Source organism: Ylistrum balloti, unplaced genomic scaffold, assembly GCF_031769215.1.
Source record: "Ylistrum balloti isolate Yb309-2 unplaced genomic scaffold, AGI_CSIRO_Ybal_v1 Utg371000, whole genome shotgun sequence".
Classification (NCBI taxonomy): domain Eukaryota; kingdom Metazoa; phylum Mollusca; class Bivalvia; order Pectinida; family Pectinidae; genus Ylistrum; species Ylistrum balloti.
In genome coordinates, this window is record NW_026782558.1 from 856,321 (window position 1) to 928,409 (window position 72,089).

At 36.6% G+C, this 72,089-nt stretch overlaps 4 protein-coding genes across 4 annotated transcripts; 2 read left to right on the top strand and 2 right to left on the bottom strand.

Annotated features, from left to right (window-relative positions):
- Positions 1-203: 203 nt before the first annotated feature.
- On the bottom strand, positions 204-1,612 carry LOC132559963 (protein BTG1-like). Its single transcript, XM_060224603.1, has one exon. The coding sequence runs from the start codon at positions 1,401-1,403 to the stop codon at positions 873-875; it is 531 nt and encodes a 176-aa protein (XP_060080586.1). The 5' UTR covers positions 1,404-1,612; the 3' UTR covers positions 204-872.
- Positions 1,613-17,798: 16,186 nt separating this feature from the next.
- LOC132559938 (solute carrier family 23 member 1-like) lies at positions 17,799-28,616 on the top strand. The gene is made up of 11 exons (XM_060224574.1): positions 17,799-18,107; positions 18,983-19,140; positions 19,922-20,022; positions 21,905-22,044; positions 22,252-22,484; positions 24,420-24,540; positions 26,288-26,444; positions 26,815-27,068; positions 27,469-27,742; positions 28,058-28,153; positions 28,393-28,616. Exons 1-11 carry the CDS (start codon positions 17,799-17,801, stop codon positions 28,614-28,616), a joined length of 2,067 nt encoding a protein of 688 aa, XP_060080557.1.
- A 6,794-nt stretch (positions 28,617-35,410) lies between these two features.
- LOC132559991 (protein DD3-3-like) lies at positions 35,411-49,731 on the top strand. The gene is made up of 14 exons (XM_060224640.1): positions 35,411-35,487; positions 40,316-40,369; positions 42,439-42,525; positions 42,875-42,970; positions 43,399-43,543; positions 43,833-43,958; positions 44,440-44,595; positions 44,749-44,954; positions 45,865-46,083; positions 46,589-46,759; positions 47,698-47,933; positions 48,245-48,461; positions 48,839-48,956; positions 49,339-49,731. Exons 1-14 carry the CDS (start codon positions 35,411-35,413, stop codon positions 49,729-49,731), a joined length of 2,301 nt encoding a protein of 766 aa, XP_060080623.1.
- Positions 49,732-55,395: 5,664 nt separating this feature from the next.
- Positions 55,396-58,909, bottom strand: LOC132559939 (uncharacterized). Its single transcript, XM_060224575.1, has 4 exons — positions 58,900-58,909; positions 56,630-57,853; positions 55,736-56,566; positions 55,396-55,523 (listed from the first exon to the last, which is right to left on the bottom strand). Exons 1-4 carry the CDS (start codon positions 58,907-58,909, stop codon positions 55,396-55,398), a joined length of 2,193 nt encoding a protein of 730 aa, XP_060080558.1.
- Between the last annotated feature and the right edge of the window lie 13,180 nt (positions 58,910-72,089).

Consider the following 72,089-nt stretch of genomic DNA (forward strand, 5'->3'; position numbering starts at 1 on the left):
TATCAAGACCATTGAAACATTTTATGATTTAGTTTAACTGCTCCAGGTAAGGAATCCACAATTTTTTCGAAGGATCATTGAAATTTACATGCATGTCTTCAAGCATCAGTATTCAGCTTCCAATGAATAAATGATCGATTCTCTTTGTCTTCTTCACTCAATCAATAATCCATCTTCGTAAAATTAATAACTATAAATCAGCATTTAAACATTTAAAATTGGAATTTTTTATTCTGGCTTTTAATTTTTCTTAGAAATTATGCACCTATAAAGAGGCAAAAATATCAAAAACATTTGTAAATGCCCCTTTGGTCATAACTGTACATTGCAAATTATACATACACGAATATTCTACATACAACAATATTAAAACATGGAGATCATTATGGGACGCGAGATGAGTGAAAGACATACCCTGAATCTACAGGGGCGCACTTAGAACCGTTCACATAAATATAACCCCTGTCTTCCATCTTATGGTTGCAGGATTTGAATTCAAACATGCATCTCACAATTATACTTGAAATAAAGGACAATATTTCATTCAAATTTTTGCCTTAATTTCCTACCATTCACATAAAATAATATAACCGCTCCTTGGTACTCCTGACACTTCCTCCTAACTTCTTTTTTTCATCACAATAACATTAAAATCACAAGTATCAACTAGCACTACAATATTCTACAACCACATTTTCTCCATAGAAATTTAATACTGGAATAATTTCTTTTAAAAATAAAATATTGTTCCCAAATATCGCAGTCCGTGATCAAATGAGGTCATGGCCGTTGAAATGTTACAGATGAGGCGACGGAGGATGATCTGAAATGACCAAGAAAGACATCGGCTTCTCAACTGTAACATAAAGACTCTAACTGTACACAAAGGCTGCCAGTTGTTTGAGCTGGTTGATGTTGTTTTCTTTGGACACACTCATCAGCTGCTCCTTGCACGATTGAAAGTTTTTGTTGATAGAATCGATTTCACTTTGTTGTTGATGAGTGGACTGGCTAGATTCTTGAGTTTGCTGCTGGAGTTCATTATCACTTTCTGCGTCATATAAAATCCCAATGCTGCCATTTTCACCAATTCTGTAAGACACGTCCTTAGGATCAACCCACATTGTGAGTTCCTTTGGCAGTGTAGAACACATTTGTATTTCGTTCAAGCCACTAAATACACCCGCTTGCAAGATCAGAGGGTCCATATTGTGGTTTATTCTGATACATCTGAATCCACTGCCTTTACATGGTTTTTCTGGGAACCAATGGCTTTCAAACTTATTGGTGAGTAACATCTGAAGGGTACTGTTAAACGAGGCAATTTGTTGGTCACTTACCAAGTTTGCCGATTTCAGAATATTAGACAAAAAGTCTACAGCACTTTTTACTTCACGTTTCATTGTTTCTTTGCATAGGCCGAGTAAATTTGGAGTCCAAAAATGTTCTCAACTGCGATGAGTATTAGCCTTCACTCGCCCAAATTCCAAATACTAGTTTCAATAAATGTGAAAGAAACTAAATGTTCTTGTTTACTCACAATTAGACTTCGTTTTCGACTATCTTCCAGAAAAAATTCTCAGCCTTCTTTGTTCGCTTTCCCTCCGATGTTATGGCGTCCGCCTTCAGTGTTTATCGAGTTCTAGCTTGCTGACGTCAACAATCGTGACATCACTTGTCAGCGTTCAGCCAATCAGCGCCAAGTTCTCAAGCAATAATTAACCATATATGGCCGATCTAAATATAGAAGTAATACGTAAACATTGTAAATGTGTCATACAAGCTGATAGTCCAAACAAATAGGCCATCCAGACCCTTTACGCTCGAGTAATTAAATTTGAGGAAATATTCTACACCTATCCGACACGATGGTTATTACACTACAACGAAACGTAGGATGAGTAGAAATCTTATGAAATCACGCGAAATATTAACAAAGTGGAGTGTTGTTTTTTAGGTAGCACCCGTAACAGGCCTACTTGGGAATTTCACAATATCATTACTCATAACTTACCTGCTAGCGAGAAATACTCAAATCTGTTTATTTTGACATCATGTAAGTGAAATTAATTATGAAATGTATACTTTATTCTTAAGTCCATGTAATGTATTCATAGTCTTTGGTTTAAACAATATTTATTCATATATATATATTTACCACTACATACAACACACGTTTTTATCAATTCTTGATTATAAGCTTAAAATCATAATAAAAGCTGACGGTCATTATAATTTGTAATACGCCATACTGAATAGGGTAACTATAACGCTTATGTATAAATTAAGTGGGATGTTGACAAATTAAGTCGGCACAGATACTAAAATATAAAGAGAATTGTAGTACATATGTACTTTATTTGTGTAATATAAAAAACAACAAAGAAAATACCAACATGTAAACAAAACTCAAATTGAACAAATACAAAGACAAAATATAAACAAACAAAAAATTATACGAAGACTACTGTAAATGTGGAATAAGACCAGTTGTTCCGGCAGAGTAAGCGTCTTAAGTTTATAAAAACGGAACTAATAGGAGAGTTAACGAGCATCAAACACATCCAGCTTCATATTGCAGATAGAAATGGAATGTTTTCACTGGGATCACTGAAACCCGTCACAAATTCTTATGCCAACCAACCAACCAACCCCCCCCCCCCCCCCCCTTTTTTTTTTTATCTCTTGGGTTTCATCACCAACCAGTAAATATCACAATAAGTAAGAATATATTTAAACATATGTGTGGGTGTGTAACTTTTCGATCACTACATTGTCAACATTTCACAAAGATTTATATTCTGAAGGAATTGATTCGTCTTTGGCCAGTTTGAGAACAGGCTTAAATGCAATTTGTCCGAGACAGGTAAAATATTTTGTATTTTGATTATTTGTTTCTGAACACACGGATATTTAAGGAAATATGTTAAGGGGTCCATTTTTTAGTACTTGTTACTAACGACACTAACGATACTAAGAAATCTTATGCTTAGCCGCATAATACTGACACATTATATGATACATGTCTCTGCTTTATAATAAGCATTGCCGTTCCACTTGCATATCGATTTGGTGACTTTTTTTTACGTGGTGTTTGATAAAACCCCTAAAACGCCCGAATACATACGTTGATCGGTTCTCGAGTTCATGTGTGATAATACCGTATGAGCTATGCTTATCTAAACAAAACTCCGGATACTTTACTTATCTGTATCAGAACATCAAAGGACACACGGGAAAACACACACAGTCCCGGAGACGTATATATGGTTTAACACTTCTTTAATTGTCCGAATCATTCTCTAGCTTCGGAAATTTTCAAAAGAGTGTAACTGGGATTATAGGAAAGCATCATGAGCCTTTGGCGGGATTTGTCACCTAGCTTAGTCGTCTAAACATCGGCCATCTGTCCGTCATAGTATTCCGCGATAAGATAGCGGCCATTTACCGCTTTATCTAAGTACCGCTCTTTGTACCTGAGGTTGGAACACATCAAAAGGCCCGGCCCCTAATTTACAAAAGCCTTAGGGTAACTGTATTGTTGGGTTGAAAACATCTCTACATCCTGAATTTGGAATTGATAACATCTTCACAATAGGAAACAGCTGATGGCTACAATGGCATGAAATCATCACATGCGTAACTTTAATGACTTAAACACTTTTATGCATTGGTTAAAGTGCAGCCCATTAAACAGAACACAATAGACGTTAAAGATACTTTGTTCCACCTCAGGTAAACACCGACATTGGTGAAAAACGTTTTTTATATTTTCTCTTTACAAATAACAATTATCCTGCCTAGCAAACAAAGAGCCGACAAAGCTGACACGACGCATTCAATTATTTATGAAATTCTAGAGTATGGCACGCGCCGTGGGAATCTTCACGCAATTGGCTATAATTTTGGCGCGTGTGCCACAACAGGGAGAGTCTGATTGTGTACGGCGGTCAGAGTTATCCCCCTTCTTGAGGAAAAATTAAATAAAATCTCTCACTTCAGATCTTGACATTTCTTTCGATCACTTTGAGATTTCCATCCTGCAGTTTTAAAATTCAGACCCTTAGCATCGCTGACGAGTCCTAGAACTACGAACCAGCTGTATGATGCAGTTTAATTCATTGTTTGGCTCTGTTGTATTTTATTTATAAAAAAAAAAATGTTTTGAGCGGTCCTATTCTCTTGTGTGTCTTTTGTACAATCACTGAAAGGAAAATAAAAAAAGGAGGAGAAAGAAAGAAACGAGAATAACTTTAAATACATTAGTTAAAGACAACATCAGAAATGTTGAATCAACATGTTTAACGATGAAAACTAAATAGATTAAAGCTTTCAATATCGATAATGGTTCTGCGTGGAATTATACCACACATCGAGATAATACCAGTATCATAGAAGTTACTTCAAATCCAACTAGGCAAAAGGCTCCGTGAAAACAAGGGTGTAATTTCCACATGTCAGGAACATACGGATTCGGATTTCTAATTTCTTCCAAGAATATTGAGCTGTCGGTGAAATTTCTCAATATTTTGAACGTAAGGATTCCTCGTCTCATTTAATAATGCTGCTTGGTGTTAGAACAAAGAGATTGAACTTAATTTGTTCAACGTTCTGTTCTTCTCTAAAGCGACGTTCAGTAAAACATCGGAAAAAAATCAAGGATTCGTTCACCCAACGCCTTATCCTCCCCATAATCCTTTAAAAATGTAGGCGAATGAAACCGTTTTATATTTAGAAAGCAATAAATATACTCGCTTTCTCTATATATAAATCACACCAGACGTGTTTTAATTCTATATGAAAGAAAATTATCAGATGTTATTATCCTATGTATAATATAATTTGAATTTACGTCCTCGATTTCATGGGTAATTAAAATAGGACATTGACACGTGAGAAATAGAGCTGGAGGAACGTCTGTTATATATTTCCTAATTAAAGTGTCACATCGGTAGAATGATGGACGCTTTAAGGAAGTACTATTACACGCATGCGCTCGTTGTTTTTAAGCGATTATGGCATCAATGACAATTAAGATCAAAACTATACTATGTTGTATAACAACCATTTTCTCAGTGCCCGACTGTAAATTAAAGAGTTAAGCGTAAACATTTGTGTTTGTAGTTTGTTTCTATAAGATAATACATATCACAGACAGTATGTTTATTAAATGGTATACTGTATGCACAAAAATAAAAAACAAAAAAATTAAAAAAAAAAAAAAAAAAAAACAACAAACAAACAAACTGAAACAACTTTTTGAAACAAACAAAACAAAAAAAACAATAAACAAAAAACAAACAAAAACGAAAAAACAACAATACAATATTCCAAAGGATTAAATGTAAAATTCAATCATTCAATCTGACAGACTTTTGTTAGAATTCAGACAAAATAAAAAAAACTTCCAATTTTTTTTACAAATATGATAGTTTATGCCACATTTTATTTTCGTACGAGATGGAATTACTTTCAGCAGGATATGGAAATTAACACATGTTAGTTGTCAGATTCGGCATTATCACCATCAAAACGTAAAAAAAAAAAAAAAAAACATGAAACATCTACAAATCTATGCGCAAGACCTGATTGATATTTCAAATTTGTGATTTGATTTAATATGCATAGTTTTTTTTATACACGTACTTTCCATTTGCGAAAAAGGACAGAAAAAAACCTCTTTATGAGTTTGCTTGTTCGATCTGATGTGATAATCATAATAAATTAAGGATGGATCAAAGATGGGTTTTTACTGTGTTGTAGTTTGAGCTGACTTGGTACTGAGTCAAATTAAATCTACATATTAACTGACGGAGTTCTGTCTGCTAGTTATTGTTCTAAACCATTCTTTGATGTTTTAGGGAAATACAATTTGTCTCCAAATTTCAATTTGAACTTGCTTACAAGAGTTGGTTTCACAACACTTCCGTTGGGCAATTTAATATTAAATCGTTTAATTTGAACCAACCAAACCCTGTTTTGTGTATCACCAGATAGACATATCTCGTTACAGTATTGTATTTCTTGTCTGGTTTTTGATCAATGATTATAGTTAATTATTTAAGACATACTAATGAAATCGCAGACCATCTGCGTCACTGAGTACGGAAGGGTCAAATTTCTCGATCGTCCAGCTGACCAATTACATAATACTTATATTGAATTCTATCAACATCCGTCGGCAACAGTTGTCATACCACTTCTCCATTCACCAGAACACGTCACTGAATATTGACAAGAACATGATGGACCGAACGGAAACCTGACAGTCACACACCACTGAAAACAACATCATATCAGACCTGTTTTAATTCTATATGAAAGAAAATTATCAGATATTATTATCTTATATCTAACACGTAGTTCATTAAGGATGTGTAATAGAATTTGAATTTACGTCCTCGATTTCATGGGTAATTAAAATAGGACATTGACACGTGAGAAATAGAGCTGGAGGACCGTCTGTTACATATTTCCTACTTAAAATGTCACATCGGTAGAATGATGGACGCTTTAAGGAAGTACCATTACACGCACGCGCGTGGAGAGCACGACACTCAAGTGTACTAAACACAACCGTACAAAATACGACGCGCACGTGTATCACACACTATCTGACAGTACATAACATGACACCCACATTCACACAGGGGCACCACATTCTACTGTACAGAACACGACACTCACGTGCATAACACGTTACCATTACACACTCTACCATGCAAACCACGACTCTCACACGCACCCAACACTGCCATACAGAACAAGGCATTAACGTGCATAACACGTTACCGTTACACACCCTACCACGCAAACCACGACTCTCACACGCACCCAACACTGCCATACAGAACACGGCATTCACGTGAATAACACATTACCATACACACTCTACCATGCAAACCACGACTCTCACACGCACCCAACACTACCATACAGAACACAGCATTCACGTGCATAAAACGTTACCGTTACAAACTCTACCATACAGAACACGGCTCTTACACTTACTAAACACTACCATGCAGAACACGACACTCACGTGCATAACACGTTACCGTTACAAACTCTACCATACAGAACACGGCTCTCACACTTACTAAACACTACCATACAGAACACGACACTCACGTGCATAACACGTTACCGTTACAAACTCCACCATACAGAACACGACTCTCACACTTACTAAATACTACCATACAGAACACGGCATTCACGTGCATAACACGTTACTGTTACACACTCTACCATACAAACACGACTCTTGCACTTACCAAACACTACCATACAGAACACGGCATTCATATAAAACACTCTACCGCACAGATCACAAATCTCACACAAGTTACCAGCACTACCATACAGAACACGACATTCACATAACACACTCTACCGCGCAGAGGACGACACTCGCCAGCACCACGCACTACCGTACAGAACACGCACGACATTCACGTAACACACTCTACTGCACAGATTACGAATCTCACAAAAGTTACCACGCACTACCGTACAGAACACGACATTCACGTAACACACTCTACCGCACAGAGGACGAAACTCGCCAGCACCACGCACTAGAGTGCAGAACACGAGGACAAGACAATTACAGAATCCCTACAATGAATTAAAATGACTTATTAGCGAGTGTTTTGATCTAAACTGATGTGAAGGAGGTTAAGAAGGTTACTTCGTGTGTTCTCATATCCCTTAAGGAAATGTCATAGGGTCAATTTTACTTGTGAATTCCTAATTATGCCGCCATCACAATGCAATCATGGAACTATGATATCAGAAAATTAATCCGATCACTATACTATTCCTGATATCAATTTGCGTCACTGTTTCCATGGAAACCTATGTAATTGACCACTGGTCATTGGATATAGGACATGGTCTGAGATCGATAAATCATGTAAACGTCCACCAGCAGCTTCTGTAATAAACGGTGGATGAAACTGCACAAGGACGTCACCATACCAGGGACGTTTAATCTATACGTGGAATAGATGGAGTGACTGTACTTTCCTACGAACCCAATGGTTATGCTCCAAATTACAGTTATTTCCTCGTCAATGACCAGATATTGTACGCGATGACAATAGTTACCAGAACTGAAATTTTACCGTAATAGGCTAAAGATAAGAATTACAGATATTTTTTTTCATGATTCTGAAGTTGATAAACATCATTGAAAATAAACAATTAAAGTGAAATCTATCCCCGTACATCGCTGACTAATGGTACGTGAAAAAAAATGTAAACGGTTCCTGTCATTTTTTATGAAACACGGAACAGATAAAAACAACAACAAACCAGTGTGCTAGGAGTTATCGAGATTTTTAAGCTGTCCTTTCCAGAAAACCGTCAATCTGGGTCGACTGACACGCATGACAGCTGAATACACAATGCCATTCGTAGCCACGAGGGAAGTGTATAGACAAGATAATGACATCACATCCCTGTGTGAGGTGAATTTATATGAATTTCCGGCTACTTCAAGATAATCAGATTTTATGTATCTTCACAGACTTAAACCATAGGTTTAACAAATATTTCTTGTTTAGTCTCTAATATCTTTCAAACGTCTTCTATTTTGGAGTGCGTTTTTTGTCTGTTATGTCCCAAAATTACACTTGAACTAGTTTCCAGAAATTAATCTTACGTAACAAAAGAAAAAAAAACAGATCCTTGTCTATAATTCATCTCACATGGATAAACACGGAAATACTTATGTTACAGGATGTTGTATAATCGAAGAGATGCTTAAATTAATACACACTGACAGTATAACTAAACATTATTGTATTGAACCGACAAGATCGCTTGACACGACTGATTTTTTTTCACTGTCACGTTTATTCTAATCAATGTAAGATACTGTCTCAATGTTAAGTCTATACCATGAAACCACTGATTTCCTGTCCGTATTGTAACAAAGGCTCATTATATTGTTACAGCACGAACTGTGGTTAGACCTACATTGTTACTAGGACAAGTATAATAGTGTCTGTCTCCTAGAAACGTACTACATGGTAGTAAATACGCACTGATATATGTTAAATATCTTTCCCAGTCAACTAAACATCATTTTTCTTATTTCCTCATTAAAATAAGTTGATATGAGAACTAGACTCCTCCCCTCCCCATAACATTCCCCGTCACCTACCCCTCCCCTCTACCCAAATACAAGCCCCGCCACCCGCATCCCCTCTCCCCCAATACAAGCCCCGCCCCCGCCTCCTTCCCCTTCCTCTGATACAAGCCCTGCCACCGCCCCTCCTCCAATACAAGCCCGTTGATAGATGAAAACGGAACAAGGAAATAAATAGAAACAAAATAAATAAATAAATAAATAAATAAATAAATAAATATTCTTTATTTCTACCTGTACACACCGCTAGCAACGTCACGTTGTATACACGTATGCCTCGTAAAAACAATACCATTATTTCCCACCTAAACAACACACGTATGACAGATACGAACCATAATTACCTCGACAGGTAGATATTACTTATAAATTATCCTACCTTTGTCTTAGACCCAGGTAAATGCGGTCGTATCATACCACAGGAAATGTGACCTTGCCGTGGTCCTCTGATATGGGGTCTCTGAGTTAATAGCCGTTATATAAGTCATGTTTGGTGTGTCAGCGAGTTTGATTGATATGTCTGTAGCAGTCTAGAGTATTCCTTTACCTGGAGTAATATACCTTTATGGTTGTATATTATATTTACCTGTCCCTGGTCAGACAGTTTGGAGCCTGTTACTGAAAAAACACCAGTTAACTCATTACCGTTAGCGTGGCCTTATGTTGTTCATAGCAAATCATGATTGAATAATCTCCCTTATAATTACACCACATAACGGATTCATCACCTTGTGGACATCTAAATTCATGCACCTGTATATACTTATCGATGTACATCACAAGAGGTGTTATTTTCTAATGTAGACCCTCTGTACCTGTCTTGATGAAACTATCTGAAGCATTTGACGTTTTAAATTTTAGAACTTCAAAACAAAGATTTATTTTTGATTCTCTAACAGTTACTTTCTTCACGCCACCAAACTGCGAACTTCATGCTGGCGATAAAACCATAGGACACTCATCTACAAACATAGAAAAAGTGACATCTCCGTTAAATAAAATATTAAACATCTCACATACTAGTTTAATAGGATTAAAATGACTCACATATTGGTCCTCACGAATTTCAAGATGTAATCGTTGACGAAAAGACCTGAAACATATCGATAATAAGATCTCACTCGATGGTCTAAAACTTCAAAACTAACCACGGACTGTGACAATACACAATCAGAAAATATTCTGACAGATTCAACGAAGTCACAATTTTTCACACGTTCACACTTCCAATCTATATCGTTTATCTACTCTTCTGCTCTGAAACTTGTATTTAAAAGATAGCGCATAAACGACGACCTCATGACCCGTGCACACATATCTACCCCGCAAATAAAAAAAAGGAGAGACACATGTTTTTAGAAACTGGCATGCATTCGCAACATTGCACGTAGGTACACACTGCCGCTCTCGATTTAACTTTATAATTTTGTATCTGTTTTATGTTCTATGTATGTGATGTAATTTGTGTAATATTTGTGTCTTGATAAAGGAACAGATTGCCTCGAAAATTTGACAATTCACATGTCCGTACTGTTTTTATTACTTCATTGATCATATATCTATTCCAGTAATACGCATCCAACACCATACCATCGATACTACTAGCTAGGTTTTCTCTGTCTTCCCCCTCACCCCCTCCCCCCACCCCCCTCTCTCTCTCTCTCTCTCTCTCTCTCTCTCTCTCTCTCTCTCTCTCTCTCTCTCTCTCTCTCTCTCTCTCTCTCTTCCCCCCTCTTTTTATATAGATATATATATATTATATTTACACACATAGCCTGTGGGTTGGGAGGTCCCAGTGATCTGAACCTCAATATGTCAACTACACATTCTAAACACGAACATTTTGGACATTTTAAATATCTGATATCCTAGAATGGATCTGAATGCAGCTTATAAATCTCCCGGCAGTGAAAACACGAATCCATTTACTGATAACATCTACCTCCTGAATACTGATACACGTATATACTTTTGAGCTTAATTTGATAATTTTTTATCAAACAAAACAGATGATATGTACTACTGAAGAAATATTTCACAACATTCGTTATACTATGTAAATTGTCACTTCCGAGGTATACAAAGTATACAAACGTAAATACAAGTTACTTTCTCTGTTGGTAAAAATATCATGTGTTATAAATTAGTAAAATTAAAATTGCTGATAGGTCTGAAGTCATTCCTTGGCGAACTAGTATATTTCATATATATCTGAACATTTTCTCCAGGTTTCAATTTAAATAGATTTTCATATAACACAACCAGTAGCGTGACGTTTCGATGACTAAAAAGTCACCTTCTTCAGACAAACGTGCTAGCACTGGAATCGACCGACTTTTGTTTTACATGTTATCAAATATCAGTAAAAACGGCATGCCCAACATCACTTGGAGAACTTGCATGTGACGAACTTTCTTGGTGTCGACATTAAACCTTAATATCCGGACAAAAATAAGCGATCCAAGGGAAATTACTCTAAAACAAAAATTGATAGGCGTGACAGATTTACCTCCCATTATACGACCAACGATTACAGTTTTTTTTGTAAAGTTTAGTTTTAAAATTTTAATGGTAGACAAACGACTTGTTCGAATTATACGAAATAATTGAATAAATAGACAGATAAGGATAAAATTGACACGTGATAGTAAATTTGGTTATCTACCACACAAACATTCACCAAGTTGCTGTATTTTATACATTTCCGGTACGTGATGCCTTTACGATCATCTTGTCTTTTCTATATACCGTAATGCCTTTGAGCAATATCGGAATGCTAAGAAATTCGAGTTATTTCAAGGAATAAACCAGCTGTAGTTTAAACAGCATGTTGTTCCCAACATTTGCCCATTACAAGTGTAAGTACAAAACGAGGATCGGAAAACAATAAAAAAGTAGAAATGTGTCAAATATAAAGAAAATAAGTTACAAAGGGAAACAGGGGCACAAATAACAAGATAATGTTAACACAGTGGTATTAAGATATATTGATTCCAGTCTTTTGTTGTCTAAAATTAAAGTATCAGTACACAAAAGAACATCAAGGTTAGTTGATAAATCTTATTTCATGGTTATATTTGAAATGTACCGATATATGTTTTGAGCATTCCGTGTTTTTCTGAGATTTGATGAAAGTACACTGATACCAATAACAAAGTATATCGGCCCGCCGAAACGACTTAATTTCGGAAAACATGTGAGTGTCACTAAAAAGTTTCAGATATATCGCCGGAAGTTGTCTGAATTGACAGATAAATAATCCTTCAATGTGGCAGACGGTTCATTACATACAATGTCATCAAACTGTCGCCAGACTTCATCAAACATCGTTAAATTGTCAGATTTCATCTAGTCTGACACGGGGGGAAACAAGGGAGCTTTCGTTTTAATTTCAGCTATTTTTTTCAAATATCGCCAGATATCGAAAAAACGCCTATATGGGTCTTGTTAGTGTTCCCCTCCGACATAGACGGCACATTTCAAAACGGACAACCACACCAAACATTCATTCGTTGCAAAAATTCATCTCATCCAATGCCATAGGTAGCTTGCTTCAAGTTCAATCCATTCCTTCTAAATATATCTGAATTTTCTGCATGGGAAAGGACCTGAAAACTGAAAAAGGGGGAAATGAGAATCAACTAAATTTACCCGATGTTTCAAAGAAATCCTGTGCAGCTTTGGAAATTTTCATATTGTCATTGCACGAAATATTTGCATTACTTTTATTAAAACATCAACATTAATATCTCCTTCGTACCATATTTCTGTGTGAAGAGTTGCTTATAAACACATTTATATGTCCGCGATATACAGTGATAATAGTGGTTCTTTATTGTCTTATTTGTTGTTTATTCTTGTTTTCTACGTTATCCTGTCAAACATCACAGCTCCGATTAAAAACTCCCGGTGTACAATCTTAATAAAGCCGACATTCTGGCTCATGAAAACAGAAATGACCTGTAATCTTGTGTAAGCGCGGTGTTGATTTTTCCATTTTTTTTAAAACTCTACGTTGATTGCCTACTGAAATTTAGGTCACCAATCTGCATTTTTTTCAAGCCAATAGGGCGGCCTTCACGAGACAGTGTACCGGGAGCTGTGATGCTTGACAGGATTTGAATAAAATATGTATAGAGTCTTGGGGCGAAGCTCCGGTAGGATTAGGAGTGGGGGATAAAAAAAATCAGGATGGTGTTGCAAATAATTTATTTTATGAAAAGGCCCGTCGTCCGCATATGATACCCTTAGTAATCTCATATTGTTACATCTTGCAAATAGCTCCAGAAAGCAGTCTCTTCATATATAGATTTTTCTCTGTCCGTAGCTGTGCAAGTTCAATCTTAGGACTGCGATATCTAAAAGATGAAATTATCTTCTTGGTATTTGACTGAAAAAAAGTCTTTTTGTCGCTTTTTCTTGAAAGAAATGAAAGAACCCTTTCCGGAAATTTCATACGTGTATGTGTCGATTTTTCACGGTGCTTGGTGTGCAGTTTTGCTTGCTTACCATCAATGATAGGTCTACAAAAGAACACACGTATATGGGATTTCGACACATCATCTTACCAAATTTCCTATCTAGGTTTTCGCTGATACTTTCTCATCCATGTTTAGTTTTGAGACTGGTTTGAAAGGTGACTTGGGGTCGCTATTTCAAATAGTAATTAAAAAAAAAAAAAAAAGAACCGTGCTGTATATGAATTATACGAACCCTCCCTTCAGGTCTGTTCTTACTTGAACGAATGAAAACTAATGGTGATATTTCAGTTGACTTTTCTCGCAAAAAATTGTCACATGGTCAATTTTAGTATGGGTAGAGGCACTCGGAACTCCTCGAATGTAACTAACGCCCGAGGAGTTCCGAGTGTGGGTAGAGACGGGAGCCGGTCGCGCCCACGTCTGACCGCTCCCCCCACCCTGGATTATACGAAATTGGAAAATCAAACACAATTTTAGATAGAAACAAAAATTTCCAGCCATTCACAACGGAGGAGAAACTGAGGTCTATGATACGTGTATTTAACGTCCTTACAACAGTCAGGTCACTTGAGGACAGATATCACTAGGGATACCTAAAGTAGAAAATAAAGTACAGGAAGAAAAAGGGCTCCCAAAAATTACATTGGGGCAACAGCTCTATTTTGATCTCTTTAATGTATCTTTACTTGAAGACACTGACGAATATAACTAATTCTGTAGGGGCCCCACCTTTAGTCACATACTAAGATCATGCACTGAGATATAACACACCCATATTACTAGGCTCTCCAGTGTCCACTAGACAGAAGACATTGAAGACATTACCTCAATCTAGAGATATATTTTACGAATTAATTTTCTGTTTTTTTCCCTTGCTTCCTATTCCCTGAAAATCAATGGAAATCTAGTTTCTCTGGAAAATTAAGTAATACATAGGTAGTGGTTCCCGTGTTATCAAGCAAACCAAGGATTTTTTTATAAACAGAAAGTATAATAATGTCTGCAGACAATGTACTCGACTCCTGATCCGCAGGCACGATATCATACCTGTCATGTAAATCTTAAAGTGTAAATTTAACATCAGGGTCGAGCAAATCTGATTTCAAGCTGCTAATTCTTTTAAAAATGATGGTCCGAAGAGATTTAACCCTCTCTTAAAGCGAAAAAGGACACAGAATTTTCTCGTTTCATCCATTCTCTGGCACAGTTTTCAACGCAATCCATAAGTGTTTCGAAATTCATATTCCATTTACCTGGCAAGGTTTCGCGATATTTAGGACCCTTCATGAAAAGCTCTCGTAACTTATCACTTTGAATAATGCTTAAATCCCGTTGGACCATAGTAACAAGTAGAAGTAGAACAAGAACAAGCTGACGGAGGACTTGTTCCAAGGTCATATACATTCATCTGTTGCATCGTTTGTTTATAATTAAAATGTTTGGATGGAATGGGCTCGGAGTAACTGTAGGAAATTATAGAGGTATTTCTGCTTTGAAAGTACGGTGGAAAGTTAGTTTGAAAAGACATCTGGTGTAAAATATTGCTTATGTTTAGAGTATCCACTCCCTTATTTACAAATTCAACTTTCTTAAATTGGAGGATAGCATCTCTCTCAGTACGGACAAGTTTAAAAAGCCTGATTTGCCCCACATCATCAATAGCGAATGTAAGGTATTTCGATCATGAAGGACACCTGGTGGTTCTTATGTAAACTTTCCATCAGATTTTCAAACGTGACAGTACATCCGCTAGATTGATTGTAATGCGTCTTTCCAGGGCTACGATTACGACTAGTCTGAAGAGTGAATTAAGATTCAAGAGTAGTGTTACTGCATCCAGAACTGGACAAATTTTCTCCAGAATACCGACACTCGTCAACATTATAGAACGACCAGGGAGGTTAAAATGTTGAACATTGATTTACTGGTTGATTTTCTGCTGAATGATGACCTTTGATATGTTGTCTTATCTGTCCGTTTGGTTGTAATCAAACCAAAAGGCAAGCTCCTCCAATGAAAGTATAAACATGTCTGCAAGATACATCTATTCTTTTCAATAAGATAAGAATATTTACAAATATATATACATATATCAGAGCTGTACGCTAGATCAACTGATGTTGGAACAATGTCATTTCATGTCACAGAGACGCTGTCGTTTGTCGGTGAGAAAACTCCTAGCGATTGGAAGAGTCTCGGAACGGAAAACTTGTAACCAAGCAACCAGCAAATCAGAGGAAAAATGTTAACAGTTTACCGACCTTAATGATTCAATTTGCAAGAGACAAGATGCCTTCATCTATAAACTTTCCACAAGACATTCGTACTTTCGAATTCCGTGAAACGGTTCTTTTTTGGGTAACCATTGAGCCCCTAGCCGAGTGACATACCAAGTTATAAAAACCGTGCTTTTGGCGCTCAGCAGCAGTAACCGTTTTTTCGTCCCCGTCGACTGTCAAGCTTACCGCTATATCATCTGGAGGAATCAAATGAACCAGAATGCAATGGTGGCCATTTAAGTTTGAATCCATGTGTATTCAGGATGAATGCATGTGATACGTGCGCGTGCCTTCGGGAAGCTGCGATATGTTCGCGTTGGCCTCCTCATGATGGCGCAGAACACTGAAGTATACTGTGGAAGGCTTCCCCACCACCAGTATGTAAAATATCACATAGCTGAGGGGGAGAGAAGGAGGTAGAAACTGCGATATTTACTTGTCCATGGGAAACGTAGTATAGTAATCTAAATATGTGAACATTGTACCTACTAATGGAATTCATGGGGATGCAATATGATCTATGCATAGATCTAGATATCATAACCCATGGAAATCCGAGTATGCAGTCATTGTCACGCTTCAGTGATTTTGTTGTGCATTTAGAAGATTGTGCGAAAGACACACAAACGAATAACACTCAAAACAAGTCCAGATACAGATGTTTAATTATTCAAACACTCGTCAGTGCTTCTGAAAGCCTAATTTTGAAATCTTGGAGGCACTCTAATAAATGGCGAAGTGAGCAAGCCCTATCATTCATTCGATTTCGTACATGTGTATAAATCAGAATGTGGTATTTATGTCTACCACCTGCAACCTAGAAGCTTGTATAAAAATACATAAAGCAAACAACATCCGTATACATAAATTGAAACGATTTTTTAAGCAGTTGGTCAGAAAGTTCAGGCACAGTTTTGCTGTCTCTACGTAAGATTGATGGTTGGAAAAAGTTGGCATAGTGCACAATTGTTGATTCTCGAACTTAATGTATTCTTTCCCGACCGACCTGTTATATCGGACATTTACAGTGAAAATATTTCGATGGATTTTATCATGTTAGCACTTTTGTTTAGACACTGTTTACAATCTAATTTTACTTTAAATCTTTAAGTTGTTTGTTATCGAGGTTCTATTCCAATGTTGTCACTTTTATGATACCTTGTTGATTACCGTATTAAATTGCTCTATTGATATGTCTTACAATAAAGGCATTGTCGCCACGTGACGTCATACATCTACTTCGGTTATATTAACAATGGTCTATCGCCTACTTCGATATTTCAGATGTTAATGCTCACGCTAAGAAATTATCATTTTTGTAATGAGCTTCTTTGTAGTAAATCACACTTGTAACGGCTTGGTTCACCGCCACGGCGAGTCAAAATATCTCGAGTATCCTTATCTTTAACTGATATTCCATTACATGAAAAAGTTTTTCAGGCGTTCGTTGTAATCAAAATAGCTCGGATGACTCGGATGAAAAGAAGATATGTGATAAGTTTAAATTGCAAAGGTAGACTGTCATAGCTTTCAAGTCTATTCTTAATCTAACAAGTAAGCGACCTTGGTAGTTAAGATATATATTTGTTAGAAAACTCCTTCATTTCCTACTATAATCGAGAGGAAATGGCGTCCGCACCAGCATTATGTTACGTCAGTATTCGTATAAAATAAATACGCATGAATAATCCGCCGGTAAACGAACCAGCCAGCTCTGACTATAAAACTGCTCACTGTTACCCCAAACACCCTTGCTGAGACGTGCCTTCGGGTAGTTAACAATTTGGTGGATTACATTTCCACAAAATTTTGAACAATAATAACAAACGTGTTGAAGACATCTGTTTACAAAAACAGTAATTCAAATTCCTACCTGCGAATATGGACAAAAGTGGCGAAGCATTTGACAGAAACCAACTCGGTGATGACACAGATATTATGGAGCGCTATCCTCCAACGATGAAGGATACCCAGGTCAGCCCGACACTTTCACACACCGACGTGGTGCAATGTGGGAATCTTCATCCTGATAAGAATAGTCTATCGGTATTGGAAGCGTGTCTGCCTACCGATGAGGATACCAGCTTGACGAATCATAGTAGTGTCTCACTAGTGAAGACAGCTGCACCTCTTGTCTACAAGATCAGCGACAACCCCCCAATTCATCTTACAATCGTCTTCGCATTCCAGGTTAGTAATAGTATTTCTGATTGAATTGATAATATTTAATTTATTGTAATTACGAAACCGATGTTATTTGACTTATCAAAGCATTAACAGTTGTCTTTGGAAAATCTAGTCTTTACCAAGAAATCCGACAATCCAATGTAACTCTCGTACCGGTTTTCATCTTCAAGTGATAACATAAACCCCGGCGGTATTGGCGAAAGGCGAGAACGCTATTTTTTTCGCCTCTCGTTCACTCTTTTTCAGTCTCATTAAGAAAATCTTTCTCCTTGTGACAAAACCATAAATAAAATTCTTCAACTGTATCGCCGTCTTAATCATGAAGGTTAGAGCAGTTATTTGGATTTTGGTGTGTTGCTGTTTCAAAGGAGTTACTAGGACTTTGAACCAATATCGTAACTACTTATGAAAATAAACGCGTCATTGTAATAGTGTATTGACACGAACAATGCAAGTTCACACCAGTTTCTCCCAACATAATCATAAAGGTCCGCGCAGCGTTTCTTACCTCAAGTCGTTGTATGAAAACAGTTGTTGACACAATACACATTTCCTTCCATGTAAAGGACTTGGGGTCGAGGCCTCAAAAGGATAGGTGGATAATACCTTGATTCAAAACACTACTCTTCCTTAATGCTTGAATGGATTTCATCCCCTCCCTTGTCTGTAACATAAGTAGTTTGGCATAAATTGAGAAATATGATTCGACCATAAAGGGCCATGTCTATATATACACATGCAAAATTTGGGTACATTTACGACAGGTATTTTATACACGCGTCAAGATAACGTGTTTTAAAAGTTTCATTTAGTAGTGTATTTGACACGAAAATGTTAATTCCCTGCATGCTTACTGTACAATAAATTGTTATTTCCAGCAAGCACTCTTGGCGTTCGCCACACAGCTGATGATATCCCTACTCGTGGCCCAGGCTGTTCATGGCGAGCATGATCCTGTTCTCCGAAGCAACCTGCTTGGATCAACGATGTTCATGTGCGGTTTCACAACAGTCATTATGTCCATATTTGGTCCCAGGTAAGTCATGAGTGAATTATTTTGAATAATGTAGTGGATATGTTCTATTGCGATTTAAATTAAGAAACGGTCTTCAATTTGGGCACTGGAATAATCAAAATAAAAGAACAAGAAAACCATTATTTACATTATTTACAGACGTCGCTTTTTCCGCATCAAGATTCGAACAAGTCCCAAATTTTTCTGTCAATACTTAATGATTAAAAATGTGTATCGGGTTTTAAGAAGGTAAAGGAGAAAATATAAACTCACTGAAGACCAAAGAATGACTCGAAATTGCACCAACATTTAAAATATTTTTTGATATGCCATCAATGTTTTCTATCAGATAAAATGATCTAAACATGTGTATGAATGTCATACACCAGCCTTGCATTGCTTGCTAGTATTCAAACACGTGTTATGGTTGGCAAAGTGATACATATCTATTATCAAACATATCGTTGTGAATGCCAGCGAAATGGGACTATTGCCCACGGTTCAACGATCTGAACAGTGTTAGGTACTGATAAATAGATTGAATACTAAGTTTGTTAACTAACTTACAGATGATTTATTAGGGATGGATATTTTCTGACAACTTCTCAGTCGAATAATGTTCTAATACCAATACTATCGTATCATGATAAAGAAATGTATCTTACATCAATTTCTTTGGCTTGAGAAGTTGATTCTGACGGATATCAAACCAATAGTATTATTCTAAGTAGTATACATATACATTAAAACAAAAGCAATGCTTAAAGGTTTGACATGTTTTTAACTGATTTGTCGTTCGTAGATTGCCGATATTTCAAGGTGGAACTACAGAATACATCATACCACTGCTGGTATTACAGGACGCAGGACCAGACAGATGTGACATCACTGCTACTACAACTGGTGTGTAGAGACATTATCTGACGAAACGGAAAGGGTCGGGTGGACGTTCAGGGTCGTCATATTGAAACTGTAGATGACCAATTGAGATTTGTCGGTTGGACGTTCAAGGTTGATAGTGTAGATGGCCAGTTGAGATATGTCGGGTGGACGGCCAAGGTTGATAGTGTAGATAGCCAGTTGAGATATGTCGGGTGGACTGTCAAGGTTGACAATGTAGATGGCCAGTTGAGATATGTCGGGTGGACGGTCAATGTTGATAGTGTAGATAGCCAGTTGAGATATGTCGGGTGGACTGTCAAGGTTGACAATGTAGATGGCCAGTTGAGATATGTCGGGTGGACGGTCAAGGTTGATAGTGTAGATGACCAGTTGAGATATGTCGGGTGGACGGTCATTGTTGATAGTGTAAATGGCCAGTTGAGATCTGTCGGGTGGACGGTCAAGGTTGATAGTGTAGATGGCCAGTTGAGATATGTCGGGTGGACGGTCAAGGTTGATAGTGTAGATGGCCAGTTGAGATATGTCGGGTGGACGGTCAAGGTTGATGGTGTAGATGGCCAGTTGAGATATGTCGGGTGGACGGCCATGGTTGATGGTGTAGATGGCCAGTTGAGATATGTCGGGTGGACGGTCATGGTTGATAGTGTAGATGGCCAGTTGAGATTTGTCGGGTGGACGGTCGAGATGTTAGCTTGATTTTTGAGTCTGTTTTATGGACTGTTTAGAAAATCAGACTTGAAATAAATTATGTTCGATAATGCAGTAACTTTGTTAAGTTCGCTGTTATATACTTAATCCTCAGATGAGAACTTAGCATTGCTTACTCAGTTGACATAGATTCCCGTATGTTGGCGATGAGGAAGAGGACACTTACTCGTCCGGAATACACGGTTTACATACTCCTTGCCCTTTTTCAACTGCGTGTAAATCTTTCTTTTGTTAAAGTTCTCCTATCGTATCTGACAAGCGTGGCAATGAGTTAGCAAACCAGGAAGTTACAACTAAAATTATCGCATTGACAGTTTGGCTGATTCTAGCAGTTTTTGATGCGGACAATATTAAGTTGGCCTGTCAGAGGAGTTGGCGACGCTAATTGCTTCTCTGTATTACTTTATGGCATAGAGTGAATACTTGTTTGATAAATACAAGATAAATGTATACATGTTCTGCATTACACACTTTATTTAGTAGCAAAGTTTTAGAGAATCGTCTTGCATGAAGGACGAAGAAATGAGTCCTTTGTTCGCATTGCGGGATTCGTAAGAGATGACTTCTTCAATTTTCGTTCTAGCTATTTCATAACTAATACCCCCTGCCTCACGGCTGGCCTTTAGCTGAACGTTCGCTCTTGTCAGAAAGGTTTTTGAATTCTGTTCTATGCCCGATTCTATACATGTAATATCTATAACTCTCTCTTAGCATTGTGGCAGTGTTACTACTGGTTTGCCCGCGTTGTCAGTTTAATGCAACCGAGTGGAATGTTCAGTTCGGTGTATTCGGAAGTATATTTCAGAAGCATTTTAAGAATTTCAAAGTGGATGTAGGAATGCCAATGGGACTTAGGTTACCTCATTTGAGGTTGAAGATGGTTTAAAATATGTTGCATTTGTCAAGTAGAAGACGAACGAACAAACAAAATTAGTTAATGCAGTTGTCGTATAGATAGTGGGAAACGCTTATGGTGAGTTTGTCATGAAAGCATTTCTTAAATCTCGTGTTCATGGAAGTCATTCGTGAAGATAACTAATGCACCTTTTATGGTACTAATTCGTGTTTCTTAGGCACCATTCAGTTATAGAAATACTTCATCTTGTATTTTACTTTCTGTCTATCTAGACAGGCAGCAAATTAGTGATGTGATTTCATGTATTTTTGTCTATAGGCACTACGAAAATGAACGCTACCTATAACTGGCATAACTCCAATTACTCTCAATACCGGTCGCTTTCAAACATCACTCAAATGGTGGACGGAAGGAGTGTTCAAGGTCACCAGGACGTCGATTTCGATAAATTACGTGGGGTGAGTGACAACCTCAAAGTAAAATTACGTATGCCATTAAGAAACTGGTTTCTTAAACCAACCTTACCCCAACCCCAACAAAGGATTTTAGCAACCACGTTCTTTCGAGGGAAATCTTTGCTAATTATATTTCAGCGATTTTATTTCTTTCGCATTTATTGTGTAGGCACTATTTAATCTAAGCGCGAATCTTTTGAACTTTGTCAGTCCGATAAGATTGACGTCAGCCAAAATAATAGCAACAAAATTTACTTGCAGATGATGGGAAGCCTTATGATAGCGGGCTCTATCCACAGCGTGATCGGCTTGACAGGACTTGTGGGCGTCCTGCTCAGATTCGTCGGTCCCATCACAGTGGCACCCACTGTCTTACTGGTTGGCTTGTGGATGGCGAAGATTGTTGCTAATTTGATATCCATACAGTGGGGAATTGGAGTTATGTAAGTTAAACTCGTTCTGTTACAGCTTTTTTTGTATGTATCTATAACATATCTTTTCAGAGAATATCTTAGGTATATGTCGATGCACAATTTGGTGTCGTTCCAAAGACCACCTCTTAAAATCATCAGAAGTTGTGTTTTAAAACGCCGTTTAATTTCGATTATAAAATAACGGTTATGCAACGCATTTTTTTCATTGGGCGATTTATATGATCAAATCCCCGATATAATCTTGAATTCAGACGCTAGTCCAAATATGGCGGCTATCTTTCCCCTTTTGGTAGATAATTAACGTAAAATCAACACTAGAGGAATTTATTATAATGACATGCTAAAATATTTCACGAAAAGGTTTAGTAGAGAGTGTGGTTGTCATAACATTAGTGACTTTTCTCCTCTTTAAGTCAGTCTGTCCTATCAGACTGTCAATACAGACGATGCTTTGTGCCTTATCGTTACAGTATGTGGTATTTCCATCCAGAAATCAGCTTCAGTTTTAATATCACAACTAAATGATATCATGATACTTGTTATTGTTTCCTACTGAATAATGATATAGAGAATGATACCTAAATCTCAGACTCCATTTGAAAGCAACACGATGACAACTGTGGATGCGTCCTGTCCATGACGGCCATTATTTCATCGATTTACTTTAATGAACAAATATCTTTACCATTCAGAGATAGACATGACAAATTTCAGGTGTTTACGCCAGGAATTAATATAAGCAACGATTTAGACAATGATTCACAAAGAGAAACATTTAAGCCGTTTCATATGCCACGACCCGAACCTATCGACATCTTGACTGGAAATTCGGCGGGTTTTCTATGTAATGGATGGTCTAAAGGAGAGTTTTGGTTAGCTAAGACAATGTAAAGGACCGTCTCGAACAAAATTGTGTAGACTTCAGTCCTTTTTTTAATCGAATTTCGTTTATTTTGCGATAATTACAACACTTTAAGACTAAAGTTATTTGAAAATATGGATAACATGTTTGTTTTCATGCGTATACTGGAGATTAGATAATGAATTTTGTCGTTTGAAAACGAGACGCAACAAAGCTCATTACCTAATCTCCAGTATATATTCATGAAAACAAACATACTATCCCCTTATTTAAACCACTTATTGAAATAAAACTACAGATTACTTTATGTATTCGTAAACGGTTCAAACAAGCACAAACAACAGCACAACTTGATTTCAATTTTGCGCAGCGCGACGTTACAATATGTAAAATACCCTTATACTTGAAAGTCATTAGCAATAAGATGTGATATTTTTATTAAAATGCATGACAGGATGTAACTACATGTTAAAACATTGTGATATTTCTCGTGTGTTGTTGTACATTATGATATTGTGTGATAATTATGAAACAGGTGTTGAGTATAATTGCCTTTACTATAAAGACGTTTAATTCACAGGAATCTTGCTGCTACTGAGCGATGACCTTTAACCCCAAAGATTTAATTTCTTGTGATTGTTTTCATGACTTTTATGTAAATTAGTCACCCTCCTGATGGTTGGCTAATCGTACACAGCTGTGGTAGGTATTTGATGAGGTAACACTTTGTTGTATATTGATATACTTAGCGATTTATAGAATCAATAACATGTTTTTAAATATGATGTCGTGTGACCAGGAATAATTTCTCAGTATTGATGACTTAGGTTTACTTTATAATGTTTAACATTAATGTATGTAAATAGCACTTAGTCAGCTTTGATGAAACAATGACTGAAAAATTACACAGTTTATTCCAAATACTGGAGAAACGTTCACAACATTTGAGCTAAACTGATATTGTTATACTATTTCATTGTGATTACACTACACAAAGACTTTTAATTCTAATTCTGTAATGCCTATAAAATCAGACATTGGACATTGTGGTCTGGTGCTAAGACCTCTACTCTGTATTTCAGGACGGCCTCTATTTCCGTAATACTGTCGTTATATCTGGGGAATTGGAAGATGCCCGTGCCTTTTTGGACTTGGAAAAAGGGTTTACACATTATACGTTCAAACTTCCATCAAACAGCAGCGGTAAGAATATCTGACTATTCTAGTTTAACAATTACAAAAGTGAAACATTGTCAAAATTTTTAACAATGACAAGTATTTAGACAATTTTGATTGTTTTATCATTCGTTTCTGGGGTCATTCAAATTTTTATTCCACTGCCATCTCTGATGTAGGCTGTTCAAAACGGTTGTATGGGGTAATTTATTTCGATATTTGGCTCAGCTCTATCGAATTCTTAAGTTAGTGTTACTTTTAGATTCGTCAATCAAGGAAATGACAAGCAGGGTCAAGGATGATAGTTGTCATTTCCACATATATGAATTTCAATGATTTTTTTGTTGAACTGGCTATGTTGGTAGAAGCGATTAAGCAAAAAAAAATAATTATCTTCATATCTGATAGACATATGTTACCATTAACCTGTAGTATTTACATTAGTGATAAAGATAAGAACCAGAGAAAAATATGATGATTTATAAATCCCTGTATCCTAACAACGCTCACTGTAATGTTATTTTAGGCACGACTATCCAATTGTACAAATGTAGGTTTGGTCATCTACTGGTAAAAATGTAGGCATGATTATCTACTGGTAAAAATGTAGGCATGATTGTCTACTGGTAAAAATGTAGGCATGATTATCTACTGGTAAAAATGTAGGCATGATTATCTACTGGTAAAAATATAGGCATGATTCTCTACTGGTAACAATGTAGGCATGACTGTCTACTGGTGAAAATGTAGACACAATTATCTACTGGTAAAAATGTAGGCATGATTATCTACTGGTAAAAATATAGGCATGATTGTCTACTGGTAAAAATATAGGCATGATTATCTACTGGTAAAAATGTAGGCATGATTATCTACTGGTAAAAATGTAGGCATGATTGTCTACTGGTGAAAATGTAGACACAATTATCTACTGGTAAAAATGTAGGCATGACTGTCTACTGGTGAAAATGTAGACACAATTATCTACTGGTAAAAATGTAGGCATGATTGTCTACTGGTGAAAAGGTCGGCATGATTGTCTACTGGTAAAAATATAGGCATGATTATCTACTGGTAAAAATGTAGGCATGATTATCTACTGGTAAAAATTTAGGTATGATTATCTACTGGTAACAATGTAGGCATGATTGTCTACTGGTAAAAATGTAGGCATGATTGTCTACTGGTAACAATGTGGGCATGATTATCTACTGGTAAAAATGAAGATATGATTATCTACTGGTAAAAATGAAGGTATGATTATCTACTGGTAAAAAGGTAGACACAATTATCTACTGGTAAAAATGTAGGCATGACTGTCTACTGGTGAAAATATAGGCATGATTATCTACTGGTGAAAATATAGGCATGATTGTCTACTGGTGAAAATGTAGACACAATTATCTACTGGTAAAAATATAGGCATGACTGTCTACTGGTAAAAATGTAGGCATGATTGTCTACTGGTAAAAATGTAGGCATGATTATCTACTGGTGAAAATATAGGCATGATTGTCTACTGGTGAAAATATAGGCATGACTGTCTACTGGTAAAAATGTAGGCATGATTGTCTACTGGTGAAAATGTAGACACAATTATCTACTGGTAAAAATATAGGCATGACTGTCTACTGGTAAAAATATAGGCATGATTGTCTACTGGTAAAAATGTAGAAGACATTATATACTTGGAACAAATATCCATTGGATTGAAGATCCGATTGTCACGATATATTTGTTGAATTAAAGTAATACACTGTTACAATCTAACCAGATTCTGATTGCATTGCTGTCTGGCTGGGCGATGTGCGCTATACTCACGGCGTGTGGAGTCTTCTCCGATGACCCGCACGCGCCCGACTACTTTGCAAGGACGGACATCATGCCGGGAGTGATACAGAATGCCAGCTGGATTTACTTCCCTTACCCAGGTAATAGCCTTAAATGGCTAACAAACTAATGTAAACCAACAATATTAAGACACAATTGATACTGCGCAAGATTATTTTTATTATAGTTTTTGTTTATTCTTACAGTCTGCTGTTTCTATGGATACACAAACACATTTGTTGACGACTATTTGCTGAACTGTTTTCTGTCTGAAGCCTAACAAAAAATCAAAACTCTATCCCACTATTATCTAACCACATATTTTTTGTCTTGTCAGCAAGTCTTTGTATCCTTACAGACAAGTTATAAAAGGACGAAACAACTCTACAACAGTGCTGTTAATAATATACAGTGTATGTTTAACTGAATTCGTATTAAAATGTTCTATATTCTATTGACAACACTATAAAGGCCAGTTTGGCGTGCCATCGTTTAATGGAGAAGCTTTCGTCGGGTTCTTCATCGCAACTATGATTTCAATCTTGGACTCGATTGCTGATTACTACGCATGCGCATTGGCTTGTAACTTACCGCCTCCTCCTGTCCACGCGGTGAACAGAGGCGTCGCCGTTGAGGGATTTTGCTCATTCCTGTCCGGAACCCTTGGCTGTGGACATTCGACAAGTTCTTATGGTGGAAATATCGGAGCTATACGTGTTACAAAGGTAATTACTATCTATAACGGTAGGTGTAGTATAGACAGAACGACAAAAGACGACGATTTGCGTATCACGACGGGAAATATGTATACTAGCCAGTAATATAAAAACGATATTACCGGATCAGAAAGGTATAAGATATCATAAAAGTATGATACATATCGTGCGTCCTAGAAACAACCGGATATCAAAATAAAGGGTTAGCATACTGTACTTCCGTTTTAGCGCACCTTCCCGTCGGAGTTTTTATATTTCAACCAATTTTGATTTTCTCAAGTTGCGTGCTGTATGTAAGATTTTAAGGCGTCTAGCATTATTAAAGAGTGCAAGAAGAACAAACTAACTTCGCGATACATCTGAATAAATTGTTTAGCTGTATTGGAGAATTTGTACAATTCTTTGACAGGTGGCCAGTAGGCGTGTGTTCCAGATGGTCGGTTTCATCTTTATGTTGTTTGGGATTGTCGGTAAATTGTGTGCCGTTTTCATCACTATCCCTAAACCTGTATTGGGAGGAACAATGCTGATCATGGTCAGTATGTTCATAGGAGTAATGATTGCCAACCTTCAGCATGTGGACCTTACATCTAACAGGAATTTGGCCATAATGGGGATCGCCATCGCCGTCGGTACCATTATACCGTACTGGATAGAAAAGAATCCAGATCGCTTGAAGACAGGTCAGGAACGTGTTATTTTTCATTTTATTTTATATTCTTTCATCTATCTATTTTTTAATTTGAAATATCTCAACAAAAAAGTCAGAAAAGTAGCTTTCGATGACAAATTTAATTACTTCAGGTACGGATTTCAATGAAATATACGGATTAGAAGTAATTTTCGGCAATCTCAAATAAGTTGTTGGTGGACGACCAATTTTTGCACCGATTTGATATCGCCTAATCAAAACTGACAAAACCGTAACTAATTTCCTGTATATTTTATGCTCAGCAGATTTAACTTTTCATAACCATATAATGTTCTTTTCTATCTAGGAAACGAAGCTCTGGATCAAATCTTAGATATGGTGTTTGGTAATGCTACTGTGGCGGGAGCTGTGCTAGCATGTATATTGGACAATACTATAGCCGGTAAGTCGTAAGGAGATACGTGTCCAAGTGTTCTATTTCTAATCGTAACGTGTTTTAATCTGTTTCAAGCCAAAACAAAGAGGAAATGATCAAATTTATTTAATTCAATAAGTAAGGTGTAGGATGTATTCTGACTTTCAGTAAATAAATATCGAGGTTTCATTTTTCAGACAAATATCAAACTTTAAAATATCCTATTCTTCCGGGTATTAAGATAAAACCTCGTCATTGTTTTAAAGGAACTCCTACAGAGAGGGGTTTAACTGCATGGAGAGATGTGACAAGCGACGAACAGGGTGACGTTAGAATCAAAGAAGGAAATATGTACACAGATGGGTTGGAGATCTATGACCCCGTCGTTCCAGGCTGTGTGCGAGGGTGGAAGGGATTCAAATATATACCCTTCATGCCTGATGCTTTAGCGTATACGTCAAATAAGGGCGAGAAAAAGGAGATAATCTAGCTCCTTTTCTTTCTCATTGGACACTATGATGTTTTCGTTGTCATGAATACATCTTTTATTTTCTTATACATATTGCTATAATTGACAAACATTAAACCGACTCTGTATTCTAAAATAACGGTTTTTCCATTGGATAATTTTCATGATCTGCTGACGCTAGCCCAAAGATGGCGGCCATTTTCTCGGTTCATGCAGATGATCAACATCGAAATGTGAAGGGTAGAGTGCGATAGTAATAATCTTTGTGACATAATCTGATTAACTTTTCTGTGCTTCCAGTGAGTTCGAAGAAAGGCTTAATGTCAGAATTTCGATAAAGACGATAACTTCTATAGTAGGCAATATTTTCAATACAAGGAACAATTTCATGAAGAAATGAAATAATATCACATAGCATTGTTTCCTACCTCGCAATCTCCATTCGGAAGAAACGCGCTAACAACCTCGACTGCGTCTCGTGTTAAAATGAAAATTCATGATCTCCAGTATATGCATTAAACAAGCATACTATCCCCAAACTATATATTCTAATGAACTTTCGTCCTTAGTCGGCAACGTGTAAAACTGATTTTATTCAATGGTATAATCCCTTCTCGGAAAATAAAAAAGCCCTAAGACGCGGTATATCGTATTATTAGCATCTTGGAAGGAAATCTGATTGATGGCAATAGATACAGAATGATGTTATCCAACACATGGAAGTGCCGAATCTCTATAGATATTGTTTACTATTGACGAGTTAGGTTTACAGTAAAGTATACCTCGGAGGACAGTTAAAACAGCATTAGAATTCCAGGAGTAGCTGTTCCAATGTAATTATTTGTTATCTTTGTTTTATCTTCTTCAGTTCGATTCAACTAGTTATTTTTTCGTCCGCTCCATTTTGATTTTTTTCTATGGTCGCTATAACGCATGCGCAGTGTGTTTCTGATGTTACTCGCCATATTATCGTATGTATTATTATTTCTTGAGAGTTATTTTAGATGCTGTCCAATACCAGGGTATGTGGCATATTTGCCGTAAGTCATGTTTACATTCCCTTCAAATTTTGCTATCATTTGCAGTTTATAACTTGAATTAAAGCAATCCAAATTATTCCTGTCAACCGGAGCAGCCATTTTGATGACGCCGCAGTCTCCATGACAATGATAATAATGCCTTACGATGGAGATCATTACTAGTATTCGTTTAATTAGTGACAGTGTTGCATAAGTGAATTATAAGTTACGTATCAGCCTATTTTCAATGTTTGTTTTTCAGTATAGAATAATATATTACCGTATGTATGCTTTGAATGTATTGCGAAATAAGATTAAAAATATTGAGATATTTTTGGTGTTTCTCAATATGTGCTACAATTTCATTTGCTTGATGCTTGTCAGTGACAAACTGTTGTGACGAACAAATATGTTATATTCGATAGTGAATCAGATTATAAGGGTTCCTGTGACCTATAAAATGTATTTGATAGGTAAAACTGTCTTATACACTAAACATTTCGGATTAGAGTGGTAAAATTTAATCAAATTATTTCAGGTCATACAGAATGTCAGATTAGACAGGTAAAACAAAGTGTATTACATCCAGCTAAATGTCAGATTAGAGAGGTAAAACCAAGTGTTTTATACCCAGCTAAATGTCATATTAGACAGGTAAAACCAAGTGTTTTATACCCAGCTAAATGTCAGATTAGACAGGTAAAACCAAGTGTTTTATACCCAGCTAAATGTCAGATTAGACAGGTAAAACAAAGTGTATTACATCCAGCTAAATGTCAGATTAGAGAGGTAAAACCAAGTGTTTTATACCCAGCTAAATGTCATATTAGACAGGTAAAACCAAGTGTTTTATACCCAGCTAAATGTCAGATTAGACAGGTAAAACCAAGTGTTTTATACCCAGCTAAATGTCATATTAGACAGGTAAAACCAAGTGTTTTATACCCAGCTAAATGTCAGATTAGACAGGTAAAACCAAGTGTTTTATACCCAGCTAAATGTCAGATTAGACAGGTAAAACCAAGTGTTTTATACCCAGCTAAATGTCATATTAGACAGGTAAAACCAAGTGTTTTATACCCAGCTGAAGGTCAGATTAGACAGTTAGGGGTACCAGTGGTTGATCTGTTAATAGGATACTTATCTAGCGAATAAAGGGTCCCTGTAGCTGATCTTCTATTGGACGGCCTACCCGGCAAATGAAGGCGTATCATTAGCTGATCTTGCATTGGACAAGCTATCCGGCAAATGAAGGGATAACAGTAGCTGAGTTCATATTGGACGGCTTACTCGGCAAATGAAGGGGTATCAGTAGCAGAGTTTATATTGGACTACCTACTCGGCAAATGAAGGGTCCCTGTAGCTGATCTTCTATTGGAAGGCCTACCCGGCAAATGAAGGGATATCAGTAGCTGAGTTTATATTGGACGGCCTGCCCGGCAAATGAAGGGTCCCTGTAGCTGATCTTCTATTGGAAGGCCTACCCGGCAAATGAAGGGATATCAGTAGCTGAGTTTATATTGGACGGCCTGCCCGGCAAATGAAGGCGTATCAGTAGCAGAGTTTATATTGGACTACCTACTCGGCAAATGAAGGGATATCAGTAGCAGAGTTTATATTGGACGGCCTGCCCGGCAAATGAAGGGATATCAGTAGCAGAGTTTATATTGGACTACCTACTCGGCAAATGAAGGGATATCAGTAGCAGAGTTTATATTGGACGGCCTACCCGGCAAATGAAGGGATATCAGTAGCTGATCTTGCATTGGACAAGCTACCCGGCAAGTGAAGGGATATCAGTAGCAGAGTTTATATTGAACGGCCTACCCGGCAAACGAAGGGATATCAGTAGCTGAGTTTATATTGAACGGCCTACCCGGCAAATGAAGTGGTACCGTAGTTGATCTGATAATGGGCTTACCTAGTGAGGATGTTGATGTGATAATGGACTACCTACCTCGCGAGGAAAGTTGTACCGTAGTTGATCTGATAATCGACTATCTACCTCGCGAGGGAAGGGGATACCGTAGTTGATGTTATAGTGGACTACCTACCTCGCGAGGAAAGGGTATCTGTGATTGATGTGATAATGGACTATCTACCTAGTGAGGGATGGGTTACCGTAGTTGACGTGAAAATGGGCTATCTACCTAGCGAGGGAAGGGGTACCGTAGTTGATGTGATAATGGACTATCTACCCAGTGAGGGATGGGTTATCGTAGTTGATGTGATAATGGACTATCTACCTAGCGAGGAAAGGGGTACCGTAGTTGATGTGAAAATGGACTATCTACCTAGCGGGGGAAGGGGTACCGTAGTTGATGTGATAATGGACTATCTACCTAGCGAGGGATGGGGTACCGTAGTTGATGTGATAATGGACTATCTACCTAGTGAGGGATGGGGTACCGTAGTTGATGTGATAATGCACTATCTACCTCGCGAGGGATGGGGTACCGTAGTTGATGTGATAATGCACTATCTACCTCGCGAGGGAAAGGGTACCGTAGTTGATGTGATAATGCACTATCTACCTAGCGAGGGAAGGGGTACCGTAGTTGATGTGATAATGGACTATCTACCTAGCGAGGGAAGGGTTACCGTAGTTGATGTGAAAATGGACTATCTACCTAGCGAGGGAAGGGGTACCGTAGTTAATGTGATAATGGACTATCTACCTAGCGAGGGAAGGGTTACCGTAGTTGATGTGAAAATGCACTATCTACCTAGCGAGGGGAGGGTTACCGTAGTTGATGTGAAAATGGACTATCTACCTAGCGAGGGAAGGGTTACCGTAGTTGATGTGAAAATGGACTATCTACCTAGCGAGGGAAGGGGTACCGTAGTTGATGTGAAAATGGACTATCTACCTAGCGAGGGAAGGGGTACCGTAGTTGATGTGATAATGGACTATCTACCTAGCGAGGGAAGGGTTACCGTAGTTGATGTGAAAATGGACTATCTACCTAGCGAGGGAAGGGGTACCGTAGTTGATGTGATAATGGACTATCTACCTAGTGAGGGGAGGGTTACCGTAGTTGATGTGAAAATGGACTATCTACCTAGCGAGGGGAGGGTTACCGTAGTTGATGTGAAAATGGACTATCTACCTAGCGAGGGAAGGGGTACCGTAGTTGATCTGGTAATGGACTATCTACCTAGCGAGGGAAGGGGTACCGTAGTTGATCTGGTAATGGACTATCTACCTAGCGAGGGAAGGGTTACCGTAGTTGATGTGAAAATGGACTATCTACCTAGCGAGGGAAGGGTTACCGTAGTTGATCTGGTAATGGACTATCTACCTAGCGAAGAACAGTTTGGTAGCAGTGAACACTCTGTCGCTGGATGTACATTGGGAACAACACCGTTTGTTTTCGTTCAAACTTTTGGCGAAACTTTCATGCCAGGTCAGTTAGTATAAAGGAAACTCTTTGGTCAGCACGGCCGACGTCTCTATTCCATAGTTGAACAACATGTTCCATTTGAACGCTTGGTGAAATCAACGATATCACACACGTGTTATATACAAAATATAGAGAGTAATGATCGTTATTACACTAATAACATTGTAAGTATGTGAAAGATAACTATTCTTTTGATGTAGCGGTGCTGTGATTGGCTAGATTTCCTAAGGTTTTTTTTATACTTTAGAAGGACAAAAAAAATACTTTCTCAAGTTGCATTGGGGTAAAATAATGGTACATTCTTAGGACATATCAAGTCTCGAGCCTTACACTAACCAGAAAATGTTTCAAAACTATAAATAGAGCCGATGTTTGTATATTAGATCACATAACTGATAGTACAATATAAACATGACGTCCGCTGATCAACGGAGACATTGCCCAACCTATGACAATCTTACCGTGAAATATTATGCTGAGTTGTACCGCAGGACCTCGTGGACTCGCGCTCTCCACTACCAAATAGATCAAGAAAACGCTAACATCCTCAGTGTTAGTATGAACTTTAACACAAGAAGTTACGTGCTAAACAGGCTAAACCACAAAAATGTGACGTCACAAACGGGATTATCTTATTTACCCATCATCGAATCATGTCACGTGAATTGTCTTTTCCATTAGTATCAACAGCAGGCCTAATATTGATGTTTCAATGATGTATTAAGATTTGCACAAAGAATTCCCGAGAGTGAAATTCGGCACTAGTGTAAAGGATAGATTTTTCAGGACGAATTCAACCTAACTACTTTATAAGAAGCGACGTTCAAAACCACGAAAGCTCATCCACTGAAACGCCGAAAGGTTGAAAGAGTGGAAGTAAAACCTGTTTAATAAATAAATAAATAAATAATTAAGTTCGCATTTATCTACTCACCTGGCTCGTGAGGCACTCCGGTAGTCTGGCTTACAAACGATGTAACGACGTAAGTATGAGAACATAGAAGGCGTCGATATTTAAAACCTCTTCTCTGTACAGTCATCAACATCAGAAATGAAAACAGTTCTATATCTTCCAAACTGCTCGTGTTAAATAAAATGTATATATAAACCAAGAACGTATGATATAGTATTATACGTTCCTGTACAAACTTCATATAGATTCACGTTGAATATTTTAATTTGTGAGACTAATGCGACTGTAAAATGGTAAGATATATGCGTGTCCATGATATCTGACACCGATCAGTGGAGAGAATTCCAAGATAAAAGTGTGTAATTGTATTATACTCCGAGTTACTCCACCAACATGGTATTAGTAGAAATCCTATAACTTTTGATCTCTGTAGGAAAGGTACAGCTATTGAGTGTAGACTATAATCTTTAATATTTCATCATCTTTACTACCGAAACAGCTCATTAGTTGTACCTGAAGCAACAACCACAATGCACACCGTCCCGGCACCAGCGCCTAGAAGTACTTCTTACAGCTATAAGCATTAAATGTAAACACAATTTGATTCCAGACAAATAATAACAATGTTCACATGTACAAATAATATACATGATGTATTTAACTCTGTTCATCAATCTTGTTTTCTGTAGACGAAGATAGCAGGTTGTTATTGAAATAACTTCAATATTTCCGAAGTATTTCTCAAACATTACGTCCATTAATTGAAATATCTACATGCGCGTACTTTTTTTCACGCACAGAAGAACAATACAACGTAATAGAAAGTTGTCACTATCAATCGTCACGCTTGAGGAAAACTATACCAACCTGACAAAAATAGACAATGACTCAACGTTGTCGTGTTTTTGGGATATATTGCACATATTGATGAAGAGTGATACTTATAGAATCATGGTGATATGTATTACTATGGGACCGCGTCAAAAATACATTATGTATATATTTATATTAAGTCTTTCATTGGTTTGTCGAAAATCTAAATAAATAATACGTTTTTTGATGAAGTGAAAGTAGACTTTGTTTTCATGACCTATGACTTATTACAAATGTTTCTGGTTAAGTATCACTACGCTAGCCATCTTTCTGTGAACAAGTGGAAATGTATAAGTTTTATTTATGTCTATAAGTCAAAGAATTAAATAATATTTTCATATGATAAATACGTAAAAAAACTAAAGCAATTAAATTAAGTTCTATGATTATTTTAAGCAGAACTATGTTTTTATCTCGGAGCTGTAACAGGTGTTTGTCGCGATAAGGAAGTAGGGTCATGATCATGTGCTTGAAGCGAATCAGCGGGTCAAGTTATCTCACCGTCTATTGTTGTGCTTACTACCTTATTTGGAATCAAATGTGTATACATGTATGTGGTGTCCGGTTTGAACTTTTATTATGAATTGGTGGTGTCATTTTGTAAAGATGTCTGCCGGCGTTTTCACTCTTCTTCTGTCACTAATAACAGCCGTGAGTTGTGATATATATTTACACAATCCAAGGTAAGTAATTATATCAATCACTGTATTTCTGTATACTATCAATTTCAATTGTTTCTGTAATTACTCCCCGATAACACATAGACGACGACTTTAGATTTATCAACATGTAAGGCTTGAATCACGTCGTTAGATTATGACAGAAGCCTGCACAGGCTTACACAGGTAATACAATGTGAAGCCCAGTAGTGTATATAATAGAGATTCGGTCGTTGATATCGATCGTATTGTTATGGCCAGCACAATATTGGCTGTGACGTTGAATGACAGACTAATAAATAACCGCAATACATCTATAAGAGGATTAAGATACTTCTGTACGTGTATAGATCATGGTAAAAGTTGAACAATGTTTCGACTTTCTTTACTTAATACCTACACAATGTGCATGGATTTTTTTTTCCAGTTTCTCAATTTTTGGGCAGTTATGAAGAATGCACTGAACACTTTTCTAAGTATGTACATCCCTATAAACTATTATCAAATTCTCAATCCAAGGTATCTTTCGTCTTCATTCCAAACAACTACCCTTTCAACACCTGGTATTTGCTTTTCCCATTCTTTATCATAAGTATATATACATATGAACTTTCCATTCTTCATCTGAAATACCATGGGCTATATCTTCCATCCCATGTATTTGCATATCAAACTTTCCATCCCAGGTATCTCTCCTCTTCATCGTAAGGTACCCACTTTCTCCAAGTCAGTGTTCCTGTCCTTCTTCATTCCAGAATCACAGTCATCTGACTTCCTCTCTCTCAGGTACCCTTCCTCCTCCATCCACAGTACCTGCCCTCCTCGATTGCAGGTTTACAATTACCTGCTCTCTTCCATCTTAGGTCACTTGTCCTCCTCTATTCCAAGGTCAGTCACCTACTCTCTTCTTCTAAGCGAGGTTACCTGCCCCCCTCCCTCCTCCATCCCAGGTCACCTATTGTCCTTCAGCCTAGTTCATCTGCTCTGACTCCTCCTTCCCAGGTACCCACCAACCTCCATCCCGATTTCATCTACCCATTCTCCTCTATCTCAGATACCAGTCATCTTTCGTCCAAGGTACTTTTTATCCTTCATTATTAATATGAGACAACACAAATTTAACTTGCTGTTTTGGTACTATTACATAAATTTTGGACTGAGATTTAGAAATGTTTGATGAGAATGTGTCTGACTTGTCTGAGCACAGGCACCACACTTGTCTAAATATCTGAACACTCCCACTATTTGTGTATAGACAGACAAGTCAGGTCCCTATGGTCTTAGGGAGGGTCAAGGTTCCAGCCTAAGTGTGTCATGTGTATTAAGGAGAGGAAATGACCTGTAATTGTAGAGTCATTGATTAAGGAAGTACCTTCCACAGTGATATATCATTGACCTCTGACCTGTAATGACACTTAATAGGGGACATCTGATGAAGAGTACATTATAGAATGGCCTCAGGTAAGTCTTCTCTCAGTTAACAACAAAAAGGATAAACAGTATTTGATTTTGAAGATGTGGTAGTGTAGAGTACTATAGTTATAAGTTCCAGATCAAATGTTAAAATGAGGTGCGTCTTTTGTCTCACCACTTGAGTTCCCTGTTTTTCCTGCAAGTTTAGAAAAATGTTTTGTTCTGGTTGTGAAAAAGAGGTTGACATTTTCTTAAGAAAGTCCGTCAATGAGAAACATAAAGTTTCAATTGTTTTGTTCATTTCTACATCAATTCTAACAGCAGTCATCTTTTCTATTGTATGCTAATTGCAATTTGTTGCTTGAAATGAACTGAAATGAACATTATGACAAATTTAGGATTGTCAATCAATGACCATCGTCGTCAAAGTGACCATTGACTCTTCACACATTGCCACTTGACACCAATGACCTAATCCATACTCTGTACACTTTGTATAAAATATGGATCGGTGGGTAAGGAATTTAAGTTGCTTTCATGTGACTACACACTAAATATTTCTCATATCCTTGATGTATGTTATATTATACAAGTATGTCATATTTTCAGAGTTTACAGTAATATTGCATGGTAATTTCTGAATACCACTGGGACAAAGGTGGTTAATCTATCATGAGTTCCATTGTTAAAGAAACTTAAGTCAACTATATAAAGAAATTGAAACCATCTATAAATAGCTACATACCTGTAATTAAAGGTGTGTTCAGTCATGATGAAGCAGTTTACATTGTGATGGAGTCACACAATATGAAGTTTCATGACCTACATTGCAATTTTCTCAGGTTTTGTATTTCTCAGATGTTTCGCTCTATAGTTGTGTGAAATGAATGAAGTTGTTTATTGATAGAATGATGCTTACTAATACATTAGTCAGAAAGTCCATATACACAAGGTGTGTGTGTCACATTAGACAGAATGTCAGTATACACAAGGTGTGTGTGTCACATTAGACAGAATGTCCTTATACACAAGGTGTCTGTGTCACATTAGACAGAATGTCAGTATACACAAGGTGTCTGTGTCACATTAGACAGAATGTCAGTATACACAAGGTGTCTGTGTCACATTAGACAGAATGTCAGTATACACAAGGTGTGTGTGTAACATTAGACAGAATGTCAGTATACACAAGGTGTCTGTGTCACATTAGACAGAATGTACACAAGGTAACATTGTCAGTATACACAAGGTGTCTGTGTCACATTAGACAGAATGTCAGTATACACAAGGTGTCTGTGTAACATTAGACAGAATGTCAGTATACACAAGGTGTCTGTGTCACATTAGACAGAATGTCAGTATACACAAGGTGTCTGTGTCACATTAGACAGAATGTCAGTATACACAAGGTGTCTGTGTCACATTAGACAGAATGTCAGTATACACAAGGTGTCTGTGTAACATTAGACAGAATGTCAGTATACACAAGGTGTCTGTGTAACATTAGACAGAATGTCAGTATACACAAGGTGTCTGTGTAACATTAGACAGAATGTCAGTATACACAAGGTGTCTGTGTAACATTAGACAGAATGTCCTTATACACAAGGTGTCTGTGTAACATTAGACAGAATGTCAGTATACACAAGGTGTCTGTGTAACATTAGACAGAATGTCAGTATACACAAGGTGTCTGTGTCACATTAGACAGAATGTCAGTATACACAAGGTGTCTGTGTAACATTAGACAGAATGTCAGTATACACAAGGTGTGTCTGTGTCACATTAGACAGAATGTCAGTATACACAAGGTGTGTCTGTGTCACATTAGACAGAATGTCAGTATACACAAGGTGTGTCTGTGTAACATTAGACAGAATGTCAGTATACACAAGGTGTCTGTGTAACATTAGACAGAATGTCAGTATACACAAGGTGTCTGTGTAACATTAGACAGAATGTCAGTATACACAAGGTGTCTGTGTAACATTAGACAGAATGTCAGTATACACAAGGTGTCTGTGTAACATTAGACAGAATGTCAGTATACACAAGGTGTCTGTGTAACATTAGACAGAATGTCAGTATACACAAGGTGTCTGTGTCACATTAGACAGAATGTCAGTATACACAAGACGGTTATAATTACACTTCTTTGTGAAGGATTAGTCAGAGTTTCTAATAATGTCTGAAGGTTTGCTTGACACTTGTTTCTATTTTTTGATGAAATGAGATTTTCATATCTAATGGTTTTCACTTTTCATTAATCATTCACAATCTGGTTTTTATTTTTGACATTCCGCTTAACTTGTTGGCCAAACTTTACCTTCAAATTCAAGACACTTCAGTAAATTTTTAGGATTTGACCTTTCATCCATTCCAGTTTTCTCTGTACAAACGCTACTATAGCCTGACTTCCTTTGATGAATTCTAATGAACTCCAGTTTTCTGCAAGCTAATCTGAATAATAACTTCAAAACTACTGAAAATTGTATTAAAAAAAAAGAAGTTATTTTTCAGCAGCAGATATGATTTTGTATATATGCAATTTCCAAACCTTTTATCTCCCTGTAGGATATCAAATTTTGCTCTGTCCGTCCATGCATCCGTCCGTGCAAGGTCTTTTCTGGACCATTGCTCTGAGACTGTTCAAGATGATTACTCAAAACTTTGCACAGTTATTAATTTAGTACTGAAGTAATGTCTTTTGCCCTTGGGAAGTTCTCCATTTAAATATTTTTCTGTTGACATGGAAACAGATAGGCCAAACCACAAAGTTTAGTTTTTCCACACAAGTTCTCTTAAAATAACAAATAGAAATTTCTTTTTTTTCTGTTGTCTGTCAAAAATAGCATTTGTCATTGACAAAGTTTTTTTAATTAGTGATTCTCATATTTATATATCCCATAATTAATTATGTAACAAAGTTGCTGATTTTGTAGTCATTTGCGAATGATGCCCAACCATCCTCAAAAATATCAGCTTTTAAAGATGATCTACATTACAATATTGTTAACAGTGGTGGAATGGAATTAACACCTGTTTTAGTAATATTGACATATGATTTTGTGTCATTCTTTTAAACAGCAGGGTACGGAGGGTAATCTCATACGTTATGGTTATATTCTTGTGATTGATATTTTTTAGTAATTTTTATTTTTTTCATTTTTGGTTTTGGTTCTGGTAATTCAGAGGAAGTAATTCATTTCTGTTATGCATATTTTGCATATTTTATTTGTTTTGATAAATACACATGTCTGTCAGAGGAGGTAATGCTATCTGATGAACTGTATTTATTTGAGTATTTTCAGATGAAAGTTACTTGCTTTTTCAGACGAAATTTCGTCTGTATGTTTTTGTTTTTATTTTTATTTATTTCAGGGAAAATAACTTTTTACTGTTTCGCTGCTGATATGCTTTTTTTTTTTTAATTTTTCAGGGGAAGTAACAATAGACTCGATGAAGAAACACGGAACAGAGCAAACAATAACAGGTACGTCATAGATATGTAATAATGTGGCATCAGTTTATCAACGAATAGGTATATTATGTTCTCCGTGGAGATACTTTAAATATCCAGAGGCTATTTAGTATCATGAATTATTATGATACATTGGATAATTTACATCATAAATTATAGGCAACTTAAAATGTATTAGCAAAAAGTGTATTGAAATTGAAGTGTTTGACATTCCACAGGTCACTTGTGAAAGCTTTGTGAAAGAAAAATGGGAATGCAAGTAGATTCATTATCAAAATTATTTTCTGATGTTTGTGTTACTTGTGCGTTTGTATTATACTGGATAAAAGGCTTGTAGCTAGAAAAACATCAATATGAATTAGATTCTCTTTAGTTCCTTTGACTGATGTGTTGTACTGTGTTCACAATAGTTCCTGTGACTGATGTGTCGTACTGTGTTCACAATAGTTCCTGTGACTGATGTGTCACACTGTGTTCACAATAGTTCCTGTGACTGGTGTGTCGTACTGTGTTCACAATAGTTCCTGTGACTGATGTGTCACACTGTGTTCACAATAGTTCCTGTGACTGATGTGTCGTACTGTGTTCACAATAGTTCCTGTGACTGATGTGTCGTACTGTGTTCACAATAGTTCCTGTGACTGATGTGTCATACTGTGTTCACAATAGTTCCTGTGACTGATGTGTCGTACTGTGTTCACAATAGTTCCTGTGACTGATGTGTCGTACTGTGTTTACAATAGTTCCTGTGACTGATGTGTCACACTGTGTTAACAATAGTTTCTCTGACTGATGTGTCGTACTGTGTTCACAATAGTTCCTGTGACTGATGTGTCGTACTGTGTTCACAATAGTTCCTGTGACTGATGTGTCGTACTGTGTTCACAATAGTTCCTGTGACTGATGTGTCGTACTGTGTTCACAATAGTTCCTGTGACTGATCTGTCGTACTGTGTTAACAATAGTTCCTGTGAATGATGTGTCGTACTGTGTTCACAATAGTTCCTGTGACTGGTGTGTCGTACTGTGTTAACAATGGTTTCTCTGATTTATTGTGAAGTATTTCATTCATTGTTCACACAAAGATGATACTTTAGATATGTTGTATTTACATGGGCAATTTTAGTCTAAAATTCTGATTAATTGGATGAGTTCACATTGAAAGTGAAATTCTTTTCATAACTAAAGATAATTATGCTATGGAAAGCTCTGTCATCACTCCACATCAGGAATATTTTGAAAAATACTGCAATATTTTCTGAAATGTTGGGAAGATTTTAATTTGTTTTCTTAATTTCATGAAAACACACTTTTCATTGAGAGGAAACTTCCTGCTTTTGACGGCAAAACGGGTGAAAAAATCGCCGATGCGAAGCATGTACATTTATAACTGTCAGCATTGTTGTTTGTGATGTTAATGTTTGTATAATTATCATCAGCACTGTGATTTAAAACAAGAGACAGCTCTAACTAATGTCATTGTCTGTTGCCTTTATGCTGTAAATACAGATACACATGAGCGAGTTTACCTGCATGGGGAAATCATCTATTTTAATACATCATTTTCATAGTAAAATATATAAGATAGGCAAGCTATTTGTCATACCTATCTCTTGTGTTAATATTGGGAGCAAAAAACTATTTCTTCAGAATTTCTCATCGTGTTTTGCCTGCAAGTATTTTATCTAAAAATGTGAAATATTTAATTGATACCAATTGAATTAAATTAACAGGTGTTTTATTTCATGTGAGAGAGATGTGTCGTCCCTAATTACCTCCGGAAATACTATTATTAAACATCGCTCTCTCCCTTAAGGATACCAAATTTTGAATGCGAAAGTTTTCTAGAAGTTATTACTGCTTAATATAGGATTGAAGGCTTGCAGCTATATATATCTGCTGATAAGCCCGCTCATATTATTGCTTTTCAATAAGAATGTTTATGAATACTTCACCATTGTCTGGTAATAATGCCACACCTGATTTGAATCAGAGGTGTGTTGATTTTGTGGACTTATGGTAGGATGGATTGATATTGTAAATAGGATGAGTGACAGTTAAATTTTTGTTTATGGTTTCAGAATGTTTGACTCCCAGAACAATAATCGGGGTGGTTACAATGTAGGTTCTCTGTATTATTATTCTGGGTCCATTCTCCAGATTGAATGGTAAGTTGAAATTATTATCACAAGTTCAATGTTAGTGTTTTCATATAGAATGATAACATTAATGTGATTTAAATAATCAATTAATGAACAGTTATTTGATGCTATCAAAGATATGTTGACCTGTCTATAAACCAAAATAGTAGGCTTTAAAATGTTCGTAATTATATAATTGTCATTTATGGAGAATAAAAGAAGAGAAAGTTAGAAAAGTAAAGGAAAGTGATAGAATAATTTTGTAGTATAAGAATAAAATCAATCACACATTACGATGTTTATGTACAAATATTGTTTTTTGTAACATTTACAAAATTTTAAAGAAAGAATGATACAAAAAAAATTATACATTTAGGACAAACCAGCATTCCTGTGACAGTCCTAACTGCCACTGTGAGTTGGTGATTCAATACATGTGTCACAACCTCGTCAGGGATGGTGCCACCACAAAGTAAGTACAGCTGGTGTAGTTGTGTATTACTCCGATTTTAGTCAGTTCACTAAAATCTGATTGGTGTTTTCAGTATCTGTTCCTGACATGATGATAAGAGTTATGCCCCTTTGAATAATTAGTCGCAGGATCTTTTAAACAGATTAAAATTTTTATGATAATAACTTAACTAAAACAGGTTCATTTTGAATGTTGTTACTGTAATATGATATGGAGCAACTTAAAGTTCCATAGACAGGTAGGTTTTAGTGTAATCATATTACCTAGGCGTAGTAAACTAACACTGGTGGTTTGTGTAGAAGGGGTTGTAAATCTGGAGTATACATTTACAGTTAGGGCAGACATGAATTAGACTTAAAAGTAAAAATATCTATAAGACTTTACTAAATAAAGAAAAAATAAAATTCTACATCTTGGTTTATTTGAAGGACCATTCCGGAGGCTAACAATCAAAATGAATGTGAAAACTTCGACTGTAACACAGATAAGGAGTACGGCATGAACGAGGATATTCATCACTATAGCAACTGTCGTATGAGGCAGCGCAACAAAGGACTCTTCACTGCTGACCAGGTAACCATTAAGAAAATTAAAAATATCTGTTGGTTAATTATGACAAATTTCTAAGCAGCAATAAGCAAAATATAGAATTAAAAAAAAAGGAGAAATGTGATTTTATAGCTGCGATAACCTTGTTGTCAATGACATGAACGGGTAGTTGGCAATTATGACTGTATGAGAGATGTCACTCCTGTCTGTGGTAGCTGTTTCCAATGGTGTATAAGACATTTAAATATCCTTCATATTTAAAATTTACTTTGAATCAGTGGTCATAAAAATATGGGACCTTTTTCTGTTTTAGAATTTGAATCAGCGTAATAGACAGTATGCTGTGAACACACGTCAGAATCCAAATGGCAATCGCCGTGGCTACGAGTGTCCTGAGGAACGGGACTATTACCCGTACTGGCACCCATCACCGTGGAAGGTATACCACATCATTGGATTTTGTAAAGACAATCAGAATCTATATTATCTTATCATAAATTAATCAAAAGTCTTTATCAGGCAGGTGAATAATATTAGTGATAAAAATTGCACATCGGAAATTTATTGTTCTTTGATGTTACTGTTGAGAAAATTGCGTAAGTGATTCTTCGGAAAATACCAAGTAAAAAGGTTCTTTTTAAGTTAAAATACATTGTGAGAAAAAAGCGCAAAAATTACAAATGAATGAATTTTTTTATTGCAATGTGAAGGAAGTTAGTGTAAATATTTTGCTGATTTTTTTTATTAATTGAACAACAATTTGACTTTTCAAGATACAAAAGTCCCGATATAGATAAATAGTGAGAATGATAAGGTCAAAGGTCACACCAATAGGTCCACTTACTATAAAACGAAATAACAAGCAGATTTATAATTGTGTCATCTGATGTAACTGATACATATCTGTGGAATCTTTTTAGGACATAGTTGTGATGACCAATGACGTCAGCCGATGCGCTTACTACCAAAGGGAAAGTGAAAACACCAAGTCACGTTGGGGTTGCTATCTCCCTCGGGATATGATTCTCGAAAATTACAAAGGTTTCACCATTCCCAATAACAAACAGGATTGTGAGGTAAGTAATTCTTTCCAAAATAGAGATACTTTACACATTATTAATGTATAAAAAATATGATGTCTGATTACAAAATTGATTAATTTTCTGGATGATACATTTAAATAGATCTAATATTTGTTGCCTTCTCTTTCATTCCTTGTTTATTTGTAGGAGTTCACTTACCCTAATAATGACCCTGATGGAGGTGTGAGAGGAATTTGGAGAGAATTTCCGTCTCATGGGTTATCTCCCCCTGATTGTCGTGAGACAGAATTCACTCGTGACAACCATCTTGGTAACGGCCTCGGTGGTCATCCCAATGTCTACAACTGGACCATTCCAGACATCAGCCATGAAAACTGTGTCGTAAGAATGAGGTAAAAACATTTCTGCAAATAATTTCAGACGGCACAACCTCAAATCATTAAAATTGAATCACATACTTAAATTTACAGATTTATCAACAGAGTTTATGAACAGACCTGTTCATTTCTTGTAAAACAATTCAGACTGATATTTCAAATCCTCCAAACAAAAGGTACTGGTGTCTAGTGTTTTATTTACACAAGTCTTTGATGAGTGGGGAATGCCTGATAATGCCTAAGCTAGGATTCACAAAATTCTTATTTATCTATTCTTCAAAAAGGCACAAAAAAACTTGAATAAAGTAAGTATGTAATGACATTTAAGTGAATACTGTCAAAAGAACACAATCTCTAAAGAAATCTCTCAACTGAGGTGGTCTCTCAGCTGAGGAAGTCTAAATGGAGGTATTACTCTTCAAAGGAGGCCATCAAACAAAGATGGTCTCTTAACAGAGGTGGTCTCTTAACAGAGGTGGTATATTAATGGTGTTTGTCAATTGACAGAGGGAGTCTCTGTACATAGGTAGACACTTAACATAAATTGTATCTCAAATAAGGTTAGTTCTTAATGGATGTGGTCACTTCACAGAAGGATTACTTAACCGAGATCATGTAACATAGGTGGTCTCTTACCAGAGGTAGTCACCTAAGAGAAGAGGTCTTTGTTTTGTTGTCTTTGAACAGAGGTTTGTCTGTCCTTTATGTTATTTGTAGAGGAGGTCTCTCTACAGGTTTTCTTGACTCTCTTAACAGAGGAGGTTTCTTTACAGGGATGTTATCGCAGCAGAGATGTTCTTTAAAGAGGAGATAGTCTCCTAACAAGAACAAATGTAAATTTGTAACTAATAGTTCAGGTTAAATTTTAACTCAGTTTTTGGTAACTTGTTTGCATATTATTCAAAACATTTTATTTGATCCACAGATACAACATATCCACTAATGATTATGACCCCTGGAACACAACCTCAGCAAATAACTCGCCCAATCTGGCCCCTACATATGGCTTCCCCAGTCAAACAGCAGCAGAACAGAGAGGCTATGTGTTCGAGGAATATCCCGATGTGAAGTTGTTTGATGATGCAGAATTCACTCTGGAGTTAGCCATCAACACTGCACAGTATGGGCGGACCTTTCAGGACAGGTAAAGAACTCTTTAAGCTCATGTCAAGTTCAAATATATTTAATTCATCGTCAGAGGCTGTTATTGTAAGTGTTCTTCATAGACCTGCAGAAAAAAGACTGTGATTCATGTTATAGGATTATTTAACATATATAGGAGTTACTCTTGTCATAGCCAATTTCAGGTCTTTACCTTCCTGCAGATGCTGGGCTCTTCATATAGCACTGTCTGTGGGCTGTTGTCCATTGTCCTCCCAACTGATGTCTGTCCGTGAACAATCCTCCTTACACCTATTTCTGGACAAGGGCTGGATAGCTCTTTCTCAGATTTTATGTATAGGTTCCCCTTGGTCTCTTTTTTTTTTCTTTAGATTTTTGGGACTGAATCAGAAAAAAAGATAGTTGACAGGTTACCATATTGGATTTAATAACTAAAGAGTATTATTGCTATTTTCAATTTCATATAATTCAGAGTAAGAACAGAGGAAAGGGAGATAATCTTGGAATATTGAATGACATTATTTCAGATCCCATTCCTTTGCTATACGGAAGAAGCCAGCAGGATACGAGAATACCCAGATACACAACCTTAATGTGAGAGGAAAGAGAGGGAACATTGTACAGGTGTACCCTTCTGTGGAGTATGACTTTGTACCCAATGACCTGCAGCTTTCTGTAGGGGAGGCTGTACATATACAGTAAGTACTGATGATATGTCCATTGACTTTAAGTGCTCTGTTGGGAATACCATACAAATACAGTGAGCAAATGTCATATAACCTATGACCTGCAGTTCCCTGATAGGGATGCTGCATATATTACAAGGATTGTGTATGATGTAACCTACGACCTACAGCTCTCTACAGGAAATGTACATATTACAATGATTGTGTATGATATAACCTCTGACCTACAGCTCTCTACAGGAAATGTACATATTACAATGATTGTGTATGATATAACCTCTGACCTATAGCTCTCTACAGGAAATGTACATATTACAATGATTGTGTATGATATAACCTCTGACCTACAGCTCTCTACAGGAAATGTACATATTACAATGATTTTGTATGATATAACCTCTGACCTATAGCTCTCTACAGGAAATGTACATATTACAATGATTGTGTATGATATAACCTCTGACCTACAGCTCTCTACAGGAAATGTACATATTACAATGATTTGTGTATGATATAACCTCTGACCTATAGCTCTCTACAGGAAATGTACATATTACAATGATTTGTGTATGATATAACCTCTGACCTATAGCTCTCTACAGAAGACCTTGTTTATGAACAATAAGTATATGATTAGTAGAGTACATTGCAAATAATTTGAACTTTAAACATTTCTGCCTTTTGACAATTGATCTTAAATATTATAGTTGTTGGTGTAAATTTGTAGCAAATATAAATTATACAGCTGCATCCAACAAAGTTGTGCTGACTCTTGACATGCATGTTGAGTATATGCTGGTGGTTTTGAGAGTGAGCCTATCCTTAGTATAGCGATTGTTCTTCTTTTAGATAATCAGAAATGTTTAAGCCCCTAAAACAATTTGAACTGGTGTAAAATACACTCCTACTATGTATAAAGTATTTTTTGAGTGTTTGTATTTACATTTCAGGTGGACAGGGTCCAACACAAACAATGCCAACAATGAAGGAAATGGCCTGGCACGCACAGACAGGAACAACATTCTTCAGCTGAGACCCAGAAATTTCCCAGAAGGCAGTGGGGTACAGTTTGGCCCAGGAAGTGTGTTTGGTCACTATGGCAACAATTACCCTGACCATCTGTCAAACTCTAGTTTCCTTGGAATGTCCAGAACTGATTTAGGTCATCTTGCCATGAATTCTCCAGGTAGGCAACTTTGTACTTTTATGTTAGAAATATTTGATGTATTTTCATGTTTCTTGGAGTGATGAAAGGCAGCTGAACAAAAATTTGATTTTTAACCACATATACCAAGTTCAAGGTCGTCATTACTATAGATAGAATAAATTTTATCTTATATTCTCATGTGATGTTTCAGTTTATGCTTGCTCTTGAACATTCTGTTTCTCTCATCTACATGCATTTAAAAGTGTAAATTTTGATTCTGTTATTTCATTGCACGTATCACATGTTTTTTTTGTTTTTTGTTTTTTAATTTTCTACCTTAAATACAATAGGTCAATTTGGAGGAGAGTTGTCCCAACTTGATGATGCAGGACCATACTTTGATTTGGGCCTGAGGAAAGTCAGTCAGACAGGGACTTACCATTACATGTGTACCAGAAATAATGACTTCTCCAACCGTGACCAGAAGGGAAGGGTCACAGTTTTCCCCTTTCCGCAGCGCTTCACTTCCATTGGCTGGACGGGAGGACAGGTTGCTCTCCCTACAGGGTAAGATATTTACATTTATATCTCGCTACTAACAGAGTCAGATCTGTCTCCCCATAGGGAGGGTCTGTAAAAATTTCTACATACCCTACAAAAATACTGCTTTAGAAGTTTAAATGGTATTGTGAATATACAGATTGAACTTGGAACATGGTTGTTAGTGGAGCCTGATATCTTTTCCAATGCTTTGTGTACGTGTACAATTTGTATATGTGCATTGAGTGAGAGCCCTCTTGCATGAGGACATATATTTGTATACATACGTGCTTTTGTTGACATCTAATAAATTTGTTATAAAAAGAAAAAAAAAATTCTTTTGATCTGCAGATGGACTTACCAGTATACGACCTTCATCACATGTAAATTTCTCTCCTTTACAGAAAAGCTTCAGTAAACATTGAGCAAGGAGCTTTTACAGGGCTACAGAAATTGACACTGGCAGAATGGACAAGGACGCAAGGGGACAATAAACTGAGTGGCATTGGTCGTTCTATGCAGGTGAGTGAAGGTTGCGATAGAGCTGGAGTGAAACTTGTCTTATTTGACAACGTGTTATAGGGCTGTATCGACTTACTCAACAGTCTTGTTATTGGGGATCAACATGCAGACCCATGATTTGGACATGTAATAGTAGGAATATGCAGTGGTACAATGAGGCCATAACATTGGAGATTGACAGTAGTAAAGTGGACTGAAACAAGCCGTTTTAGTGATGAGGTGAAGCATAAAACGAACACGGATAATTAACCAATAATTAGTATTGTACCGTTTTACTTTTTGACGGGGACATATTTATTGTGTTAAGGAATTGGACTCATTATCAATATATAAAATAATAAATCTTTAAATAAGCTTAAAAACTGACCGTATTTTGTTTCAGTATGGTGATGAATATGCAAGCGACTTTTTGCTACTGTCCCCAGAATCTCAGCTAACTGACGATGCACAGAAAATCACAATCACCATGATGATTGATGAGGATGCCTATAACCCTGAGGCTTATCGATCATCTCAGGACTCTCTCGGCACATGGGTCAAGGTGGATGCAAATGTCGATGGTGCAAGGTTGACAATGCAATCTAACAGAGGGGGCGTGTTTGTTGTTCGTTCCCATAGTAACTATGGACCAATCATAGGTATTGTTGTAGCTTGTGTAGCACTTGTCATCATTGTAGTGGGCGTTATCATTTACTTCAAACGACACCCAGAGCGATGGATAGCACTCAAGAAGTCGTCAAAATATCTCGAACGCTCGATGCAAGAAAAAGTCTAATTTCCTTAGGAGGCGAAGACCCTTGAATTGATAGAAAAAATATTTTAAAAAACTTGAAGAATTTTTCAGAATAAATAATATCAAATATTTCAGGGAAGAAAAAAAAAGGTCACACAATTTTTGAGTATTAAAAATATGTATCTTGAAATACAATACCATTGTCAAGAAGATTTCTAACTGTTACCATTATTTTAATTCATATATCAAGAGCCGTCTATAGTTCACTTGTTGTAACATGAAATGTGATGGAAACAATTTTGCAGATTCTTTTTATCAAAGGCTCAATCAAATCCTGATCAATTACTTTATTTTTCTGTAATTTTAGATTTTTTGTAGTTCACCAAAATCTTAGAGTAAAAAAAAGGAGATGTGTTTTCTCTTTCAATTTTGTTCTATTTTTAGGGGTCAATATTCTCTGATTTTATTCCATTTTTGAAAAATGGCAAAAAAAAAGAGCCCTTGGAAAGAAACAGTTTGTACAAAACACAAATGTGTGAATTATGATATGATAGTATTAGATTACAAGATAACATATCAGGATTTTATATTGTAGGAATTACTGTCCTGTTTAAGGTCTTGATGAATCTTTCTTGCTCTTTTTTATAGGCAGGGAAGTTTTCCATTCCAGGGATGCGTAACACTTTCATTTGATGTACTTACCATAAATATGTGCGTAGAGTGGCAAAAACTGATGTGTTGTGTCCAAATTAAATGCTCAAAAGATTAATTTTGCAGATAATAAATGCAGATGAAATGGTTGATGGTAAAATTTGTATATAATCATCTGACAGAATTTTAGCTAATGATACTCTTGCTGTGTTTTTGAAGAAAGCAGTAGTTTGTGGGACCAAAATATTTTTTAAGTGAAAAAAAGAAAAAACAAAAAAAAATTAAAAAAACATGTCATTAAAAGTGATACAGCATGATAAGATAAGGAAGTTAAATTTTCACAAAATAAAATGTTTTGTTGTCTTATTTTATGCTTCAGAAATATAGAAGATATGATAAAGGACAAAATGTTTTCTTTTTTCCTTTTCCAAAAATCATATGTACAGAGATCTTTTTCAAGTTAGTTACCTATAACTGGTAAGATAGTTACTTGGCACCAGTAAAATTACTGTAGGTCATTAACGGCAAGAAAAATATTCTTACTTTCTGGAATTTATCGTATTTCATGTTTAGTATTTTTTTGGAAGGTAGTCAGTTAAATGTCTGTTGAATGTTGTTGATTGCTGAACGTTATATTTCATTCGTAGTTGAAATCTTAAGTTTTAACAATGTGCCATTCCGTATATGGAATTGAAAATGTAGTTAGACTGGTGTTTGAGATATGGACATTACTTATTGAAGGGCATGTTATTTTTTTCCTGAGTAGTTTGTTATTTTGAAAGCTTTAATATATTTTTTGTGTAGTGTAAAAATCATTTCAAATGATAGAAACACTCTAAATACACTTTTTAAAAAAATTATTTTTACATTATTGTAAAAATAATTTTTTTAAAAAGTGTATTTATTTTTTGTGTATGAATCATTCCTGCTGGCTAGGAATTCTCCTGTGGATATCAATTTGAGGGAAATAATTAAAACGATCAGACAAGCATTTTAAATTGCTAACATCCCTTTTTATTTTACTTACCCTAAATGTAAATTACAAAAGTACAGATCTTTCTGTAATGCAATACAGACATATACATTGACTGAAAAGATAAAAGTTTTGGACATAATTACTTTGGGTAAAATTTTGGTACTTCAGTACTGATGCATCTGATGACACAGAATATATTGACTTTGACGATGTAATGACAGCATGAGAGAAACCTAGGTCATTAATACCATTTCTTCATGTCAATGTCATATATATGACGTCATTGATTACAGCGTCATATAAGTTATTTCTTATGAATTTGAACTTGTTAATTATTTCATATTATACATACCATTTAATTTTTTTCCAATCACAGGAAACTTAATGAAACTCAGCGAATATAAGATCAAGGTTAATGGATTTTCCATAAATGAAACGTTTACACTTTTTTTATTGTATATTAAAGAGGATATATGTTTTTTTTCAAGTATTATGTTTTATATTACAGTTTTTTTCTGGTGTGTAATTGGTGTGAGATATTTTCACTCAAAATTTACCTTTATCTACACAAATAAAATTTGATCTAATTTTGTTTTCATAGGCAGTGCTACACATCACTACCAATTGATGCTTTCAGGTTGTCCTGTTAGTCGTGTAAATATAGCACACAATTTTTTATTTAGAGTTCATGATGAGTGTCAAGTGAGTTCCTGATTCTTGGAATTTTTATCTAACAGGCTGCATTCATAGTGTCATGAACTTCAAACAAAGACTGTTCAGTGTTATTCAAATACTCTCAAAAGTATGTTGTATCAGAATATCTAACAATATTGCATCACTTAAATGTTTGCTTTTTATGTTGACACAATGTTATGTGAGTAAAGGGGCTAAACATTTATATGACTCTGATCCCATTACACTTTGTATCACTCTTTGATATCATACAAAGTGTAATCAATGATAATGTACATAATTTTGAAGGTCGATTAAATCACAGGTCACCCTCGTTTTATATGAGAAAAAAAAAAAAGATAAAAACTTTGTGTATCGTATATACAGAGAAATTAATCACTTAACATGACAAACAAATATATCACTAACGTTTTCAGGCCTCGGGGCCATCTTCAGGTGATTACATATATATATACATTGTAGTTGGAAAGTATGGTTGACCGCCAAAGTTTTGTTATGGTGCATAAGTATAATTATATATTTAACACTTGATGAGATTTTCTCCACATCAGCATTAGTGCATTAGATTTTTACTAATGCAAAGGTATTACTGGATAAGTTGTAAATACAAAGGAAACTTTTTTCACCTCACAAGTATTTTTTTTTCTTCATTTCAATACTGTCATAATCGCCATTTTATTTACATCCTACCTAACAACAACTACTCAGATATAACCAGCTAGATTTTATCTGGCTAAGAGTAACTTTGCAAAGTATTGACATTTTTTCATTTAATTTTTATTTCATGGATAGTAACATAAATACAGTATATAAGAATTAATCCCCAGTTTGGCCAGTAGGTTTGGATGTAAGACAATATAGGATAATAATGTTTTATATTAGTGTAAATGAAAAGCTTTTTTAAGTTTTAATGACCCCACCCCCCCACCCCCCACCCCACCCCTCTGGTTAACTACTCATTTATGTATACGGATATATTAATGTAAATTGATATTTAGTTACAAAATGATGACTGCATAGTTATGGTCATTTAAGTGAAACAGAACAAAATGACCAAAATTGGAGAACGTTGCCTAAATCAATCGGGAATTCAAATTGATGAGTAAAGCCGACAAGAATAAAAAGTTTCAAAGTTCTGCTGTTATTGCCCATGATGGCATCCTGCTGCATGGACTTAATTTAGTTTTGCTCAAGACAACAGAAATACTGTTATCAGTATCACATGTTGTCAGGAAGGAGATTTTGTTTTTGTCATTTAAGTAAAAAGTGCTAAAAAACTGAAGATAATCTATGGATTTGAAATATTTTTTCCTTACCATTTTTGATTAGCACAAAGATATAGCAGTACAAGTGTTGTATGATCACAGTATTTCATTCTTTTGCATTTTGTTAGATTCATTATTTCATTGTTTTGATTTTTTTTTGTTGATCTTTGATGTTTGTGTCATACATTTTTTCTTTATTTTTAAAAAGTCATAAAAATTTTTTAAAATGAGATTACCTTTGTGATATGATATTAAACAATGTTTTGGTATACATGAAATGCATTCTGTACGCACAAATAAAGGTATATATCATCAAATGCTGCTGGTTCGGCAATAAAATTCCACTAACAACACACAACCTCTTCATGTTATTTTTAACTGTTGTTGATACAACTTTAGAGGGCGCTATACCTCATTGCGTTGACCTGCCTAACCCCAGGTGAAGTTCCAGGTGCGTGGTTCAATGCTCACTGCCCATAGCTGTTTGTATGTCGTAGGAAGTGAAGAAATGGACCACCGGTCTGTGCCAAAGTAGATATGTCTATGGGCAAAACAGTAAACACTAATTGCTCTAGATGGCGTGCGATGGGCGTCCTGTATGTTGTTCAGTGAGGTAGCAATTACCTTCATGTACTGCAAGGAAACTGTGCCTCAAAATGACACTGACTGTTTATGGGGTTAGGCACTCTAGCCCTTGCTTCAGTTACGCTGTACTTTCATATGAAATAAGCTGTTTCAATCCATTGCTACAGTTTTAGCTGTACTTTGATGAGAAACAAGCTGATGTATGATGAGGAAAACCAGTCATCATTTGGACAGCAGGCTTACCCCGCCTGTTCACGAAGTGATAGACCCGACAGACAAGCAAAGAAGTGATTGTATAGTATCACGTAAAAAGGGAAATATTTTGTGGTCATGGTCAACGTTGGCAAAATACGAAACCAAGGAAACCCACATGCTGTCAAATAGGGATAGTACTCCTGTATTGCAGTGGTGCCGGACTCGAACCTCGATCGCGTTGACAGTAGACGAGTGTGGCACCACTGCAATACAGGACCACCTACTTCTACTGTCTACTGTCAACGCGATCGAGGATCGAGTCCCTGAACGGACTGTTTGGTTACCTTTAGTGTTCAGTAAGTCTTCATGGTCATTGTACGCAATGTGTAATAGTAAAGTATTAAATGTTTAATACACATAACAACGGTAATGATTTTATGTTTTGCTTCATTTAATGTTCTCCTGTTACATTAAGGCACAGACGGATCCAGAAAACGACGACGACGACAACGACGACGACAACAAAACAACAACGACGATGACAACAAAACAACGACGATGACAGCAACAATAACAACGACGACGATGACAGCAACAACAACAACGACGACGACGACAGTAACAACGTCGACGACGACAGCAACAACAACAACAACAACAACAACAACAACAACAACAACAACAACAACAACAACAACAACAACAACAACATAAACATAAAAGTATCGTATCTACTCCCCTCAAGGTTATAGTGTTTGGATTATTTGAATTCAATAAAAAATTTAATTTACGTTAAACAGTATGGCGAGTGTAAACTGAATTGCCAAATGCTGAAACACGAAGACATGTTAGAACGATGATATAGGGGATTTATTTAACGTTTTGTAAAAATGGCATTGTTTGTATCGGAAATTGAAAACTGAAAAGTTTTTACAGCGTCTTGTCCATTTAACCACGAAGTAAAGATAGCATGAATAGTATTTGGCGTTATTTACCAAGTCACAGCAGTTGCCTGCCCAGGTTCTCGTCATTGATGAAACAGAGTTGTTAAATACAATTTGTCCCGAATAATTTTGAGTTGTGTAAACAGTCCAATATGAACTACTGTTTTACACGTTTTTCTTTTTATTTCAAATCTTTCAAAAAGATCTTGGATATGTTTTATATCCAAACCGTTTAAGATTGTCAAACCTCGTTTGCAAAATGCATAAAACAGACTGGCTTGTTGAAAATAATATGTTTTTTATTGTTAGAATTTAAGAAAAATAACAAAAACATAGCAAAAACGAAAATGATTATAACCGCTGACGTGATCCGATATGTGAATTAAGTTGTGAAATATCATGTCCATTTTTTCATCGACTTTGGATTTGCTCTCATGCACATGAGAATTAAGATAACAGACTGGAATAGACATATACTACCGAAAACGACGGCTGTCCACACGAGCGTCTGTCTGTCCACCACATCTGTAACACAAAACGGTCAAGTACCACTACTTTGTAACTTCCGCCGCATGCTTTCTCTACAATGACGTCACAAATGATGTGTGGCGTGTTGCATGTAAAAGTATTGAATTAGTGGGATTGTAATGAAATTTGTTTATTTGATCTTCAAATCAATTTCAAACAGGCTACGGAAATTTCTTTTCACAAATAAAAAGAATTAAATTGAGACTTACCTGGTAGTGTATTTTGCAGTTCCGACAGACGCATGTTGTCAGAAATCAAATATGATGCCGACCTTTTGTGACGAATGCCGGAAGTCAGTGCAGAAGATGAAAAACTTCTGCATTCTGGGAAACCAGGTGGCGCTTGAGGAACATCGGCGTAAGATTCGTTGATTACCAATGCCATACCGTAAATGCTATGCAGTTCAACATGACAGTGCATTATCCATAAACCAGGGTTGTCTGCTCTTATTCGTATGACAACATACCCACCAGATGGCACGATGATCGTATCTTTTATCGGAGGTCGTTGAAGTTCCAAACCGGGAATATTTCCGTTTTCCCAGGAAGAATTTGTCCATTTTGCAGAATTACAAAAAGTGTCATTTCCAAATTTTTGTCCAAGGCAAGTTATGTCTGGGTTTTCGGCAGAAATTTGTCCATGTTCATCATGAACCGCGAATCCCGTTTTCAGGACTTGGAATGAATGCCCATGCATATGAATGGGATGACCCCAACCTCGCCCGTTGCCCATATTTAACAGAACCATTTGCACTATGTTATCCTGATCCAGTGTTAGAGAGTGAAAACAGCTGCAGACCTTGTCGGGTCCACAATCGGCATTCTCACACAGCTGACGAGGGTCAATTTCGTCCATCTGAGTCAGACCGGAAACACTTGGAAATTCAAAACGCCTTCCGTTTACAGATCCAGGTTTCCAAGAAGTTCCCGGGAAAGCAAAATTGAGGAAAACTTCCTTGAAATTACCACCAGCTCTTTTTGTAGAATTCGAAGGATCAGTTTGCTCCAATAGTGACTCCGTTACGTTTACCGATGGACTTGTAGAACTAAGATCACTCGTGGAGACTAGATCACTCGTGGAGACTAGATCACTCGTGGAAGCGAGATTGAATGACTTGATGCTATTGAACGTAATACATTCCATGTTCAAATTTGGTGGCATTTTCACTGCCGGACAATTAAGAATTCTACAAGGACTGGAGCTGGAGCAGTTCTTGGTCACTGTAGTCGGATCTGCATCATGTGGCGCTCCAACATATCGTAAAATAGCTTCTGCTCTATGGTTGACGTTGGCTTCCAACGTTGCGGCACGAATCCAATAATTTTCCGTCACGTTTGACGTGGTCAGTAAGACATCATATCGCTCACCCGGGTATACGATCAAAGCATCAACATCTACAGGTTGAATGTCATAGCCATCTGATGCTATGACAAGAAGAGTGTGACTGTCGATCGAAAACCGGAAGGGATACACCATACCAGTATTGATGATACGGAATCTATACAAGTTCAATGCTTTTACATCGAAAACCGATAGTGGAGCCTCGTTATGAGCATTGGTAAGCGGGTTGTAGTAGCGACCGCGGCCATTTATAAGTCCCGAATGAAAGTGTAAACGACCGAAAAAGGAACCATCAATCGATTTTGAGAATGGTATGGGTTTTCGTTTTTCGTAATCGCCATGAAACTGCTTCATTTCAGTTAGATCCGAGTCGTCGTCATGGTTCCAATCTGTTATAGTAAGAATATGTTCCGGAATCATAACAGGTGTCCGTGGTCGGATTATTAACGCCCCAAACAGACCGTTACTGCGTTGGGATCCTATATGTGAATGATACCAAAATGTACCCCTAGGTGTCGCTTTAAATTCGTATCGGAAACTTTGTCCAGGCATGATAGGACATTGTGTGACATAAGCAACCCCGTCCATCCAGGGAGTGTCTCTCTGTGGCAGACCATGCCAGTGTATCGTCACACCAGTACTGGACAATTTATTTATAACGTTCACAACAACCATCTGTCCCTCGTATACAATTAATGGGGGTCCAGGCAAGCTCCCATTGGCTAATGTTACCACACGTGGAATTTCGTGACCGTCGGCTGTTACAATTCCCTCCAGCGGCATACTTTTAGCTTTTGAAGGGTTCGTTTCATTGTATCGGTAAATATTTCCTTTCCACGGAAATAGTAAGTCTTTGTCTCGCATCATCGTTAAGGTATTCTCTATAACGAGGCTGAACTCACATACGTTATCTGTGTGTAGGCATGTGCCGGAAACAAAACTCCCTTTGGCAATCACAAACACTATCAGAAACCTATGTAAACTCACTGAAATCAAAGACATAGACATGATTTACCATGCAGCATTTCTGTACAAAAGAGGCAGACTTTGACAATTCTGAACGGAAAGGGATGGAATTTGATTTTCATATAACGCAATAAAGCATAATAAAATTCGAGGGGCAAAATACAGGAAAAGATGGGGAATGGTGTGAAGGGATCACTGGAGCAAAGCGCCTTTTATCCCCGCTAGAAAATAGAAACCCCACCATTTTAAGATTTTCTGAATGTAAACTCAGACTCTGCCTGGGTCTCTAGTAACACAACGTAGAAATCATTGAAACGGTACACGAATACATGTATATACTGAGTTATCCAGTTTCTTTGACCTTTCTATTGTATAAAATCCACGGAAAATACGGATTTTCAATAGGGTAGTCGCGATTTCCATTAAAAATCGGTTTCATTAGGTGACATGTGTTGATTGAAATCCCTCAATTGCCTTTTCACTGTATATATTTTTTTTATATGTTTATGGATGTTTGTAACACCGCTTTATTTAGATGACTTAAAAAATATTTTAGTTATTTTATAGTAATTGCGAAACAAATTTAATCACGCCTGTTGCTACGGACGGAATTGCCTTCCTTTCATCAAGTTAAATGAGACAAGAAAGTATATTTTAATGATAAGTTACCGGACGACTCTATAATATTGAAATGTAAAATTGCTGTCTTATGTAATAAATAAATAAATAAATAAATAAATAAATAAATAAATAAATCGTTTCATTCAGAAGTAAAAACGACATATATTTTGTATAAAGACAACTATCAGTTATGAAAAAATATTTCTTACAGATTTTTGACGTCACATTCCGACATTTAAACTTCATGATGATTTCAAGTATGATATATATATATATACTACCCTTACTTACAGGAAGATAGTAAGATTCAAATCATAAAATGTCTTTTTGAAGTGTTGAACCAAATGTATTGAAATTTATTTCTAGAAGTGGAAAAGATTATGTTATACTTATCAAGTATTATTGAGATGTTTTTTCAAATTACCTATATTCTAAATTCACTTACCAAACCCCATGTCTGCTACTGGTAAATATGTCTGACTGGTGTAAGGAAGCGGGGCTTTTTATAGTCCCATAGCGTTACACTCCGTGCTCCCGGTCTTTTATCTATGGTGTACGGCAGCCCATCAAAACTCGTTCCCTGAAAGGTCGAGAGGCCGTAATAGTGGACGTAAAACCGCGTTAAAGATATAAATACATAAATAAATGAATAGATAAATAACTATCAAAACACGTCTGATATTGTCAGGGTCGCCGTTGATGCAAATTGTGTCTTTTTTCTGAAGAACATGACAACAGAAAAATGTAGAAACTATATGGTATACACTATGTCGTAAGGCCGTTTATCACAACAATAGATTACATATGTAAACATTTTCCCTTGTTCTGCTGGAATAACAGATAGTCATTTGCAGGCTGATAAATCTAAAACAGCCCAAACATATGGATTCCATGTTTCTATATTTAGAACAACCAGAACACAAGGACCCGAGAATATGATATTCGTGTCTTGATGGATAAGTGTTATATTCTAATTCGAGATTTTTTTGTTTTTTTTTTGTTTGTAAAAAGGTTTTATAATTTTTTATCGTTAAGAACATAACACATTTATTGGCAATAATATATTTATCTGAATGTTCAGTTTTAATAGAAGACTATGTTAAAATCATATAAGGCAATAATCAAAATACTTATGCATATGTAAAGTAGAAATTAAGGATAGTTAATTTCGGCAAATATAGTGTAAATCAACCTGGGAGACAACTATTGACCAAGGACGTCTTCCAGGTTGATATAAAACCATATCGACTTCAACAATGAGCCACAATAGATATATATATATATCAGACTTAAGTAAAAATATACATTTTCATATTTGAACGCGGCATATTACCTTTGTGAACGGATTAGAGACGATTTCTCGGAAACAACTTCCTCTCTGTAGCCATACTAACACAGTACAGCATTGTTAAAGTACTAAGAGGTTCTAGTTTTACATCAAAATATGAACAAAATATACTTTATGGATATAAATAAACAAGTATTATTCATTCGCAAAATTTCAATGACTATAAAACATCTATTTATTATCTATTTAAACTTTACATCCTTTGAAGAACGCCACCGCTATATATCTACATCTGTCACACCACCCACTCTATGAACATTACTGGTAAAACATTTTCATTGGGATATGTGGTACAATATTTTATACGTACAGAGAAAGGCGACAGTATATTATGAAGATGAACATTTCTTTAGCTCTTTTAATCATTTATATAGACAAGTACGGAAGGGGATTGTTAAAAGAAGCGTGAACCTGCGTTAAGTGAGAGTATTGAGGAAGAATCCGGGCATATTGTTTGAACTGTTTCGTCAATCATATGTAAATTCATACAAATTTACTGACAATATATTCATCGTGTTTGACAGGATCAAACCAGACTTGGCTACGTCACAACATAGTACTGACGTCATTGACGTCAACATTACACTATATACTAAGGTCATTGACGTCAACATTGTACTATGTACTGAGGACATTGACGTCAACATTGTACTATATACTGAGGACATTGACGTCAACATTGTACTATGTACTGAGGACATTGACGTCAACATTGTACTATATACTGAGGACATTGACGTCAACATTGTACTATGTACTGACGTCATTGACATCAACGTTGTACTATATACTGACGTAATTGACATCGACATTGCACTATATACTGACGTCATTGACGTCAACATTGTACTATTTACTGACGTCATTGACGTCAACATTGTACTATGTATTGAGGTCATTGACGTCAACATTGTACTATATACTGTGGACATTGACGTCAACACTGCACTATGTACTGACGTCATTGACATCAACATTGTACTATATACTGACGTCATTGACATCAACATTGTATTATATACTGACGTAATTGACGTCGACATTGCACTATATACTGACGTCATTGACGTCAACATTGTACTATTTACTGACGTCATTGACGTCAACATTGTACTACGTACTGTGGACATTGACGTCAACACTGTACTATGTACTGACGCCATTGACATCAACATTGTACTATATACTGACGTCATTGACATCAACATTGTACTATATACTGACGTCATTGACATTAACATTGTATTATATACTGACGTAATTGACGTCGACATTGTACTATATACTGACGTCATTGACGTCAACATTGTACTATTTACTGACGTCATTGACGTCAACATTGTACTATGTATTGAGGTCATTGACGTCAACATTGTACTATTTATTGACGTCATTGACATCAACATTGCACTATATACTGACGTCATTGACGTCAACATTGTACTATTTATTGACGTCATTGACGTCAACATTGTACTATGTACGGAGGTCATTGACGTCAACATTGTACTATGTACTGTGGACATTGCCGTCAACACTGTACTATGTACTGTGGACATTGACATCAACATTGTACTATTTACTGACGTCATTGACATCAACATTGTACTATATACTGACGTAATTGACGTCGACATTGCACTATACATTGACGTCAAAATTTTACTATTTACTGACGTCATTGACGTCAACATTGTACTATGTATTGAGGTCATTGACGTCAACATTGTACTATGTACGGAGGAGATTGCCGTCAACATTGTACTATATACGGAGGACATTGACGTCAACAGTGTACTATTTACTGAGGACATTGACGTCAACATTGTACTATTTACTGAGGACATTGACGTCAACATTGTACTATATACTGACGTCATTGACGGCAACATTGTACTATGTACTGACGTCATTGACGTCAACATTGTACTATATACTGACGTCCTTGACGTCAACATTGTACTCAACCTGATATCCAACGTTTTTGTTCTTTTATTTGTCGGTTATATGCTAAATTTTAGCTTAAAATTCAATTCCTGGCGAAAGTTATAATTTTTTATTTTTAATAAAGAAATGGTAGTCAAACCAGTATTACAAAGCATACTTTCTTCAGTTTAGTAAAACTATATTAAAGGTTTGCGATATTCATTCGTGTCAATCTATTGAGAGGGATTGTGATGTAACAGCATTTAGTATAATTTAGAATTAAAGAGTGCCTAACAGTGAATCAAATAGTATCATACCGCTGTTTCGTCCTTCTAGGACTCGTCAGTGATGCTACATCATACAACTGTTTCTTCCTTCTATGACTCGTCGGTGATGCTACATCATACAACTGTTTCGTCCTTTTAGGACTTGCCAGTGGTGCATACAGCTGTTTCGTCCCTCTAGGACTCGTCAGTGAGACTACATCATACAGCTGTTTCGTCTTTCTAGGACTCATCAGTGATGCCGTGGACCTATAACCCTTGCAACAACTGAAATGAATTGAGACCTATCAATACGTATTTTTATTAAAGACACATATCATTCACCTTTCTCTGTTAGACTTGAAAAATCCTGTAAACTGATTTTTTGGTTGGGGTTATTTTTACGGTCTCTTATAGTTTTAAATCAATGGTTCCATAATGAAAATCCTTTGCGGTACCCACTGAGCCACCACACATATTTGATATGATTTATCTAATATTACTTCATAAAATCCAGAAATGAAGTTTATTGATCTGATTTGTTATAAGGTATGAACTTTCAAAAAACTTCTCGTGGATTTCCGTGAAACTTCTGGTACGACGACTCGGCTACCATACTCTCAGCTTAGACAGAATTAGACAATACCAGGAACTTGATCAAACAGGCTGTTATTTAAAAGCGTCTCCTTAAACATTGTTTGGTTGTCTATTATCTTATTGGCGTAGTTATCGGCGGACAAGGTCGTCAACACGGAAAGTTCGCACAGTCCTTCGGAGATAAAGAAAACACAATCAACCAGGATGTAGATACTTGGATCTCTCAGAGCACAAATCGAGAACAACCTAATTTACTTGATGAAATTATTTAGCTGACGTGTGAAAATTTACAACACTGAAAATGACCCTAACGACATTGAAAGATGAAACTAGAAATATCGCTGATAGCATACATGAATTATCAATCCTAAAATATTTCTTTAAGAGATTTGGTAATTGGTGTCATTCTATAACAAGAGCAGTTTTCATATAAAAGGGCCTGTTTCCAGTAATGTAAATTCTCCAAAGGAGCCTGCCCCCGTATAATTTCTTATCTAGCTCAACTACTGTTTTTTTCTCTTCCGAAAAATAATTTTACACTTTTCCGACACCCAGATTTTTACAATTTCAGTGAAAATGTATTTTTATAAAGTTGTCAATTTCAGCATCAAAGACATAAGTTCGTAAATAAAAGAAGGTTATCTCGAAATTGTAATTCGCAACATAGTATAAATTTCTTTTGATAAATATTTCCAAAACATCGTGTTTATTCATAAAACATAAAAAAAAAATTCTCGGATGAAAATGCACTTGCAGAGACACAATTATGAAGAAAAATGCCATAAATTTGCAATTTTCTCCCGTTATATAGTTTTGGATGCAAATTTCCATCAGAAAATCGGATAGAGCTTTACTTGTTTCATATGTGTACCAAAAATCAGCTAATTCCATGTGGTGGAACGTTCTCATATCGTCGCCTGAATGTGGTTGTAAATTGAAAGAAAAGGGGAAATGAGTAACAACCTTGTCTGAAACCCTATTATATAGCTTATTATATACAAACTTTTATATTGAATATCAGAGCGGATATTTTCATGACAGTTTTATGATGTGTAACGACTAAATAAATAGTATCGATATAAAGATTTACACTGAGGACACCCTAATACATGAATACTGTTCTATCTCAAGCTGTCCTCTTCTGAATTTTCTGATCGTGTGGCCTTGTACATTTATCCGTATCTTCTTGTCTTTGCCTATACGTTTACGAAATCATTCACTCGACGCTAGCTATTCTTGTCTCAATTTCCTTGTTTTATTGTCCCATCTCCAAAGCGTTGTGGCTCTGTCAGGGTTGGGACCCTGACTTGTCTCACTTTCTTTGTGCCTGCCGACCACGCCACATCGAATAGATAGATTATCCATATGAAATACTTTATTTTGTTCTAAGTAATCAATCAATTCTGCGCTTCTTGGAGGTATTGAATGTGATTTATTATATTGTCTTGTTATTTTGTGTAATTAGTTGTTCGTTATTTATCACACATTTTCGCATAATTGTACCAAACTACTAAGTATTAGCTGTTTACAGCAATCATCGGTGGCTTGCTATTTTGCTACTTTATCGACGCTTCATAAACCAATCGTTATTGTTTCAAGATGGAGGGTAAATGTGTTGGAGAAGAGTGTCAAGTATACTTCAAGAAACGTAGTGGCAATAAGAACAGAAGTGCACGCAATGTAAATAGTCCACAATATAAATGGCTCCTAGATACGCTGGTGCAACAAGGATTGATGTCAGCAAAGGAACAAGCATTTATTTGCCAGAAGTGCTACATGAAGTATCTTCGGAACAAAAATCAGCCTGAACCTGAACCCGAGCAGAACCAGGAAATAGAGGAAGAAGACGACTCCCCGTCCCATATCCTGCCGTTGCTGACCCTTCATGATCTTTTGAATGGATCATCTTCACACAAAAAATGCTGTCTCTGTCTTGTTACCTTTCCAAAAAATGGAACAAAACCATCAATCTTACCAAAACGTGCAAGACATCACCTGATCTATTCACACAAACTGTGGTGTCCCACCTCATACCGCGTCTGCTCCATTCACCTTATTGGTAACGACTTAGATCCGTCTACAGAGGTTGTCCTTGATGGTAGAGGTTCCTTGGAATCTCAGTTACCATCAAAATCGTCCGAAATCATTAATGACCTCCTAGAGGCGTCGCACGTCCTTTTACAGAACCAGTCTGCATTTACAATAAGCTTTTCTTCTCTTGACGATTCGGCATGCATGGCCTGGACAGGTTGGTCCAAAGATCAGATCCTCGAAATCCACTCGCACTGTTCCCCATATCTTTCATCTGGTATATATACCAAGACTACACACGATGCTCTAATACTGTTCTGGGTAAAACTGAAAACCGACATTTCCTGGAGTCAGTGTTCTTCTCTTTTTGGAATTTCCAAGTCAAGTGTGTCCAAAACTTTCCACTCGATAGTACAGACATTATACACATCGATAGTCCCACAATTTCTAGGTCCGGATCACTTGACAAGAGAACAATTGCTCGGGCACAATACTGTCTTTTCAGAAGTATTTTTTGGAGATAAAGCCACTGCCATATTAGATGGCACCTATATTTATATCCAGAAAAAATCCGACCACAAGCTCCAGAGAATGTCCTACTGTGGCCAGAAGAAGAGAAACTATGTCAAATTCATGAGCATCGCCTTACCAGATGGCTACAATCTGAAAACCGTAGGACCATTCACTGGCAGCGAAAATGATGCTACAATTACAAAAAAAGTCATGGACAAGCTAGTTACTTGGCTACAACCAGACGACAACGTTGTCGTTGACCGAGGTTTTAGAGATGTCCTACCAGTTCTCGAAGCCTCTGGCCTCAATGCTAGCATGCCGTCATACCTGAAACCCGGTCAAAGTCAACATTCTGACGTCCAAGCAAATCTTGACAGAACTATCACTAAATCGAGGTAGATTGTGGAATCCTATCATGGTCGTCTGAAACACTGGACGTTCTTCCGAACGCAACTGGTGTCTAACAGCTTTATCAATGTCATTGAGGCTTTGCTTCGAACCGTCACAGCCTGTCTGAATGGTATTAGAGGACCGATCTACCAGAGATCTCCAGAGAGAGATGCCAAAGATAGGCTAATGGCTGAACGTATGAAGGACCGTTTGACAACACCGAATGGTTTAGCTCAGAGAGTCAAGATAGATCCGGATCTATCTAGACGGGCAAGGTCCGAGTTTGTCAAGATGGATGCATCTTTCGTACTGTTTCCCCGTCTCGATCTTGATTACTTGAGAACCATTACGTGTGGAACGTATCAGATATCTCTGGCTCCTGGTTACATCGCCGAACATTTAAGTGATGACGGAGACTATGAGGTGTGGCTTTACCAGCACTCCCCAGACCTCCGATGTCAAATACATTCTCGACACAAAAGCCAAATGAAATATAACGTTTGGATACGGTTCACCGTTTCACCCGATGTTGAGGCCCCAATAAAGGACTACTACTGCCAGTGCCCAGTTGGAGAGAGAACGATGGGAATGTGTGCGCACATCTCCAGTATCTTGTACTACCTTGGGTATTACAGGACGCTGGAAAACCCTCGACCATTACAACCACAGGTAAGGAAATTCCGACAAAACTTGAAATAGTTTTCCATGCGGCAACGGAGTGCATATGTCGAAAGTATGTTTGGGGCTCGATATGAAAGATCCCCGTTACCATGTGCCTAACCAAACTTATAAATATAGGTATTATACAATCGCCCGTAGCTATGAACACTCCTGTAAATGCGAAAACCAACCAAAATCATAAGGAACACGTTTTGTTTGTTGTTCTGTCTATTTGTCAGCCAATGTCTTCAACCACGGGGACTTGTGAAGTAACCATCTTGGATTTTTTTTTATGAAAAAGTGTTTCTCTCACTTTTTTTTCATATCTGTGTACATATTCTCAACATACCGAGCAAATACTCTCGTTTTTTTGTTAATTATTTAAAGAAAGTCGAAAATCGGCAATTCAACCCAACATTTGAAAATGTTCCACCACTTACATTTTGATGATTTTTCCTCTCATCAATAGCATATTACGTACTATTTAATAGGATAAAAATTGGTTTGCATCCAACGCCCATAAAAGGGTGTATTCTCTAAAAAACACAGATTTTGTGTCTAAAATGTTATCATCGAAAATGGCATTTTTGAGATTTTTCTTCCATAAAACAGCCAAATGGCGCGATGGAAACATGATTTTTTGTCACAATCATGCCAGGAATGTATTCTTTACGGTGACTATCATTTGATTAGATTACTGATACACTATACCTGTTCTTTAACTACTGTAAACGTGGAAATTTTCGCGGGGATTGATTTCGCGATTTTCATGGGTTAACTTAACACGTTGGATTATTTTCGAGATCAATGCTTTTATTTCTTTTCGTCTATAAAATTTAAGCACACCACAAAATTTTACGCTCGGTGATCTAACGACCTTCGCGTAATAAGTGTAAATTCCGCCCTCGCGTGAATTTTTACGTATAACATTATTACTAGGGAACTTTATCCAAATCAGAGAAGACTGAGTTTACCGGTATTCTGTAGTGCAACAATTCTTGTTTAATCATTCAAAGATAGCGATGTTTACCTGTACAATCAAATAGTATCATCTAGAAAGATGCGCGCGCAGAACTATTGACTTTGTAATAAAACCTTTCCGGACTGTAAAAGTGGTACCTACATAATGAGCGAGACATGTGGATATCGAAGATGATTTCTTTCGAAATAATTTTTATTTATTTTTTTTTATTTTTAATTTTTAACAATTACAGTTCGTTTCGACTGAATATATACGTAATGCATAATGAAACGACATTTTTAAAGGACAGTTTGTGGAATGACGCCTTATCAGAAGACAGGCAAACTCCATAGGCGCCTTTTTGTGAAAACAAAATAGGACACATCTGTCCCGGACATAGATAGAAGTTGTAAACACTCACGGTATCCGGGTCATTTTTGTGGTGGATGACGAAATGTACCCGAAAAAAATGATGCATAGTTTGGTCATTTAGACAACAAGGGCATGACACAAATTCTAATACAACAGCCCAATCTATAGATCAGAAATACTCATGATATACCGACCAATGTATCGGAGGTTCTTGCCTTGACGCTGATTCAAACAAACATCTATTTCATTGCGTTCTAACATACATAACAAGTTGGATTACAAAGGTACCATATACTTTTCTAGACAGTATGGCATAGATATCGATTTATTATAGAACAAACTACACCCCCACCCCCACCCCCATCCCCCCCCCCAAAAAAAACCAGATATAAATCAAACTGATAAATAAATAACAGATATTTGATAGCTTTTCTGTGAAATATCATACATATTTGGTACTTTTCCATTTCTCAGGGGGGAAAAGTGAAAATAGTAGAAACATGAATAGTATTTTCGGAATCTGGATTTTATGTAAACGATTTTAAAACTGATTTAAAGTTTTTCAATTTATATTCTCATAACATATAGAATTGACATTCCGTTTTTTGTGTCGTAGCCTACTGACACAAGCATGTTAGATAATGGTACTGGAAAAAGTGGTTTACCTCGTAGAATTGATGATAAATTAAGTTGGTTTTAAACACCATAATACATATCTATGGTTACTAAGGAAACACTGTCCTTTAGCGATAAGTCTTCAAAAAACTGCAAAAATAAAAAAATATACCAACATGTCAAGATAATCATAATACAAACCCAAATTCAATAAGATTAGGGCAAAACATAAACAAAAAAGGTGTCCACGCAGACTCATGGAAAAGTCCAGGAGAAGAAGACCAGGTTTTCCGGAGTAAATCTTTGTCGATTTAAGTAAGTCATGTTACGTTCTCAAATGAGAACAAGGTACACAACATCACAACCAACAGGCAAACTAATGAGTATCAAACACATCCAGCTTCATATGTATATATATATATATATATCGCACAAAGAAAAAAAAAAATTTCTCAGGGAGACACCATGATTTTCTAAAACGTAACTTTTGATGTTCTCATATCTCCTATATTTCTATCATCAAAACGGCTATAGATTTGAAAGCGAATTCATAGGACTGAGTTTTGGTTGGGGAGAGTTTTTAGCAGAACATGCTCATTGTTAACAGCATTTGCTTCTAAAATATTGTTTTTGCATGTATTTTTTCCGGTTCAATGATTTCGTACACAAATAAACCGAACAGAAGTTGTTTTTAATAGGTATACTCCGCATCTGTTGGTATGAGTGTAAACACATCTTGTTGTGGTATACAGACAGGATAATTACCATTCAGCCGTACCACCGACTTCTTTTCAAACATATAAAGCTCATTTTTAATAAAAACTCAATTTACTTACGTCATACGTCATGGTTGAATAATTTGATAAATGTTTCAAAACAGATGATTGTGTTATGAAATGTACGATGATTACCTTCTCTCTGCACTGATGCAGTTAATTTGATGGGAGTTGTCGGCCCTTGGATAATATGGACGGTGTTGACAAATCAGCTCCAATGGAAATGTGAATTCTGTGTATTTCGGGGTCAGGTTTGGTATAGACTTATGGTTGTTTGATGCATTGAAAAACCTTTTTGGTTATACCCTATGCCGTGCATGTGATATGTCTCATCCCAGCTGAATAACATTTTATTGGAAGTGCTTATTGTGTCGTGTATACATTCCTGTGTTCATCGGACCGTGAACGTAACATGTATGTGAACGTTTACATTGAAATGATCTGATTCTTGACTGTTTTATGATGCATTGAATAACTTCTTTGGTTAAATACCCTATACCGTACATGTGATATGTCTCATCCCAGCTGAATAACATTTTATTGAAAGTGCTTTATTGTGTCGGGTATACATTCCTGTGTTCATCGAACCGTGACCGTAACATGTATGTGAACGTGTACATTGAAATGAAGTGATATTTGACTGTTTTACTTGTACTCAATGTCATTCAGGAACTATACCATTCCCGTTTCTAAGTCAAAAAGAGCATTATCCTCATCATCAACACCATCCCCTATCACCAGAGACAATAAAAAACAAAAACATTTACCATCCACATCAACCCCGTTATCCGATAGTGTGTTTGGATTCAATTTATCATCCCCGATGGCTACTACATCCCCAACCCTCCAGCAGGGAATCCAACATCCCCTGCCAGGCCTTCTACCTTTTCCGCTACCCAGTTTTTCTGAGACAGCTAATTTCCAGGCTGCTGATCCCGGGAATGCGAAATTATCGGACATTGACGTCCAGAGGATCGCCATGGCTGTCCGAGTTCACATGTCCAATGACCTGCAGGCCATACAGCAAAATGTCCAACATGCTGTTCAACAACAGATGGCACCTCTGGTAGAGAAAGTGGCCAGACTGGAGGCTGAAAACGACGAGCTGCGCCATCAGCTGGACGACCTGGAGCAGTATGGGAGGAGAACCCTCGTTCGCTTCTCCGGCTTCCCAGAGCAGCCTGGAGAGGACACTTCCGCAATCATACTGGACGCAGCTAGAGAATGTGGTGTCGACCTCCCCCCTCAGGCGCTGGAGCGATCTCATCGAGTTGGTAAACCGGACCAGAACAGAGGAAAACCACGTCAAATCATCGCGCGTTTGACTTCCGTAGACGCTAAATTTACTCTGTTAAAGTCAAGTCGCGGGTTTCGTTCCAAAGATCCCTACAAAGGCATTTCCGTAAACGAGGACCTCACTAAATATCGTGGTCGCTTAGCCTTCCTCGCGAGGAACCTAGTAAAGAGTAGCCAGATATCGCAGACTTGGACAACAAACGGTAAGATTTTGATTAAAGACAAATCTTCCAAAATCTTTCAAATCCGGCGGGAATCTGAACTTGAACCCTTCGGTCACAATATGTGATATCACCTAGTTGGGGTCAGCGTCGCTGGGCTGACACTCCGACGGTGATATGTGTCTTATATCAACACAGGACCTATGTGCCTTTTCTTAAGTCCACGTCTCGATTTCGACTGTCAGTTTCCTCGGGACGCATTTTAGCTTATACATGTTCAACTTTGTAGCCATTTATACATTTGTCTTTTCAGCAATAGCATGAAACTTGTATTCACAAATTTTATTCTATATAGATCTTCTAATTGAGAATATATTAACACAATGTATGCAAATCGAGTATATAATTCAAGCTTACATCAGAATTTGTTCAATACTTTTGTGGTTCTCAGGATGTGCTCACGGCTTATTGAACTAATGAAGTTATTTTTTTTTTGTTAAACTCATAAATCCGCTATCCTATCCATGTAGCCATCTACATGTATTAATAGATTTTTTCTTTCTCCTTTTGCAAGCGCACCTTGAAAATATTTGTTCGTGTGTTCCTATCCATTACTGTATGTTCGTTAGTCTGATTTATCTATATCCTCAATTATTTTGCTCATCATACAGGTGTAACAAAATTTACGCGTGCTCATAAACATTCTTGATACTCAAACTTCGTATCCAAATATACACATATTACTTATCTTTTCAACCAACAGAGCTCTTGGGATGTACCTCTAGCTCGTAACTCTAAAAGTTCGTCATTCTGTACACGTTACATGAATACTGATACTTTTTCTGCTGAGATATTATTGATAATTGTACGTTAAAAGGTTTATTGTTAAAACATAAACATGTATAAAGACACATCTCTCGCCTCGTATACCCAGGGATGCCCATTTACGTATTTTGTTAATATATTTCGCATCTGTGATGCGGTAATAAATAAATAAAAAAAATAAGATCATCATGAAATTATCTCAGTCTGTAAATATTTCGTGTAATCATGAACAGTCCGAAACGACTAGAAATGTTATACTTATATATATCTTGTTGTATACTTCTACACAATTTGACTGTTGTCCAGTGTAATATATTTACTGTTGTCCAGTGTAATATATTTACTGTTGTCCGGTATAATATATATACTGTTGTCCGGTGTAATATATTTATTTCGTTGTGTGTAATATAATCCGGTGTATATGAACGGTGTAATATATTTACTGTTGTCCGGTGTAATATATTTACTGTTGTCCGGTGTAATATATTTACTGTTGTCCGGTGTAATATGGTTACTGTTGTCCGGTGTAATATAACTGTTATCCGGTGTATATATATCTTGTTATATACCGGTGTAATATATTTACTGTTGTCCGGTGTAATAAATTTACTGTTGTCCGGTGTAATATGTTTACTGTTGTCCGGTGTAATATGGTTATATTTACTGTTGTCCGGTGTAATGTATTTACTGTTGTCCGGTGTAATATATTTACTGTTGTCCGGTGTAATATATTTACTGTTGTCCGGTGTAATATATTTACTGTTGTCCAGTGTAATATATTTACTGTTGTCCGGTGTAATATATTTACTGTTGTCCGGTGTAATATGTTTACTGTTGTCCGGTGTAATATGGTTATATTTACTGTTGTCCGGTGTAATATATTTACTGTTGTCCGGTGTAA

Excerpts from the sequence above, each read along its gene's own strand:
- LOC132559963 (XM_060224603.1), bottom strand. The coding sequence starts at position 1,403 with ATGAAACGTGAAGTAAAAAGTGCTGTAGACTTTTTGTCTAATATTCTG.
- LOC132559938 (XM_060224574.1), top strand. The coding sequence starts at position 17,799 with ATGGACAAAAGTGGCGAAGCATTTGACAGAAACCAACTCGGTGATGAC. Across the intron at positions 24,541-26,287 it reads ACTTCCATCAAACAGCAGCG|ATTCTGATTGCATTGCTGTC; the intron begins GTAAGAATATCT and ends CAATCTAACCAG. Across the intron at positions 26,445-26,814 it reads GATTTACTTCCCTTACCCAG|GCCAGTTTGGCGTGCCATCG; the intron begins GTAATAGCCTTA and ends AACACTATAAAG.
- LOC132559991 (XM_060224640.1), top strand. The coding sequence starts at position 35,411 with ATGTCTGCCGGCGTTTTCACTCTTCTTCTGTCACTAATAACAGCCGTG. Across the intron at positions 42,971-43,398 it reads AGGGATGGTGCCACCACAAA|GACCATTCCGGAGGCTAACA; the intron begins GTAAGTACAGCT and ends GTTTATTTGAAG. Across the intron at positions 44,955-45,864 it reads AACTGTGTCGTAAGAATGAG|ATACAACATATCCACTAATG; the intron begins GTAAAAACATTT and ends TTTGATCCACAG.
- LOC132559939 (XM_060224575.1), bottom strand. Across the intron at positions 56,567-56,629 it reads TAGCATCAAGTCATTCAATC|CAAGTCCATCGGTAAACGTA; the intron begins TCGCTTCCACGA and ends ATCTTAGTTCTA. Across the intron at positions 55,524-55,735 it reads ACTGCAAAATACACTACCAG|ATGTGGTGGACAGACAGACG; the intron begins GTAAGTCTCAAT and ends TTTGTGTTACAG.